This window comes from Lithobates pipiens, unplaced genomic scaffold, assembly GCF_037356315.1.
Source record: "Lithobates pipiens isolate NorthernLeopardFrog02 unplaced genomic scaffold, aLitPip1_a1.2 Scaffold_28, whole genome shotgun sequence".
In the NCBI taxonomy this organism is placed as follows: Eukaryota; Metazoa; Chordata; class Amphibia; order Anura; family Ranidae; genus Lithobates; species Lithobates pipiens.
In genome coordinates, this window is record NW_027507789.1 from 116,383,437 (window position 1) to 116,455,525 (window position 72,089).

The following is a 72,089-nucleotide window of genomic DNA, read 5'->3' on the forward strand; positions in this document are numbered from 1 at the left end:
CCCGGATTCCGATAAGCCCCCCGCCCGCAGACCCCGACAACCAACGGCCAGGGTTGTCGGGAAGAGGCCCTTGTCCTCATCAACATGGGGACAAGGTGCTTTGGGGTGGGGGGGCCGCACGCCCCCCCTCCCCCAAGGCACCCCCCCATGTTGAGGGCACGCGGCCTGGTACGGCTCAGGAGGGGGGGGGGCGCCCGCTCGTCCCCACCCCCTTTCCTGGCCGGCCGGGTAGCGTGCTCGGGTAAGAGTCTGGTGTGGATCTGGGGGGGACGTTTTTTCGGCGTAGGGGGTAGGGGCGTAGGGGGTTCCCCTTGGAATCCATACCAGACCTAAGGGCCTGGTATGCTCTCGGAGGGGGAACCCACGTCAAATTTTTTTTCAGAAATTTGGCGTGGAGTTCCCCCTTCAGAGCTCATTCTCTGATTGGCCACGGCAAAAGTCGCCTGGCCTGGGGAAACCTTTCTGGCTGTGAAAGCTTTTTGCATTCATTCAGCTAAATGCACGAACATTCTCCACAAAGTAGAGGCTAGAAAGCCTTTATGCGGTGACTCACCTCTCACTGTCTGGCAGCTCCGCTCGGGCTAAGGAACGGAGCTGCCTACGTCACTTCCGGGTTTCGTGAAGCAGCAGAAAGCCGGAAGTGACTGCCTGTCTAAGAATGACAATGCTCCCGCCCGTAGAATCACAGTGATTTTACGGGCGGAAGCTAGTCGGCGTTCTGCAGTGCGCCGCAAGGCGGGTTTTTAACCCGCAAATGAAGTGCCATGGATGCAATCTTGTGATTGCATGGACGTGGCGCTTCTCATAGTGCACTGTGACCGGCGCCACAGTACACTATGTTAAATTGTTAAATAACATTTTTTTTTTTTTGTTTTTTTTTTTTATGTCTTAAAGGGCCCGTTTTTTTTTTGTTTTTTTTTTTAACTTTTTTTTTTTTTTTTAACTTTTTTTATTTTTTTACACCTAGGGAGAGGGGGGGCGGCGCCCGGGCGCCCCCTATGGGCGGGCCGCCACTGATACATAGGTTATTTTCACTGTATTGAACTTTGGGCACACACCTCATTCAAAGTCCCAACTCTTTTCCTTTTTGTAATTCTACAGGGATGGAGACACATGTCTATGTGGGCCTCATTTAAAGTCCCAAACTTTTTCCTTATTATAGTCCCATGTATAATTAGTTATGGTTACATTTCTAAAGGCTGTATCAATGAGGTCATAAAATAGCTTATTACATTTATAAAATAATCTTGGGGCAATCGGGCTGATACCAGTTGGAATTGCTAATTTTTTTTTACACATGGACACACACTGTTTGTTATTTCTGATCACAACATCAGAAGGTTTGATGGTTAGAGAGTGATTGTTGGCTATATTGTCTTTCCTCATGGATTAAGTTGTCCTTTTGTGTAGATTGAATGGGCAATTTCTCTATATCTTTGATACAACACACATGGACGAATTGGCGCTTAGACACCAAGCCTGGTGTTGGCCCACAGGGTCAATTATATGGGGGCTTCCTTCTTGGGAACCACCCCCAGAGGAGAAACCACAAACTTTTCCCGCAGGCTCCCCCTTTCCACCCTTGCCTCGTTGTGTACATCTATTAAAGGAATGGGAGCCCCCGCAGCCGGAGCACTCATGTTTAAAGCGGAGCTCCACTTGATTTTAACTTAAAGTGGGGTGCCCCTAAAAAAAAAAAATTAAAAGTCAGCAGCTACAAATACTGCAGCTGCTGACTTTTAATAATCGGACACTTACCTGTCCCAGGGTCCAGCAATGCGGGGGAACGAAGCCCCCCTCGTTCCCCACTTTGCTCACGGCGCAGTCATTCGTACTGTGGGCACACAGCCGGGAACCCACTGCGCATGCATGAATGGCGCAGGGCTCCGTGATACGCCGCACAGTCATCTGGGACACGTGACAGGTCCCAGATGACCTGTGATGTCACCAGCCCGGGCAAGGAAGAAGGCAGACTACGAGGGACCCCCTAGCAACAGGTATTTAGAGGTGAGTAAAAATATATTTTTTTCCAATTATTATTTATTTATTTTTTTAAGAATTTTAATCACTTTTTTTATTTTTTGGTGGCAACACCACTTTAATATCTAAAAGTGATTAAATACATGTCAACAATATATATATAATCTGTTACTTTTTTATCAACATGTTTCAGTTAAATGTCTTTGTTTTTTTTATTTCATTAATTATTATTATTTTTTTTTTGTTGTTTCCATCGATTCAAAAGACAAGTGGATTTGATATTTCAAAACCATGCCCAAAACAATTTTTTTTTTAAACTTATTTTTAGAATGTGATATTTATATGCAATCGATCACTCCCCATTACTATATTGTTTGCGTGTTTATGCCTTCTCTTGCCTAACAACATTCGTTCCTTCCTTGCTTCCTTCCTTTCTTCCTCCCTCCCTTTCGTCACTTTTCACCCTCCCTTTAGACACTTTTCGCCCTTCCTCCCTTTTCACCCTTCCTCCCTTTCATCCCTTCCTCCCTCCCTTTCATCCCTTCCTTCCTCCTTTTCATCCCTTCCTTCCTCCCTTTCATCCCTTCCTCCTTTTCATCCCTTCCTCCTTTTCATCCCTCCCTCCCTTTCATCCCTTACTTCCTCCGTTTCATCTCTTCCTCCTTTCCATCCCTCCCTTCCTCCCTTTCATCCCTTCCTCCCTCCCTTTAATCCATTCCTCCCTCCCTCCCTTTCCTCCCTTCCTCCCTCCCTTTCATCTCTTCCTCTCCCTTTCATCCCTTCCTCTCCCTTTCATCCCTTCCTCCCTTTCATACCTTCCTTTTATCCCTTCCTCCCTCCCTCCCATACCTTCCTCCCTCCCTTTTCACCCTTTCATCTTTTCCTCCTTTTCACCATTTCAAACTTCCATCCCTTTCACCCTTCCATCCCTTTCACCCTTCCATCCCTTTCACCCTTCCATCCCTTTCATCCCTTCCATCCCTTCCTCCCTCTTCATGCCTTCCTCCCTTCTTTACCTTGTTTCTCGCTCACTGTTTCTCTTCTCTTCTCTTCTCTAGTCTTCACCTCTCTCTCTCTTCTTTACATTCTCTCTTTCTCTCTCCTACTTCTCTCTCTTTCTGCCTCTTTTCTTTTACTTCTTTCTCTCTTCTCTTTACCCTCTCTCTCTCTTCTTTACCATCTTTCTCTCTCTCTCTTTACCCTCTCCTCCCCCCTCTCTCTCTTTACCCTATCACCCCCCTCTCTCTCACCCCCTCTCTCTCTTTACCCTCCCCCCTCTCTCTCTCTATTTACCCCTCTCTCTCTCTCACCATTTCTCTCTCTCTCTCTCTCTCTCTCTCTCTCTTCTTTACCATCTTTCTCTCTCTATTCTCTTACCTCCCTCCCTCCCTTTCATCCCTTACACCCTCCTTTTCACCCTTCCTCCCTTTTCACCCTTTCACCTTTTCCTACTTTTCACCATTTCAAACTTCCATCCCTTTCACCCTTCCATCCCTTTCACCCTTCCATCCCTTTCATCCCTTCCATCCCTTTCACCCTTCCATCCCTTTCACCCCTTCCATCCCTTCCTCCCTCTTCATGCCTTCCTCCCTTCTTTACCTTGTTTCTTGCTCTCTCTCTCTCTCTCTTCTCTAGTCTTCATCTCTCTCTCTCCCTCTCTCCTCTTTACCTTCTCTCTCTCTCCTACTTCTCTCTCTTTCTGCCTCTTTTCTTTTACTTCTTCCTCTCTTCTCTTTACCCCCTCTCTCTCTTCTTTACCATCTTTCTCTCTCTCTCTTTACCCTCTCTCCCCCCTCTCTCTCTCTTTACCCTATCACCCCCCCCTCTCTCTCTCCCCTCTCTTTACCCTATCTCTCTTTACCCCCTCTCTCTCTTTACCCCCCCTCTCTATTTACCCCCCTCTCTCTCTCTTACCATTTCTCTCTCTCTATTCTCTTTACCATCTTTCTCTCTTTATTCTCTTTACCATCTTTCTCTCTCTCTCTCTTTACCCTCTCTCCCCCTCTCTCTCTCTCTCGCTTTACCCTCTCACCCCTCTCTCTCTCCCTCTCTCTCTTTACCCTCTCTCTCCCCCCTCTCTTTCTCTCTCTCTCCCCCTCGCTCTCTCTCTCTTTACTCCCCCCCCCCCCCTCTCTCTCTCTCTAACAAAGGGATTTCAGTATTGTAATTCCCTACAATTTAAAAATGGTAAAATTGTCCATGTAATAAAATTGTATTGTGCAATGTATGTTATCTCTCTCTCTCACTTCTTTACCATCTTTCTCTCTCTATTCTCTTTACCATCTTTCTCTCCCTCTCTCTCTTTTACCTTCTCTCTCTCTCTCTCTCTCTCTCTGTCTCTCTCTCTCTCTTCTTTACCACCTTTCTCTCTCTATTCTCTTTACCATCTTTTTCTCTCTCTCTCTTTACCCTCTCTCCCCCTCTCTCTCTCTCTTTACCCTCTCTTCACCCTCTCTTCACCCTCTCTCTCTTTACCCTCCCTCTCTCTCTCTTTACCCTCCCTCTCTCTCTCTTTACCCCCTCTCTCTCTCTCTTTTACCATTTATCTCTATCTTCTTTAACATCTTTCTCTCTCTCTTTACCCTCTCCCCCCCCTCTCTCTCTCTTTACTCTCTCTCCCCCCTCTCTCTCTTTACCCCCCTCTCTTTTTACCTCTCCCTCTCTCTTCTTTACCATCTTTCTTCCTCTCTCTCTCTTTACCCTCTCTCTCCCCCCCTCTCTCTCTCTCTTTACCCTCTCTCTCTCTTTACCCCTCTCTCTCTCTCTTCTACTTCTCTCTCTTTCTGCCTATCTCTTTTCTCTTGTACTTCTTTCTTTCTTCTCTTTACCTTCTCTCTCTCTCTCCCTTCTCTTTCATCTCTCTCTGTCTTTAACACCCCTGATCTCTCGTATTATAATGTGTGTCTATCATTCTATTATTTCAGCTCTAAATGTCTTTACACTCTATTTTGTTGTTGACAATTGGATTTGTCATTTAGACAACCATTTAGGAATAGTATGTGAAAATATAATATGAACTTTTCATTTATGTAAATTTTTTTTAGTTAAAACATTGCTATTTATGTTTATATTACATTTAATTATGTTTACGATCAATAAAATTACAAAAGTTGTGTAATTATTATGATTCCTTGTTTTTTTTATTATCACATTATAATAATATATTTATTAAAAACTCTTTAATGTTATAATACAGTTTTTTTTAAATACAATGCAGAAATCAAAGTAAAAATTAAACAAATTAATCGTATTAAAATTGTATTTTTTTTAATTAAAAAATATTTCTAATATGATTTATTATTTTTAATTAATTAAATTTGGCCAATATGTATTTTTAAAATATAATTAAAAAAAAAAACTTTAAAAATCATGGAATTTGTTTCATTGTTATTCTTATTTATTCCATAGAAATGCCTAGCTGTTTTGCAAAAGTTTGCAGCCACAACACTGGTTTGCAAAAACCACCGACCATTATAAAGATGTACACTTTTCCTGATACCCCGAGATGTAAATGCCAGTTACCGAGAGTATTAACGTAAGATGCAGGCACTCAAACAGGCCCATTTCACTTTGCAGTCTCTGAATCAGAAGACAGTTATATCAAATTAGCAAGTAAAAGAGTGACAAGTTTGGACCATTCGTACGTACTGTAAGTTGGAAGAAAATTTAATGATACCCTTTGATGGGTCAACACCATTACATCATGATCGACGATCAGAACCACAAACCAGTATGGCATTTTCACGCTCACCTAGCGTGACACCAAAATTTGAAACCACAAAGAAGAGATCTCGTTTTATGTCCGACCCAAAATAAAATTGAAATATTATGAAAACTCTAGTTTCCACCTGTCAGAGTGCGACACCACAGAAAGGCGATATTAGTTTCTGTGAGAGTGTTGAGGACACACATCCAGAAAACACTTTGACTTATCCTCTTAATTTGGTGAAAGACATTTTTTTTCTTATTTTTGAAAGCAACCTAGATCAATTATTATATCGAATGAGATGTCCTGATCATGAATGTTTTTCAAAATAAAAAAAAATTGAAAAGAATATAATTGGAACAATGGTATCTGTCTTTTTAACACGTTGTGCAGACCATTGAATGAAGCTGTGGGAAAATCAGCCCAAAATGTCACATGGGTTGGTCACATGGGTTGATGTCACATGGTGACCCCGCCCCCTTACCATGTGACATCAACCCATGTGACCAACCCATGTGACCAACCCATGTGACATCAACCCATGTGACACCGCCCCATTGTCCCTATATAAGTGGCAGCGCAGGGCGGCTCTGGCATTCCGGCCGGAGAGAGCATCGTGTCAACATCTCCTGGAGAAGAAGAAGAAGAAGAACGGAAGGCGGCGGCGGCGGCGGCGACGACAGAAGACCGGGCCACCGCCTGTAAAAGAGCTATAAGAAGGCGCGGTGGCCCGGCAGAAGAACCGAAGAGGGGGACAAGACCCCCGAAGTCGGGAGAAGAGGCCGGCGGCGGGGAGGAAGAAAGCCGGACTCCTCCGCTAGTAAAAGAGCTACAAGAAGATAGCAGAGGAGTCCGGCGAGAAGACCCCCGAAGACGGAAGACCCCCGGAGCTGTGCAATAAAATATTTTTTCCCTGTGTTGTGTTTTTTTTTTGTACTTTTTTTCCACAGGTGAATGGGTAGGGGTACATTGTACCCCATACTCATTCACATAGGGTGGGGGGCCGGTATCCGGGGGCCCCCTTATTAAAGGGGGCTCCCGGATTCCGATAAGCCCCCCGCCCGCAGACCCCGACAACCAACGGCCAGGGTTGTCGGGAAGAGGCCCTTGTCCTCATCGACATGGGGACAAGGTGCTTTGGGGTGGGGGGGCCGCACGCCCCCACTCCCCCAAGGCACCCCCCCATGTTGAGGGCACGCGGCCTGGTACGGCTCAGGAGGGGGGGGGCCGCCCGCTCGTCCCCACCCCCTTTCCTGGCCGGCCGGGTAGCGTGCTCGGATAAGGGTCTGGTGTGGATCTGGGGGGGACCCCCACGCCGTTTTTTCGGCGTAGGGGGTTCCCCTTGGAATCCATACCAGACCTAAGGGCCTGGTATGCTCTCGGAGGGGGAACCCACGCCAAATTTTTTTCAGAAATTTGCCGTGGAGTTCCCCCTTGAGCTCATTCTCTGCTTGGCCTCGGCAAAAGTCGCCTGGCCTGGGGCGACTTGTAAGTCGTCCCAAGTCGGGCTTAAAGTCATCACAAGTCGTTTTGAAGTCGTCCCAAGTCGCGCTGTGATCTTAACTCAAGTCGTGTCCAAGTTGCCTGACTCAAGTCGCCTACAAGTCGTGTTGCCCCTGTGTGAATGGGCTCTAAAAGTCATATTTGTTTTATTATGTAAATAAACCTTTAATCCTATTATAAATTATATTTAAAAAAATATTTAGATATTAGTTGTATAGATTTAGATTTTGTTGTTTATATAATGTTGTATACTGTTTTGTTGTGAAATTCCTTCCAAATAAATTTATCTTAAAAAAATTTTTTTTTATATCTTTAGTTTAGATCTAATGGTATATGGTTATGATCTTTATTCGTATCACAAAAATTAAGTAAGAATAACATTTAGCATCTCTAAAAAAATTCAAACATTATTCATGGTAAAGTAAATTTTATTTATTGATAAGATGAAAAGTTATTTTTTAATACAAAAAAAAGCAAACAAATATCTGTAAACATATTAATAAAAACAAAAACGGTTTTCTAAAAATAATAAAAATTAATTTAAAGAAAAGCCATTTATATATATATATATATATATATATATATATATATATATATATATATATATATATATATAAAACGATCAAGATAAAAAAAATATATATGTATATATATATATATATATATATATATATGTATATATATATATATATATATATATATATTGTGGCAGCACGCAGGTAAAGTCACCTGGTTGTATCCAGGATGGGAAATATGTGTGCCCTAGATTCAGGCTTTATGCAGACTTTTACAATTAGAGGGGAAGAGTTAATGAGCCCAGCTGAAGTAAGTGGGCTCATTAAGACCTCTACAAAAAACCCCAGCATGCTTAGGGAGATGCTCCATCCTGGAACCAGTTTTGTGTTGTATAGACTGGGGAGTGTGACACCTGTTCTGTGCGGTGAGTTAACGCCTGTGTGGCAAACCTCTACAACAGAGACAGGGACTGGTGCAGCACAAGGCTGCACTCAGTTGTTAGACAGGGAATCAAAGTGTGTAATTGGAGGTCAAGCTGACCAGGATTTATTTTTATGTTTTATTTTTGTTTGGCTGTTATATGTTTCACTGCATGTAGCATAAATAAACCGCATCTTTTGTTTTTTGCACCTACAACGCTGTCTGCTGTGCCTGATTTTGTGTTGTGAACCCATCCAGGGGGTCACACACACCCGCTGCCGAGCTAACCCCTCACAGTTGGTGGAGAATTTTGGCAGTTTATTTTTTATTTTTTGTTAAGGCCAGCATGGAGGAGATACTGAGACAGCTGGCTCTAGCAAATGCAAATCAGCAGCAAACAAATGCGGGTTTACAAAAGAGCCTTGCAGCTCAACAGCAGAGTCTGGAAGCTCAGCAGAAGGCTCACCAGCAGAGTCTGGAAGCTCAGCAACAAGCCCAGCAGCAATCTGAAGCCCGCTTTATAGACCTGTTGCAGAAGCAAGAGCAGAGTTTTCAACAGCAAATAGAGACATTAATACAGCAACGTCCGCAGACCAATGAAGCAAGTGGTTACAATAATACCGCATCCTTTGGTGTGAGCCGTTTACTGACAAAAATGACTGGAGAGGATGATCCGGAGGTGTTTTTGACCACATTTGAAAGGACTGCTGAAAGGGAAAAGTGGCCTAAGGAGCAATGGGCTGGACTGGTGGCCCCTCTGTTAACTGGGGAATCGCAGAAAGCTTATTATGACCTAGAGCCTGACCAAGCAAAAGACTATGTGGTGCTAAAAACAGAAATATTGGCACGGCTGGGTGTCACCCTGGCTGTCCGGGCTCAGCGTGTGCATAATTGGACTTTTCAGGTTGGAAAACCCCCCAGGTCTCAAATGTATGATCTCATTCACCTGAGCAGAAAGTGGCTGCAGCCAGAGACTTTGACCGCACCAAACATTGTGGAACGTGTGGTTATGGATCGTTTCCTGAGAGCTCTTCCTACTGCCATCCAAAAATGGGTAAGCCATGGAGACCCAGAAAATGCAGATAAACTTGTGGATCTGGTTGAGAGGTACTTGGCTACAGAGAACCTGACCACCTCTTCCAGGGACTCACGGACTTTCTACCCTAAGACCAGATCATCCCCAGTGGCGGGTAAGATGACTCCAAGGGGTGAGGGTGGAGAGAATGAGAGGGTGGGAGTTCTACCTAAGGTCTGGCGGGAGCAGCCCAGGAAGCCCATGCTGCAAGAGGCAGCGAAAAAGATTATTTGCTACCGCTGCCGGCAAGAGGGACATATTGCAGCCAATTGCCCCGTTGTGGATGAGCCTATGCAATGTGACTTTATAAGGGAGAGACGTCAGTCGCTGTTTGCGACAGTTGCATGCACTGCCATTCGGGGACCTGAGAAACATTTATGTAAAATGTGTATTAATGGTAGAAATGTTGATGTGTTGCTGGATTCAGGTAGCCTGGTAACATTGATAAAAGCTGAATTAGTTACTACAGAGGTCTCTGGGAAGAACAGGGTGGCTGTTATTTGTGTGCATGGGGACACCCGAGAGTATCCTGTAACTTCAGTGTTTTTTGAGACCCCCAAAGGTAACCTCTCTCATGAGGTGGGGTTAGTGTCTCACTTACCACATGATGCTATTGTGGGAAGGGATTTTCCAAAATTCTGGGAACTCTGGGATTGTCCTGAGCCCCCCACTGGTGCCCCTATAAACCAGGAAGATGACCAGAATTCCTCTGGGAGTGGTGAGGACTCTCCTGAATTTCCCTTGTCGGTATTGGCGGGGGAAACTCGAGAAACTGGGGAGGAGCCAACATCCTCAGATGAAAACATGCCGTCTGTGGAGTTTTCGGATCTTGAGGTTCACAGGGAAAATTTTGCCACAGAACAGTTAAAAGACCCCACCCTAATAAAGGCACGGGAAAATATGGTGAAAATAGATGGCGAGTTAGTGAACCCAGATAAGACTTGCACTTATCCTTACTTCACTATGGAAAGGGACCTGCTGTATCGAGTGGCTCAAAGGGCAGAAGAAACCATTGAGCAACTTGTAGTGCCCAAACCTTACAGGAAGTTGGTGTTAGAATTGGCTCATGGGCACATTCTGGGAGGTCATCTGGGGACAGAGAAAACCAGAGAGAGGATATTGCAGAGATTCTATTGGCCTGGGGTCATGAAGGAAATAGAAAATTATTGTTCCTCCTGCCCTGTGTGTCAGAAGTCGGCACCTGTGCCACATTTCCGTAACCCACTGGTACCTCTTCCTATCATTGAGGTCCCCTTTGAAAGGATCGCAATAGATTTGGTAGGTCCGATAATGAAGTCCGCCAGGGGGCATCAGTACATTTTGGTTATATTGGACTATGCCACCCGTTATCCGGAAGCAATTCCTCTCCGAAATACCTCGGCCAAAACCATAGCCAAAGAGCTATCTCTTGTTTTTAGCCGCGTGGGCATTTGTAAGAAACTGCTTACGGACCAAGGTACACCCTTTATGTCCCGGGTTATGAAAGAATTATGCAAGTTGTACAAAGTGACGCAATTGCGTACATCTGTGTATCACCCCCAAACAGATGGGTTGGTTGAAAGATTCAACAAAACCCTAAAACAAATGTTAAAGAAGGTGGTGGATAGAGATGGAAAGAATTGGCACTGTCTAATACCCTATCTGATGTTTGCCATTAGGGAGGTACCCCAATCCTCTACGGTTTCTCACCCTTCGAGTTGCTCTATGGGAGACACCCAAGAGGGCTGCTGGATATCGCCAAGAAAACTTGGGAAAATGAGAGTTCTCCTCACAGGAGTGTGATTGAGCATGTCGCCCTGATGCAAGATAGAATTGCACAGGTAATGCCAATTGTAAAGGAACATTTAACCCAAGCGCAGTTAGCACAGCAGAGAGTGTACAACCGTGGGGCCAAGACCCGTACTTTTTCCCCGGGGGATAGGGTCTTGGTGCTAGTCCCTACGGTTGAAAGCAAATTTATGGCCAAATGGCAAGGTCCATATGAAGTAATTGAAAAAATTAGTGAGGTGAACTACAGGATTAGACAGCCAGGAAGGCGAAAGCCGGAGCAGATCTATCACGTCAATCTGCTGAAATCCTGGAGGGATAGGGAATCAAAGAGACTTTGTCACAAGTACAGCCTGATTGCTTAGTTCCTGAGGTTGGAATAGCAGACACCTTATCGAAACCCCAACAACAGGAGGTTAAAGAGTTTGTACTTCGTAACAAAGAGATTTTCTCTGAGCTTCCGGGACAAACATCTGGCGTAGAGCATGACATTATCACCCCGCCAGGAGAAAGGGTAAAACTAAAACCTTATAGAATACCAGAGGCCCGACGGGAGGCAATACGTGGGGAGGTTCAAAGGATGCTGGAATTGGGTGTGATAGAGGAGTCCCAGAGTGACTGGTCCAGTCCTATCGTACTAGTGCCCAAACCTGATGGGAGCTGGCGGTTTTGTAACGATTTTCGACAATTAAATAAAGTTACAAAATTTGACACCTACCCCATGCCGCGTATAGATGAGTTGATTGACCGGCTGGGAACAGCCCGATATATGACAACTCTTGATCTCACCAAAGGGTATTGGCAAATTCCCCTGGCCGAGTCGGCCAAGGAGAAAACTGCGTTTGTAACCCCAGATGGGGCATTCCAATTTAAGAGAATGCCGTTTGGGTTACAGAATGCACCGGCAACATTCCAGCGGAAAATGGATAAGATTCTGAGGCCCCATCAGAAATATGCTGCAGCTTACCTGGATGATGTGATTATCCATAGCACAGACTGGGTCTCACATTTGCCAAATGTACAAGCAGTCCTAGACTCTATCCGGGAAGCTGGGTTTACGGCCAATCCAAAGAAGTGTACCATTGGACAGGAGGAGGCCAAATATCTTGGGTACACTATTGGGAGGGGGGTGATAAAACCCCAAGTCAATAAAGTCGAGGCCATACAGAGTTGGCCACGTCCCAACAGCAAGAAACAGGTACGAGCCTTTCTGGGAATCGCTGGCTATTATCGACGATTCATTCCCCATTTTGCTTCTCAGGCTGTGCCCCTCACCAACCTGACAAAAGGGAAAGAGTCTGTTATGGTTAAATGGTCCCCAGAGGCTGAAGAAGCATTTCAGTCCTTAAAAACAGCCTTATGTAGCCAGCCAGTGTTGTACTCACCAGACTTCTCTAAGGACTTTGTTGTACAAACTGATGCATCAGACGTTGGGTTAGGAGCAGTGTTATCCCAGGTCTGGAACGGGGAAGAGCACCCAGTCATTTACCTCAGCAGGAAGTTGAAGTCCCATGAGGTAAATTACGCCACGATTGAGAAGGAATGTTTAGCAGTGAAGTGGGCTCTAGATTCCCTTTGGTACTATCTGCTAGGTAGGCACTTTGACCTGGTGACTGATCACGCTCCTTTAAAGTGGATGGCTCAGAACAAGGAGACCAATAGGAGGGTAAATAGGTGGTTCCTGGCCCTACAAGAATTTAACTTTACAGTTAAGCATTGCCCTGGTGTTAAAATGGGGAATGTGGATGCTTTGTCTCGGATACATGCGTGTCTGACTGCTTGTGTTACAACCCCAAGGTTGAAACAAGAGGGGGGGTATGTGGCAGCACGCAGGTAAAGTCACCTGGTTGTATCCAGGATGGGAAATATGTGTGCCCTAGATTCAGGCTTTATTCAGACTTTTACAATTAGAGGGGAAGAGTTAATGAGCCCAGCTGAAGTAAGTGGGCTCATTAAGACCTCTACAAAAAACCCCAGCATGCTTAGGGAGATGCTCCATCCTGGAACCAGTTTTGTGTTGTATAGACTGGGGAGTGTGACACCTGTTCTGTGCGGTGAGTTAATGCCTGTGTGGCAAACCTCTACAACAGAGACAGGGACTGGTGCAGCACAAGGCTGCACTCAGTTGTTAGACAGGGAATCAAAGTGTGTAATTAGAGGTCAAGCTGACCAGGATTTATTTTCATGTTTTATTTTTGTTTGGCTGTTATATGTTTCACTGCATGTAGCATAAATAAACCGCATCTTTTGTTTTTTGCACCTACAACGCTGTCTGCTGTGCCTGATTTTGTGTTGTGAACCCATCCAGGGGGTCACACACACCCGCTGCCGAGCTAACCCCTCACAATATATATATCTGTGTGTATATATATATATATATGGTGCTCTCTCTCTCTCGATTTACATATATATATATATATATATATATATTGTTTTAGTTTTTATTATTTTATTTTTAAACGCCATTTTATTATTTAATAATTTGCCAAGATATTTACTGCGCATGAGCGAGATCGGGATACAACACGCAGTGCATCCTGGTATATCTGCGACGCTGTATCCCGTAAGAGGATGACAACCGCCAAGAAGATGAAATATAATTTAGTTTTTACAGAGAAAACTCCCATCTCAATGACTTAAAAACTACAGCAAGTGAGTAATATATTTAAAGAACTTAATGCTCTTCATTGTACCAAAAGAAAAAGATGTAGGCAGTGGAACCCCGCTTTAAACTTACATGTTGCGCCGAACTTGCAAGTCCCCTCTATGAAAGCCCAACAACACCCCTTACGTTTCATGGCCGACTGTTCCGAGGAAGAAGATCCACCAGCCCCCGCCTGAAAAAACAAATTTCCAGCCCGCACTGAAGTCATGAGTCGCATCCAAAGGTTAATGTCTTTGTGGTCCCATCGCAATAAAGGACGTACCGCCTTTCGCTGCCGGAACTGCTCGTCGTACCGGAGCCAGGCCAGACCCCCATAAACTCAGTGAGCCTCCCCTATCGCATCGCGAGCGGAGCAGTTTTCCAGCGCTCTTTCCCCCACAACAGTAGCTAGAATGGCAAACGCTTGAAGCCAATTTGCAAACGACCGGGGGATGAGCCTGTATCTCCTCTTCTCTTCCTCTTATTTCTTGCTGTCATCCAACTTACCTCTGTCCAGATTACATTTTTCCAGCGGCAGAAGAGAAAAAATCTCACTCACCACCCCAGCTCCCGCCACCTGTGCCCCCCGTATCCAGGTCAGGAGGCGCCCCTACAGCCGCCGACAGCAGAACGGGCACCGTACCTACCGTCCCCGAGCCCCCGGGCCCAGCGTGGGGCCCCATTCCACTAATGCCTGAATCCGAATGGGGGACCCAATCTGCTGTGGGCAACCCTGCATCGGAGTCAGCCGCCCCAATATATAAGTCAAACCCGCCAGTAACTGCGCCAGATCCTGTGCACCGGACCCTGGCCCTCCCGAATCCAGCATTCCCCTGTCTCTGACACAGACACACCATGCTTCCCCCCGACACTCGTTCCCCCAACCACAGGCGTGCACATAAAAGACAAAAAGGGTTGGCCATGCAGCTTCTTACCAGGCTACCGCGGAATGGGACCTCCACGAGCCGTCACCATGTTCTCCATCGCTGCTGGTACCACAACGGACTCGTCCTCACTCCCGTCTTCCAGCTCCCCCTCGGACAAGGGGGTGTCCCCCCGATCTCCAACACTGCCCCAGCCTGTAACTCCCGAAGGCTGCTGGATGCTTCCTGACAGTCTCCAGGAGGGCCCAGGCTGTTCCGCATTACTGACCCGATGGGCACACACCCTGGCGCTCTCATCCTCCATCTGTTCCCTCACCCCCTCCTGGATGAGAGGGACACCAGCCGTTCCAGGCATCTGGCTGGTTCCCGAAGCCAAAGCTCTCCCCAGCTGAGCCGCCCGGGTGGCCCCAGAGGCTGACCCAGGCGTCGCACTGTGCCTCTGATCCCCCACAGAGGAATGGGCTGTGGGCGACCCCCCGTCCCATCCTGCAAGTCCCGCCGGGGTAGTGGATTCCTCCCGGGCCTAGCCGCCCCCCCTGAGATAGGCCTAGACCTCCTAGCCTGTGATACAGCAGGGGTGCAGGGACAACCCCCCTTTTTCGGTACCCATCAATTTTTTTTGTGATATGAACCGTCGGGAAGGCAGTCAGGGGTTCCCCCACCCGCACGACTACACGTGGCAGAACAGGAAGGGGGGTGGCAGCGCAGCACCGCGATCTAGCGGTGAATTCTTTTTTTTTTGTTTTGTTCGGCCGCCGGCAAGGCAGTAAGGGGCTCTCCCAACCACTCGACTCTTTGCGGCAGAAGGAGAAGCTCCTTACCCTCACGGCTCCTCGTTTATACTGGCCCCTCCCCTACACGTCCTGCCTAACTATGCAGCGCCGCCCCCATCCCCCGCAAGCCAGCCATACCTACGCTGCTGGACATTAAAAAGGCTCCGCCCTGTTAACCCCTGTCATGCCGACCCTATGAAAAATACTTACGGCATCACTCCGGGCCTTTCTTTAAATAAAAGCACATCGAGCAGTATGCAAGCAATAATAATAATATGAACACACGACAACTACTTACTTTTTTGAAGAACTCGCTTGATCCTTCTGTACTGATCGTGCTCCCTCAGTTTCAGGTCTGACCAGCGTTTTCTTAGTTGATCCTTGGATCGTCATACCCCAAAGTTCTTCTGAAGACTCTTCACAACTTTAGTCATGATCTTGGCCTTTCTGATATTTGGGTTTGGGTAAGGTCCATACTTCCCATCATAGTTGTTCCTCTTCAATATGTTCACCATCTCCAACATCTCGACAAAAGACATATTTGAGGCCTTAAATCTTCTCCTCTAGGATCGGGATGTTTCTGGCTCCGGGCTTTCCTCTATACACTAGAAAGAACGTCAGGGGCGGGCAGAGTTTCATGCATGCGCGCTGTATATAAAACGTAACACGCGTGGTTCGTACGTACGATCTGTGAGCGGAGGAAAGAGGAACTGAAGCGCAGATCATTCGAACAAAGGTACAATTTTAACTTGGTACATCACTAGCCTATACTGCTTCTAGATTAAGGCTTATATTGGGACAAGATTAGGAGAGTTTAGCCTGACATTAGGGTTTGTCTTGTGTTGTGTCTTGCAGAGAATATGGATGGGTTCAATGACCATAGTTTCCTCCCCCTATTCATAGACAAGTACAGGGAGCTGCCCTGTCTAATGCAAACGAAACACCTGCATTACAGAAACAAATTAAAGAGGCAGGCAGTGATGGAGAAACTGCTGGAGTTGGTGAAGCCGGTGGTCCCCGGGCAGACATTATAAATATTTAAAAGTGAAAATTGGTGGCCTAAGGAGTACATATCTGAGGGAGCGCAAGAAGGTCCAGAAGTCCATGAGATCTGGAGCTGCAGCAGATGACGTTTATGTCTCCAGGCTGTGGTACTATGAGAGGCTGCATTTTCTGTCAGACAGACTAAGGTTAGGGAATCACTCTCCACTCTTCCTTCCACGCTTCCTTCTACGCTTCGTTCCACACCTGCTGAGGCTTCTGACGCCCAACCTGGGCCTTGAAGCCAGGAAGAAGTGGAGGAGCCCAGCTTGAGCCAGGTATAGTATTGTTCTACATATTTTTAGAGTAAAAATGAATGATGTTAACTTGATTTTTGCTTACTAATTGCTGATTTTATAAAGTGTTTTACATATCAATAGATAGGCCAACATATTTGGGACAAGAATGAAAAATGCTGGGCTCAGAATGATAGTCTTTTCTATTTGTTAATAATTTGCAACAGTCAAGAGCTGAAAATTGTGTGCGATTGATGAACCAAAAACTAAAAGTATGTCCCTTCTTCATACACAGGAAGACCTCAGCCAGGAGGAGGGTGTGGAATGTGGCAGCCAGGAGGTGGCTGTGGAATGGGGCAGCCAGGAGGGGGCAGGGGTTAGTGGCAGCCAGGATGTGGGCAGGCTTAGGAGCCTGACAGAATCCCAGGTCCCTCCCCTCCGCCTTCCAAAAAAAAGGGGAGGAACGTGGAGGAGTCAGCGCTCAGGCTGATTCGGGAGGCTTCTGTGGCCCTCAAAGCCACCCCCACCCATCAAGAGGCCTTTGCTGCCTTGGCTGCCTGCAAACTGCATGAAATGGAGGAGGGGCAATGCCTCATGTGTGAGGAAATCATTTTACAAACACTAAACAAGGGGGTGAAGGGCCAAATCACACCAAAAACACACCTGTGTGATTTGGACCATACTCCTCCTCCTCCTCCTTCTGCCACACCTCCAACACCACAGCCACAGCCTGGAAGGAAACGTGGAAGGAAGTCCAGAGTGTGATGACCTGAGTTTAGTCTGGTCTGACAGAAGATGCAGGCTCTTGTATGACCACAGCCTGGGGACATAGATGTCATCTGCTGCTGTTCCTGATCTCTTGGACTTCTGGACCAGACTGTACTCCCTTAGATATGGACTCCTCAGGCCACCCATTTTTGCCTTTAAATAATTGATGTGTGCCCTGGGGGCCAAAGGCTTCATCAATTTCACCAGTTTCTCCAGCGTTGTTTCCCTCTTTATTTGATTATGACACCTAATAAAGGGTTTTTTTTGGTTAAAGAAATACTTGCCTATGTGTTTTACTTCAAAAAGGACAGTTTATTTGTAAGTAGGCAGGTACATTTCAAAAATACAAAGTCAAATTAACAAGGGGCACCAACACCAAACAACCTCCTCGAGATTAAAAAATAAAACAATAAAATAAAAAGATATTAATGGTGTTCTGGTAAGTTGACACACAAAACACACCAAAAAAAATACGAAGATTATCAAAATGTAAAAAAAAAAAGGAGATCTTGATTAAAAAAGCAACCACAAAATAAAAAAAAATAAAAAAAGATAAAAATCCAAAATGATTCAGGAGATCTGACGAATAAAAATATTCTATTCATGAAATCAGGAAAAAGAAATAACTTCATTCTTCTAGCATTATAAAGAAAAAGAGAATGCGCTGCAATAAACAGTGTTTAACATTGCAGCGTGACAAATGTGCTATATTCATTATGAATGCTAGTTTTACCTGCCCGAGCGCTTCCGACTCTTAATTTATTCTGAGCATGCGTTGTACTTTGTCTGTCGGACTAGGCTACACACGATCGGAATTGACGCGATCGGATCATGCTGTAGGAAAATTTGAGATCCAGCTCTCAAACTTTGTGCGTCGGAAATTCCGAAAAAGTCAGATGGAGCCCACACACAGTCGGATTTTCCGACAACACAAGGCATGAGTGTAGTATGTCAGAACATTTAATACAAGTATGATAACTGGTACTCACAAAAGTAAAACATCAACAGGCATTGAGCACAATGCCAAGTGTCTGTGGGACTGGTCATCGAAAAGGATATAATGGTTGTTTCCACATCGTGTCATGGAAGTGAAGTCATCATCGGCTCCCCGTGTGTTCCAAGACTCCAAGGAAATGCCGGAATCCACCGACGCGGTCCTCCAGAGTGCCACACCGCTATAGCCTTCTCTATGACATGTCCCACAGATGTTTTTGCATATGTGGTGCTCAATGCCTGTTGATGTTTTACTTTTGTGAGTACCAGTTATCATACCTGTATTACATTTCCTGACATACTACACTTAAAGTGGCGCTTGTGCTTCTTCCTCTCTATATCTTTGGATACTAGTTTCAAAAAGGCAGCTAGATTGGAATGTTGGTGGTGGGAAACGGTCAGACTTTTTTTTGAGTGAGGATCTATAAGGCGTAGATTCCTTCGTTTGTTCCTCGCATCGTTGTAGAAGGTAACCAACATCAATGAGGCCTATTAAATCTATCTTATCGTTTACCTCCAGTAAAGATATAAGTTTATCAATATCGTTGCTGAAATATTGTGTTGAATCTTTTTCTTCTCTATTATAATGCTCTTCAATAGAACTTTGTGAGTGAAGAGCTGTAAATCCTTAATGAGATTAAATGTATCAAGGTTCTTAGGCCGCGTACACACGCGGGGACTGTTCCCCCAACTTTGTCCGTCAAACAGTTTCGGCAAACAGTCCGCTCAAAATTAGCATGGACGGACATGGCCACACACGACGGACGAACAGTTTGCTGAAACCGTGCGCGATGACGTGAACGGCACGTACGACGGGACGAAAAATATGACGTCCTATACACTGCATTATAACTTTCGGCGTGAAAATCCTTTCTGAGCATGCGCGCAACTTTGTTTGACGAACAAGCCTACACACGCGGGGACTGTCCGCTGAAACAAGGTTTCAGCGGACAGTTTTTCGGAATTTCCGAAAAACCTTGTTCAGCGGACTGTTCGCTGAAACTGTCCGCTGAAAGCCCACACACGAGCGGACTGTCCGCTGAAACTTGGTTTCAGCGGACAGTTTCAGCGAACAGTCACCGTGTGTGTACGCGGCCTCATTGGGGCAAGACTCTAGGCCTTTCATAAGTCGCTGAGTCTCATGAGTGGTGAGGGAATTTGAAAATAGGTTAACTATATACATTTTTATGTCATTCTGTGTGTATTTATCGATCTGTTGCCCTTGGCAGTGTTTGGGATTGATCGATTCTGAAAAGAACAGCTTTGAAGTATTTGTGTATGGAAAGTGGAAGAAATGTCATTCTGGTCTGGTATAGTGGATTCACCTGTGTTAATGTCACCTTGTGTGTCCTCAATGGAAGAAATAGAAGAAAGCTCATTCACCACACCCTGCGAGTTACCTGACACCATAGAAGAGGAACACCCATGTTTGCAGACAATGCGCACAGACTGCTGGTTTTGTTCCAGCAGAGGTTTTTTTTGTCTTTTTGATCTTATGGTTCTTCACCATTTCTCTTAAAATGTCTGTTACCTTTTTTTATTTCATAGAGGCCTGCAATGGGATAGAAGCAGAGGATAGACTAGATAGTGAATGAAAGACATCCGAATAGTTGTCTGGAAGCTGTCATGATGACTGAATCCAATCACGGCTCATTGCTGTTAGTCTTGCCCCACACTATTAAAGTATTCTTTCAATAGCTGCCATTTTTTGTGTGATATTGGTGTGGAGAGAGATAGAACAGGGCTCTGTTCAGTGCTATTAGACAGTTAGTGTGCTATTCTGATTCTATTGTCACTGTAGAATATCAGTTTAGTGTGAATTTAGGCATAGTTCAGTGTGAGTGTAGTGCAACCATTCATCTTTACATTAGTGTGTATGTAGGGATAGTTCAGTTAGTGTGAGTGTACTGCGATCATTCATCTTTCTATTAGTGTGACTGTAGGAATAGTTCAGTCAGTGTGAGTGTAGTGTGACCACCATTTATCTTTACATTAGTGTAAACTCCAAAGACATGCTGGTAGGTTAATTTGCTTCTGTCTAAATTGGCCCTAGTGAGTTGGGGACCTTAGATTGTAAGCTCCTTGAGGGTAGGGATCAATGTGAATGTACAATGTACAGTGGTGTGAAAAAGTGTTTGCCCCCTTCCTCATTTCCTGTTCCATTGCATGTTTGTCACACTTAAGTGTTTCGGAACATCAAACCAATTTAAACAATAGTCAAGGACAACACAAGTAAACACAAAATGCAATTTGTAAATGAAGGTGTTTATTATTAAAGGTGAAAAAAAATCCAAACCATCATGGCCCTGTGTGAAAAAGTGATTGCCCCCCTTGTTAAAACATACAATAACTGTGGTTGTCCACACCTGAGTTCAATTTCTCTAGCCACACCCAGGCCTGATTATTGCCACACCTGTTCACAATCAAGGCATCACTTAAATAGGAGCTGCTTGACACAGTAAGGTCCACCAGAAGATCCTTAAAAGCTACACATCATGCCGAGACCCAAAGAAATTCAGGAACAATTGAGAAAGAAAGTAATTGAGATCTATCAGTCTGGAAAGGGTTACAAAGCCATTTCCAAAGCTTTGGGAATCCAGCGAACCACAGTGAGAGCCATTATCCACAAATGGCGAAGACATGGAACAGTGGTGAACCTTCCCAGGAGTGGCCGGCCGCCCAAAATTACCCCAAGAGCGCAGCGACGACTCATCCAAGAGGTCACAAAAGACCCCACAACAATGTCCAAGGAACTGCAGGCCTCACTTGCCTCAGTTAAGGTCAGCGTTCATGCCTCCACCATCAGGAAAAGACTGGGCAAAAATGGCCTGCATGGCAGAGTTCCAAGGAGAAAACCACTGCTGAGCAAAAAGAACATCAAAGCTCGTCTCAATTTCTCCACAACACATCTTGATGATCCCCAAGACTTTTGGGACAACATTCTGTGGACCGATGAGACAAAAGTGGAACTCTTTGGAAGGTGTGTGTCCAAGTATATCTGGCGTAGAAGGAACACTGCATTTCATAAAAAGAACATTATACCAACAGTAAAATATGGTGGTGGTAGTGTGATGGTCTGGGGCTGTTTTGCTGCTTCAGGACCTGGAAGACTTGCCGTGATAAAAGGAACTATGAATTCTGCTGTCTACCAAGAGATCCTGAAGGAGAATGTCCGACTATCTGTTCGTGTACTCAAGCTGAAACGAACTTGGGTTCTGCAGCAGGACAATGATCCTAAACACACCAGCAAGTCCACCACCGAATGGCTGAAGAAAAACAAAATGAAGACTTTGGAGTGGCCTAGCCAAAGTCCTGACCTGAATCCTATTGAGATGTTGTGGTATGACCTTAAAAAGGCCGTTCATGCTCGAAAACCCTCTAATGTAATTGAATTAGGACGATTCTGCAAAGATGAGTGGGCCAAAATTCCTCCAGGACGCTGTAAAAGCCTCATTGCACGTTATCGCAAATGCTTGGTTGCAGTTGTTGCTGCTAAGGGTGGCCCAACCAGTTATTAGGTTTAGGGGGCAATCACTTTTTCACACAGGGCCATGATGCTTTGGATTTTTTTTCACCTTTAATAATAAACACCTTCATTTACAAATTGCATTTTGTGTTTACTTGTGTTGTCCTTGACTATTGTTTAAATTGGTTTGATGTTCCGAAACACTTAAGTGTGACAAACATGCAAAGGAACAGGAAATGAGGAAGGGGGCAAACACTTTTTCACATCACTGTATATGTAAAGCACTGCGTAAATTCACAGCGCTATTAAGTACCTTAAATAATAATAATAATGATAAAATGTAGGGATAGTTTAGTCCATGTGAGTGTAGTGACCGTTTAACACAGTATATTTCATTGCATTACTGCAAGCTTAACGCTGTATATTTCAGTGCGTTATCTTCCGTTTAACGCAGTACAGCTGAGTGCGTTACTGCAAGCTTACTGTCGTTTATTTGTTATCTTCCATCTAACGTAGTATAGTTCAGTGGTTACTGCAAGTTTAATGCTTTACATTGAAGTGCGTTACCTTATGTTTAACGCAGTACATTTCTGTGCGTTCGTGCACATTTGATGCAGTATATTGCAGTGCATCAGTGCAGTTTTACTGTAATATAGTGTATCAGTGGAGTGTGTCTGTGTAGTAGCGAGTTTAACCAGTTTGTCCATTGATTAAAGTCCATCCACGTACACATTCCCACATCTATATTACATTGTGTTAATAAGCCCCCCACCCATCATATCTGGGAGGACAACAAGGAGAGGCAGACATTCCCATGCCACTGTGAGGAGGCGTGAGGAGCGTATGTGTCCATAAGCAAAGGTGGACATGATCAGTCCTTAGGCAGGGCATCATTTCCTCTGTTTAGTGATGTGGTGGACTGGCTTACTAAACCATCCGCATCCTCTCTCACCCAAGCAGAGACTGGTGCATAGTCCACTACAGCTGCCAGAGTGCCTAAACCTGCCTCCTTGTCCACAGCTATTCTTGCCATAGCCCCAGCATCAGGCATGGAGGAGTCAGCAGAGTAATTTGAACACAGCGTCAGCCACTTGCTCCTTGATGATGCACAGCCATTACTTGATTCAGATGTTGGTTCTGAGGTTGAGGAAGACAGAAACATGAGCCTACAGAGAGGGGAGAACACTGGTACACAAATTGGCATCATGTTCCTCCAGCTGCAGCGTATTGCCTAGTTGTCTCCAGTGGTAATGAGGATGGAGGAGATGATGATGAGGTCACTGACGCGACTTGGGTGCCAGATACAGCAGAGGACGAAAAGAGAGGGTGAGGCACAACCCCAACGGGGCAGCCATCATGAAAGAGTAAAGAGCAGCCACCCTATTCCATCACATTGTGGAGCTGCTATGTCCCTGCCCACTTCCCACAGCTCAGCTGTCTGGGCCTTTTTTTAGCACATGTGCAGTTGATTGCACTGTTGCAATTTGCAAACATTGTCTGAAGCACATCAAGTGTGGCAAAAACACAGCCATTTGGATACCACATACTTGGCAATGCATTTAACCTCCCACCAATCAGCCTGTTGGCAAGAGCACCGGAAAGCCACACAAAAGGGGTGCAAATCTGTTCCTCCTCCTTACTTACCTCAGTCTGCCCTCGCTATATCTCATGATTTCTCAGCAGCCCCCACTGACAGGGATGATGGTATAATGCAGGGTATCCCAGGTCCCTGCAGCACATCTGCCAGCAGCACACCACCAACTGTAGGCTCTAGCTGGCAAATTTGTCTGCCCCATCTGCTGCAGTGGGAAAAAAATACAGTCACTGCTACCCACATGCCCAGCGTCTAAATACAAGCTTGTCAAAATTGCTGGCTCTACAACTTCTGCTTCGCTGTACCTCAATGGCAGGTTCCCAGTCGATATTTAGTTTCACGTAAAGGCCATTACAGCTCTGTACCATCATGTAGAAGGCAATGTTGTGGCATCATTGATTAAGGCAGTCAGATGCAAAGTCCACGTTCCTGCAAGCATGGTCAGAGACAATATATTTTGTTCACAGCATACTGTGTAACTCTGCTTGCAACTTGGAAGGATGTAGAACAGAGCTCAGTGCTGCAGCTTGTTGTGCCACCACGTCTCCATACACCTAGTGGTGATGATGTGTGATCCGTCAGCTCTAACCCCTCCTCCTCCACCTCCATGCCCTCCTCTGCTGAATTGTCTTATGAACTGCTATATCCCCTAACTGTTCAAGAGGCTATTCAATGAGTCAAGCTAAAAGGTGTCATGCGGTGCTTCAGCTGGGGTGTCTAGGGGACAGGAACAACACTGGAGCAGAGATTCTTGCAGCTCTGCAGGGACAAGCCTAGAGGTGGTTCACGCCATGCCAGCTGGAGCCAGGAATAGTGGTGTGTGATAATGGCATAAACCTCCTGTCTGCCTTTAGACAGGGAAAGTTGGCACATGTGCCATGTCCACAACTTGGTGGTGCAGAATCTCCTAAATAGGTACCCAGGGTTGGAAGATCTGCTAAAGCAGGCCAAAAGAGTCTGTAGCCATTTCAGGCTATCATACATAGCCAGTGCTCAGTTGGCTGAAATTCAGCGGCATTCCACCTACCCATAAACTGCCTGATTTGTGATATGCCCACCAGGTGGAACTCGACTTTTCCAATGCTGCAGCGGCTGCACAGGCAGCAGAGGGCCGTCAATGAGTACTTGTGTGATTATGGCACAAGTACAGGCTCAGGCTGGCTTGGCTATTTTTGCCCACACCAATGGCTGCTCATAAAGGATGCATGCACTGTACTGTCATCATTTGAGGAGGCCACAAGGACGGTGAGCCGTGACAATGCATGCATCAGTGACACAATCCCTGTTGTGTTCCTGCTAAAGCATACTCTGAGTGGCATTATGGACATGGCACTTGAAGGCAGAGCAGCAGGATGAAGAGGAGGACTTCCTTTCCTCTCAAGGCCCATTTTATGCAGACACCATTGTTCCTATGCCACAGAACACACAAGAAGAGAGGGAGGAGGAGGAGGATTTTGACTGGATGGCAGTTTTGGAGGCACTGAAGCAGAGGAAGACATACTTCAAACAGTAAGAGTGGTTTTCCATCTGCAGAACCCTTGGGAGTAGTACGTGGCTGGGAAGAGGCAGTTCTAGAAACTGTAATCTTCAGTGACCCGAGGATTCTGCTTTTTATGCCTCCGCAAATTTGCAGTGCATGGGCTCCCTCATGCTTCAAAGACTGTGAAAGGACTCAAAAATACGTGGTGTAAAGGAGAAGTATGCCTAATAGTTGGCAACCCTCCTTGACCACTGTTACAACGGGAAAGTCTCAGAACTCACAGAGCATGAAGATGAAATCTCTTGAGGACACCTTAAAGAGGAAGTAAACCCTGACGGGTTTACTTCCTCTTTTTTTCCCTGCAAAGGTAAAGCATAATGGACTACTATGCATCGCATAGTAGCTCATTATGTGTCACTTACCTGACACAGGAGCCAGCGAAGTCGCCGCTGATCCCTGTAGTCCGCCGCATCCATGTTGCTGGTGGCGTCTCGCAGCTCCGACGAATCACACCGGCGAAGCCGCGATGACGTCACTCCCGCGCATGCGCACGGGAGTCGCGTCTCGCAGCTCCGCCGCTGCCACTCGGCGAAGCCGCGATGACGTCACTCCCGCGCATGCGCACGGGAGTCGCGTCTCGCAGCTCCGCCGCTGCCACTCGGCGAAGCCGCGATGACGTCACTCCCGCGCATGCGCACGGGAGTCGACAAATTAGGCAAATCCATTCATGGATTTGCCGCATTTAGTGCGCCTGCGCGCCGCTGTCTACGGCGCATGCGCCGTAGACAGCGGTGCCCATTTTCGGGCAAATATCTCCTAAACCATATAGGTTTAGGAGATATTGCTTGGACCTACAGGTAAGCCTTAATCTAGGCTTACCTGTAGGTCCAAGTTGTTTGGAAGGGTTTACTTCCTCTTTAAAGAGGAGTTTATTGAATGCTTTTCCCGACCCTGTTAGATTACAATGTTATAGAAAACTAGAAAGCATCGTTTTGAGGCTTCTGTTGGTCAAGAGAGGAGAAGGCTAAGTGATGCATTTCACAATATTCTTAGTCCTTGCCGCCCAGGGCTGTCAGCCTCCACATCCTATTGGCAGCGTCTGCATCACACGGTAGATGATTATCTAGGGGCAAAAACTGAGATGGAGAGCTTTCCAGTCAACAATCCACTGGCTTACTGGGTCATGAGAATAGACCACTGGCCAGAACTTGCCCAGTATGCAACTGAGCTGCTAGGCTGCCCTGCATTCATAGTGTTTTCCGGACGGGCATTCAGTGCTGCTGGAGAATTTGTTACTGATAATAGAACGTGTCTGTCCGCAGACTTCTTCTGTTCTAAAAGGGAACTCCACTCTAGTCTGGGTGAGTCGGTACACCTATTATCTGGTTATACCAATGCGACTTCTGGTCACCAGGATCCTGCCTGTTTTTTTAATTCTTTTTGACCCTTAAGCAGTGTGTATAAAACCTGGGGGCAACCAAGTATTGGTAGGCCTTCTTGCCTTATGAAAAAGGGAGCTGTTATAGGCAAAGAACACAGTAGCCAGCTATAGTGTCTGTAGTGGATGACATTTCGGACAAAATGTCATACGCATGTAAATTTAGTTTTTGCCTCAGATCAGTATGGGTTCTGAGGGTTAATTACATAGGTTGGCCTTGACATCAGTCTGGCCAGGCTGTGTTGGAAGTTCTGCCTGGTCATGTGAGCAGTGAGGTGCACATGACAGGCCAGAATCAGGCCTGGTTGGACAGTTTGAGTATCAACCTTCTCGGAACAAATCAGTGGGAGTGCCGGGCCTGCTGGGGAGTCTGGGAAGGGGTACTTAAGATGTGTGGGTCACATGTTTTGGGAGAGGAGTTTGTGAGACCCATGTGGTTTGTTCTGGTTCCAGGACTGGGGTAGCCCCGTGAGGGGTCCCGGTCACGGGGTGTTCGACATCCCGCAACATGTTCCGGTTAGAGGCCCCAGATAGACCTGCCTGGTCTGGGGTAGGGATCCATCTGTTCCCGAGTCTCGGACCCTGCTGGTCCGAGGCGCAGTAACTGAGGGAGAATTCAAGGTGTCCAGGTGTGCTCTCGGCTTGGAGAGGCACCACAGCTCGTGGAAGTGACAGGGGGAGGATTCTTCGGAGGAGGGCCGGCAAGTGGCATCCTGGGAAATGCCTGGTTACTGAGTTGGGAAGGACATTGACGAATTCATGTTTTTCCAGTACCATTGAGGAGACAGGAAACGTTCCAGGTACTGAGGAAAAAGGTTCCTGCTTACCCTTAGTTACAACTTGCATACGTTCATAGGATTGCTTCAAATTTGAGTCAACGTGCTGACTGCCATGGTCTCTGGCTAGAGATCTGTTCAGCTAGAGAAGTGCCCAGCTGCGAGTGGCTACTCTCTGGGTGGAATTAGAGACTTTCTAAACCTGCAGTTCAAGGTGCCTGAGTTCTTTACCCGTGCCCTCTGTTCCCATGAGAGACTGTGTTATTGGAAGTTACTACTGCAAAATAAAACCTTTGTTAAAGGACTTTATCCATGTCAGTGTTCAAGTCGTTGGGTATCAACCCTGGGAACCCCTAGACGTGGAAGAGCAGGCCAAGAGAAGGTAACTGGTAAGCCCAATAAGTCAAGGCCACCCAGCAAGGGTTGTGGCTGCTACATGTCTTACCACCTGCATTTGGGTAGTGTCATGAGCACTTAGGGCTCCTTCACACGGACTTGTCCGTGTACAGAGCCCGCTCTGCTCAGCGGGGGATCGCTCCGTTGATCCCCGCTGAGCAGGAAGATGACAGGTCCGTCTCTGACTTTCCATAGAGGTCTATGGAGCGTCCGTTCAGGTCCGCCTAAAATACTGACAGGCGGACCTGAATGGACAGTCCGTGTGAAAGAGGCCTTAGTGCCCCTGTTCCTCATTCCAGCAACCGGGTGTTGGCTGTTGCTTTTCCTCCCTGTCTGTGTTCACCTGTTAACTGATTGATCTGGTCAGTCACCTGATATAAGCAAACCGAACACTCTATCCCTCGTTTGTGATAGAGGCAGACTTACCTGAATTGTTCTAGATCAGTGGTTCTCACCTTTTCTAGTGTCGTGACCCCTTGATAAAATTTCCCAAGTTGTGGGGACCGCTAATGCCACGTACACACGAGCGGAATGTTTGACAGAAAAAGTCGGATGGAAGCTTTTGATCATATATTCCAATCATGTGTATGCCTCATCTGACTTTTCTTTTGAAAATTCTGACGGACGTAGAATTAGAATATGTTCCAAATATTTCTGACAGAACCAATTCCTATCGGGGAAAACCGCTCGTCTCTATGCTTGTTAGGGTCCTGGTGTTGAAGCCCGACTTGTAGGAGGAGACCTCTCTTACAACGCTGGTTCAGGAGCCGCTGGAGTGGGAACAGCGGTCTCGAGAGCACAGTGGGTAGGAGTGCCTGCTGGATAGGGCCGCTGGAACTGATAGCAGAGCGGAGATTCCTCTGGAAAGCTGAGCGACTGGAGATTGCTGGAAGGCTGAGAAATGCAAGTAGTAGCTTCAGAAGCCGAGGGCTGAACAGGCAGCAGGCTGGAGCAGGGTCAGACGGTCCGGGTCAGCAGGCAAGCAGACAGGTGAAATCAGTAGGCAAAAGAGGTGTCGGTAAAACTGGCAGAAGTCGGCAACGGAATCACAGGCAGGGGAAGTAGCGAGGTCAGGCAGGCCGGGTCGGGTTTGGAGAAGGCAGAGAAGTCAAGCGAAGCCGGGTCGGTAACGGTAGCAGGTAATCAGGTTCAGGATCAGGTATTCAGGTACACAGGAGCTGAGACGAAACAGCGCCGCACCAGCGCACTTGGGGAACTTTTAAGTGTTCAGTGGCGGCAAGTAGCGCACGCACACCACTCACGACCGCGCAAACGAGCGCGCGCACGAACGCTTGCACGAACGTGCACACTAACGCGTAAACGAACGCGCACGCGTACGCGAACGCGCAGGAAACACGCGCCAACGCCTGTGTGCACGCAGCTGTGCCTGTCCATTGCTGGTAAGTTCCTGACATTGCCCCCTCCCAAGGGGCAGCCTCCGGATGCCCAACAAGTCCCTCTTTTCTGGATGGGCAGATAAGTATGCACGAATTAACCGCCTGGCATGGATATTGCTGTCAGGTTCCCAGGAATTGTTTTCCGGCCCAAACCCCTTCCATTTAATCAAAAACTGAATACGTCCCTGCCTTCTTCTGCAATCGAGGATGGCCTCCACCTCATACTCTTCGTTTCCATCCACTAAGATGGGCTCTGGAGGTCTAGTTCCTCTATCAGGAAAAGGGTCAGGGACGGCAGGTTTCAGCAGTGACACATGAAACACCGGGTGAATCCTAAGCGACTCGGGCAGGGTTAACTCATAGGAAACTTCATTGATCTTCCTCTTTACCGGGAATGGTCCCATAAATTTAGGTGCAAGTTTCCTGGAAGGACAAGCCAATTTAATGTTATTAGTAGAAAGCCATACCTGGTCGCCAGGTTGTAGGGTCAGTTCCCCTCTTCTTCTCCGGTCAAAGGCTCTCTTGCTGTCTGCCTGGGTTTTAGCCACTGCCTCCTGCAACACCCGGTTATTGTGGCTGAGGAAGTCCACTGTCTCCTGGACCGCTGGAACTGAGGTTTCTGAAAGAAAGTCAGGCAGAAAAGTTAAATGAAAGCCATAATTGGCGAAAAAAGGGGACTGACCGGTGGCCGAATGACAAGCATTGTTGTAGGCAAATTCTGCCAAAGGCAGCAGGGACACCCAATCATTCTGTACGAATGATGTGAAGCACCTAATGTACTGTTCAAGAGTCTGGTTGGTCCTTTCAGTCTGCCCGTTAGTTTGGGGATGATAGGCCGAGGACAGGGCCAGCTCAATTTTCAGGATCTCACACAGGGCCCTCCAGAAACGTGAGGTGAACTGCACTCCTCTGTCGGACACTATATTTGCTGGAATTCCATGTAACCTCACAATCTCCTTAATGAATACGCGGGCAGTCTCCACAGCAGATGGGGTCCCTTTTAGGGGTAAAAAATGGGCCATTTTGGACAGCCGGTCTACAACCACAAAGATAGTCGAGCACCCCTCAGAACATGGGAGCTCGACGATAAAGTCCATGCTAATCATCCTCCAGGGTCTATCGGGCACAGGTAAGGGTTTCAGCAGTCCCCAAGCCCGATTTCTTGGCGTCTTGTTCTGAATACAAACAGGACAGGAGCTGACGTACTTCTCGCAAAAGTCCTTCAAATTGGGCCACCAGAACGTGCGTTGTACGAGCTCAAGGGTCTTGCGGACCCCAAAGTGGCCTGCCAGCGGTGACAAAGACAAAGAGACAAAGAGGGACAAAGATTTGACTTCCCCTCCAGAACAAGCCATCTCTGGACATTAAAGTGATCCCGGGGGGTTTTGAGGAGTCAGAGGATGCTTCTTTGATCACAGAGAGAAGGTCTGACTGTAAAAGTAAAAAATTTCCGGCAGGCAGGATGGTGTCAGGAACAGATGAGTCCTTTGGATTGTCATACATACGTGACAGCGCATCCGGTTTCACGTTCTTCGATCCGGGCCGGTACGTGATATGAAAGGAGAAACGTGAGAAGAACAGAGCCCAGCGGGCTTGTCGGGGTCTCAGTCGTTTGGCAGACCTTAGGTACTCTAAGTTCTTATGATCGGTATATATTAGTACCGGGTGAGCAGCGCCCTCCAATAGATATCTCCACTCCTCCAAGGCAGCTTTGATAGCGAGCAATTCTCGGTCGCCCACGTCATAATTTCTCTCTGCGGGAGAGAGTTTCCTGGAGAAGAACCCCACAGGGTGCATTAGGTCCTTGTTGCCTCGACGTTGGGAGATGACTGCTCCTACAGCCACTTCAGAAGCGTCTACTTCGAGGATGAAGGGTAGAGACGGGTCCGGATGACTGAGAATTGGGGCAGACGTGAAAAGTCGCTTCAGTTCTTCAAAGGCACTCTGGGCCCCCTGAGTCCAGCAGAAGCGAGAGTTTTGTTTGGTCAGTTGCGTGATGGGCGCAATTATAGCTGAAAAGCCTCTAATGAATTTCCTATAGAAGTTTGCGAAGCCGATGAAGCGTTGTACGCCCTTCTTATCCAGAGGCGCTGGCCAGTCTAGCACAGCAGACACTTTCTGGGGATCCATTTGATGCCCGTTGGGGAGATCACTAGTCCCAAGAATCGGATGCTCTGTAACTCGAATTCGCATTTCTCAGCCTTTGCGTAGAGTCGATGTTGACGAAGACGGTTTAGGACCTTGCGGACATGTTCCCGATGCTGATCGAGAGAACTGGAAAATATTAAGATGTCGTCCAGGTAGACAATTACGAATACATCAAGAAAATCCCTGAATACGTCGTTAATTAGGTGTTGGAACGTGGCCGGGGCGTTGCAGAGCCCGAAGGGCATTACCAAGTATTCATAATGCCCGAATCGGGTTCGGAAGGCTGTCTTCCATTCATGCCCGGCCTGAATGCGAACTAGGTTATACGCTCCCCTTAGATCAAGCTTAGTGAATATAATAGCGGACCTCAGTCTCTGGAAGAGTTCGGGTATCAAAGGTAAGGGGTAGCGGTTCTTAACCGTAATCTTGTTTAACTCCCTATAGTCCACACACGGTCGGAGGGTCTGATCTTTTTTAGTAACGAAGAAGATTCCGGCTCCTGCTGGGGAAGTTGAAGGGCGAATGAACCCCTTCTCTAGGTTCTCATCCAAGTAGGTCTTAAGTGCCCCCTGCTCCTTTTCTGATAGAGGAAAAATACGTCCGAAAGGAATCTCGGCCCCAGGGAGTAGTTCAATCGGACAATCATAGGGGCGGTGAGGAGGTAGAGTGTCTGCTCCCTTCTTACTGAACACATCAATAAATTCGTGGTAGTGCTTGGGTACAGTCTGAAGTAGATCTTGATCAGAGTCTACACATAAAAGGGTGGCAGAAGGCTTGGTGGAGTCTGTTAGGCAGTGCTTCAAACAATAGGAAGAAGGAAACGTGACTTCTCTAGTAACCCAATTGATGTAGGGGTTATGGGCTTGGAGCCAGGGTATGCCCAGAATGATCGGAAACATTGGAGAGGAAATTACATCAAGGGTCAGGAATTCCTTATGCTGAGAGGAGATGATGGCAGGCAGAGGAAGAGTCTCTTGAATTACCTTCCCAGAACTGATGCTGGATCCATCAGCCAGAAAAACTGAAAGTCCGTGAGCCTTGTCTCGTAACGGGATGCCCTGTTGGCCCGCAAAGGTGGAATCAATAAAGCAGCTGCACGCCCCGGAGTCAATGATAGCGTTGACTGTCACCGTCCTTCCTTGGAGCTGTAGTAAAAGAGGAACAGCAAGGTGGGTTGAATTGGCAGACAATGCAGAGAGACTAGTAGAGGCAGAAGATAGACACTTACTTGTCTTGACAGGGCAGTTAAAGACATAGTGACCCGAACCACCACAGTAGAGGCAGAGATTCTGCTGCCGGCGACGTGCACGTTCTTCTGGAGATAAAGCAGGCCGCATTAGACCCAATTGCATGGGCTCAGAGGTGTCAGGAGCCGAGCAGGGCGGAATAGAGCTGGGCGGAGGTAAGAAACGGGAAGCAGGCATTGGGGCTTTCGCTGTCATCCAAACTGGGCGGGCTTGCTGGGCGGAGCGCTCTGATCTTCGCTCCCGGAGACGACGGTCAATCTGGATTGCCAAGGAGATCAGGGCCTCCAGGGTTTCTGGTATGCCGACTCGAGCAAGTTCGTCCTTAAGCCCCTCGGATAATCCCATGCGGAATTGATGCCTCAAAGCCGCATCATTCCATTCTGTGTCTGCGCTCCAGCGTCGAAAGTCCGTGACGTAGTCCTCGGCCGGTCTACGGCCCTGCTGGAGCGCAAACAGGGCAGATTCAGCTGTGGCAGTCCTTTGGGGGTCCTCGTAAAGCTGGGCCATGGCCTCAAAAAAGGATTGCAGAGAGAAAGTCGAGACTGAATCTCCTTCAAGTAGACGGTGGGCCCAGGTCTGGGGTTCTCCTTGTAAGAGGGAGATTACAAATCCTACTTTAGTGACTTCCAGGGAGAAAGTCCGTGGTTGTAGGGCAAAGTAGAGCTGACAGGCGTTCCGAAAAGCCCGAAATTTGGTTCGATCCCCAGAGAACCTCTCTGGGATGGGCACCCTTGGTTCAGGTGGAAGCATGACAACGGATGGTGAGGCGGCAGGCTGTACTGGTGGGGGGGAAGGAGCAGAAGCCGCGTGACCCGTATCAGTAAGGTTCTGGACCTGTCCTTCAAGTCTGGCGTAGCCATCCTGCAGCGATTTTACGGCTTGGGTAAGGGCCGTCAGATGCGTGCAAATCTCCTTCATGGGAGAGGTCTCTCCTGCGGGCTCAGTCATGGCTGTTTCGTACTGTTAGGGTCCTGGTGTTGAAGCCCGACTTGTAGGAGGAGACCTCTCTTACAACGCTGGTTCAGGAGCCGCTGGAGTGGGAACAGCGGTCTCGAGAGCACAGTGGGTAGGAGTGCCTGCTGGATAGGGCCGCTGGAACTGATAGCAGAGCGGAGATTCCTCTGGAAAGCTGAGCGACTGGAGATTGCTGGAAGGCTGAGAAATGCAAGTAGTAGCTTCAGAAGCCGAGGGCTGAACAGGCAGCAGGCTGGAGCAGGGTCAGACGGTCCGGGTCAGCAGGCAAGCAGACAGGTGAAATCAGTAGGTCAGGCATGCCGGGTCGGGTTTGGAGAAGGCAGAGAAGTCAAGCGAAGCCAGGTCGGTAACGGTAGCAGGTAATCAGGTTCAGGATCAGGTATTCAGGTACACAGCAGGTACACAGGAGCTGAGACGAAACAGCGCCGCACCAGCGCACTTGGGGAACTTTTAAGTGTTCAGTGGCGGCAAGTAGCGCACGCACACCACTCACGACCGCGCAAACGAGCGCGCGCACGAACGCTTGCACGAACGTGCACACTAACGCGTAAACGAACGCGCACGCGAACGTGTACGCGAACGCGCAGGAAACACGCGCCGACGCCTGTGTGCACGCAGCTGTGCCTGTCCATTGCTGGTAAGTTCCTGACAATGCTGTTCCGACGGACCAAAAACGATGCATGCTCTGAAGCAAGTACGTAACAGAAGCTATTGGCTACTGGCTATTGAACTTCCTTTTTCTAGTCCCGTTATACGTGTTGTACGTCACTGTGTTCTTGGCGATCGGACTTTGGTGTGATCGTGTATACACAAGAGAGTTTCAGTGGAATTCCGACGGGAAAACCGGTCGTGTATACAGGGCATAACAGTAAAATTATTTTCGTAGCGTGGGTTGTCAGCATCCAAGGCAAGACAAGTGATTTGCGCCCCTAACCCATAAACATTTAGCGCTCCTGAGTCTCTTCAATTCGTACAGTATTAAAACCCCTTATGGTACATTTTAGAATGTACCACTCTTTCTCTTTATTCTCCTTTCTTTCCCTTTTATCTCTTTCTACCCCAATTTCTGTTTTTTTTCCCTTTCCCTCTCTCTAGCCATTGTTCATGTTCTTTCTCTTATTCTTTCTCTCCCTTTTCTTTGTTCCTCCCCCTCTTTTCCTCTCCCTTTCATGTATTCTCTATCTTTTCCTTCTCTTACTCCTTGGTGGGGGGAATAGGTGAATGGGATGAGTGGCAGTGCTGGCGGGGAGTTGAACAAGTGGCAGTGCTGGGGGGAGTTCTGATCAGCCAACTTAGATGCTCTTTATCAAGTTCATCTGCTGATCTGAGAACTGTAATGGGGACTTTTAATGGCATCTATAATCACAGGTAGTGTTAATCAGGAGATAGGGGCTCCTCCAGCCCCTCCCACTTCATATTCATCACCAGTCAGCTGACCTCTAGTCTCTGCCCCCCAGCCATGCTGTGAACTGAATGGGCGGCTGCGAAAATGCTGAGTGGGTGGCCCTGGGCTCCAGGACCATTTCACACAGGTGGGGAGGCCGGGATCTGGGAGTCACCTTGTTAAAGGGGGCTTCCAGATTCTGACAAGCCCCCGCCCGCAGGCCCCCACAACCACTGGGAAAGGGTTGTGGGGATGAGGCACTTGTTCCCATCAACATGGGGACAAGGTGTTTTGGGGGGGCCGCTACCCCAAAGAACCCTCCCCATTTTTTTTTAATTCTGGTTTCTGGATTCCCCTTAATATTCATACCAGACCCTATGGTCTGGTAATGGACTGTGTATCCCATGCTGTTTTTTTCAATGACTTTTATGTGCTCCAGGGCCTTCAAAAGTGTAATAGGTGATTGAGAAATGAGATGTGCAATTTATGCTCCTAGAATGCCTGAAGGTAATACTTCAATTTTGGGCCTCTGTATGTGGGCAGACTGTGTAAAAGTCTCACACATGTGGTATTGCCATACTCAGGAGGAGTAGCAGAATGTATTTTGGGGTGTAGTTGCAACTATGCATATGTTGTGTGAGAGATATAACCTGTTAATATGACAAGTTTGTGTAAAAAACAAAAACAAAGAATTGTGGGAAAAATTACTTCAAAAATCTCACCATGTATTTCTACTTTCCTGGCTTGTTAGGGTCTCAATAAATGAGATGAGGCTGTCAGTACATCAGGTTTGATCAGATGTGATCAGTTTTTAGTGATTGGCACCATAGCTTGTAAACTCTACAACTTTCACACAAGCTAAATAATATCCACTAATTGGGTTATTTTTACCAAACGTGTAGCAGTATAAATTTTGGCCCAAATTTATCAAGAAACTAAAAAAAGTGTTTTTGTTTCCAAAATGTTTGCTTTTTTTTGCTTATATCGCAAAAAATAAAAAAAAACTGTGGTGATTAAATACCAGCAAAATAAAGCTCTATTTATGAGAAAAAAAATTATAACATTTTTGTTTGGATATAGTGTAGTATGTCTGAGTTATTTGCATTCAAAGTGTGAGAGCGCTGAAAGCTGAAACAGGTTCAACTGGATGGACTAATGTCTTTATTCAACCTTGCTTACTATGAAACCATGATAAAAAGGTGGAACACCAGCACCCTGTACTTAGCTCACCCCAGAACCCTGCACTCTGCATGCAGCTCATCCCAGAACCCTGCACTCTGTACACATCTCATCCCAGAACCCTGCACTCTGTATGTAGCTCACCCCAGAACTCTGCACTCTTTATGCAGCTCATCCCAGAACCCTGCACTCTGTACGTAGCTCATCCCAGAACCCTGCACTCTGTACACATCTCATCCCAGAACCCTGCACTCTGTACATAGCTCACCCCAGAACCCTGCACTCTTTATGTAGCTCATCCCAGAACCCTGCACTCTGTACGTAGCTCATCCCAGAACCAAGTGCTCTATGTGTAGTTCATCCCAGAACCCTGCACTCTGTACGCAGCTCATCCCAGAACCCTGCACTCTGTACGTAGCTCATCCCAGAACCCCGCACTCTGTATGCAGCTCATCCCAGAAATCTGCACTCTGTATGCAGCTCATCCCAGAACCCTTGAGTGATATATAGAGGGTGCTATAAAGTGATTATTAATATCATAAATACATGGTGTAAGAAAATACTACATAATCATAAATATAGATCAGTGCAATAAGAAACAAAAAATCTAAATAAACTCAATCGTGACAAAAGTGAATATAAATAGTCCCCCCAAAAAATAACAGTTCTTAATAGTCTATAAAGACAAAAACATTTATGTAAAAAATCTTCTGTGTAAACAATCTTCCAAAGGAGTAGTGAAGAATCCTCCACCAGCAACACCATGGACCCAATGTGTGCTGAATAATAAATCTGCTTACCAGATAAATTTTACTTCTTTTGTTAAAAAGAAAGTCAAATAGCGCTTTGGCCGGATTGTGCCTGCTCACATGTGTAGACTGAGAATGTAAAAGAGAAACTTCCTCCCCGGGTTTTATGCATGGGATATATGGAAAACAGAAAGGAGATCCATAGCGTAATTCTATTAAAAAATTAAAAACATAACACAAGAGCCAAGTGGCTGCTTACATTAGTAGGTGCCTACCCGGCATTGAGGCTGCTAGCTCATCTGTACTGAAGCTGTGCATGGGTGCCAGACTTCCACCTCCATGGGCGTTGTGCGTTCCACCAGCCAGAGGAGACAACCAGAGAAATGGGGATTTTAAAGAAGGATGAATGGGGACTTTAGGACTTTAAAGGCACCAAGTATAATCAAGAGTATAAAAAATGATTTTTATATAAATGTATTCAAAAATTGAAAATTGAAAAAACATACATGGTTAAAAAGTTAAAAACTTAACACAGACAAGTTATCCACACATATATGGGTCTACATCAGCATTTACATCACAGTTCAATATAGAAATAGAATATTATATAGAATATTTAACTGTGATGTAAATGCTGATGTAGACCCATATATGTGTGGATAACTTGTCTGTGTTAAGTTTTTAACTCTTTAACCATGTATTTTTTTTCAATTTTCAATTTTTGAATACATTTATATAAAAAATAAATATCTATGTATGGCAAGGGAAGGTAAAGGAATACTCAATCCCCTGCGTAACAAGGGATGACTGATGTGCCAATGCAGGAGGTGCAAAAATGACGTACAACTCAATGAATTAGCTAGAATTATATATATATATGTGCCACAAATAAATGATGACTAATGCCGTGTACACACGGCCGGACTTTTCGTCGGACTTGGCCCGGGGGACTGGAATCCGACCGTGTGTGGGCTTCAGCGGATTTTTTCTTTCCAAAAGTCTGGCGGACCTAAAAATAAAACTTGCTTCAAATCTTTCCGACAGACTCGAGTCCGGTCCACAAATCCGGTCGTCTGTGTGCTAGTCCGATGGACTAAAACCGACGCTAGGGCAGCTATTGGCTACTGGCTATTAACTTCCTTATTCTATGTCATCACGTTCGAATCCGTCGGACTTTTGGAGTGATCGTGTGTGGCCAAGTCCATTCGTTTGAAAGTCCGGGGGACCTCAGCTGCAAAGTCCGTCGGATTGTCCGCCGGACCAAGTCCGTCAAAAAGTCAGATCGTGTGTACGCGGCATAAGAGTTAGTAAATTTGCCAATAGCATACAGGAAGATCTACATCTATACCTACAGTACATGGGTACTTGCAAAGGTACTACAACATGGCACCTAATTAAGGACATTGCTGAAGGAGGTAAACACGCAATATAAATAAAACCAATAAAACCAATCCCTCATAGATATAGTATGCTTAACATCACACAAAGGTGTATATAACTGGTTAGTACGTGCAGAATGAAACAACGAATATGACAATAATGTCACATATCAAAAAGGTAAAACATCAATCATAAAATTGAATAGGTATCATCAATGACATCTACAATATCAACAATAGTAGCAATAAAATACAACCACAATTAAAAATCATTAAAAATACATGTGTGTGTGTGTATGTATATATATATATATATATATATATATATATATATATATATATATATATATATATATATATATATATATATATATATATATATATATATATATACTCATGAAAATACACAAATTTGTAGGAGAAATTATATATACTCGGAAGAAGGAGAAGGGGGCAGGGGAAAGGGAAACCTATATCATACTTATAGTGTTCTATGATTTTAAGCAATTTTGTGGATCTCGGGATCTTCATTGAGCCCTCCGGGCAACAGACTCCCAACAGTGAAGATCTAGAAGGCTTCGCATTTACAAAGCCTCTGGTGTCTCCTACCCCTGTCGAGGTCACCTCCAATAGACTCTATCCCAAAGACCCTCATGCCTGATGGGTCTCCATGGTGAACTTCCTGAAAATGCCAAGGGACTGGGTATTTAACTCTTGTGTTGGTGATATCACATTTATGTTCACTAATCCGTACTCTCATAGGACGGGATGTCCGGCCCACATAAAGATGACTGCATGGACAAATAATGCCATATACCACGTAATCCGTCCCACAGTTTATAAACTGCTTCAACTGGTGGATCCTGCCATCTGTACCAACCACTGTCTTCTTTCAGTGCCACATGAACATGCATGTGCCACAATTCTTGACACTGCATTTGTAGCTTCCCTTTTGGTTTAAAATAGTAGACAAAGCATTAGTAGCATAGTAGAGCATAAGCATTAGTAGATTTACTAGAGGATTTCTTTATCATGATGGGCGCAACCAAGCTTCTTCACTCCCAGATACGCCAACATATTTATGAGTTACTGGGAAGAATTGTTCATCTGGAACAATAACCCGTATGGGGCAAATCTGGTCCTCTTTGCCAGATACATTAATGATATTCTTATCATTTGGGATGGGACGGACTAGGAACTGCATCGTTTTCTTGATGTCAGGAGAAGGGTACTAACCGAGGCCAAGGTGCAGAGAGCAGTTCACTCTTGTGACTATGCGCACTCCACTCCTGGAGATGGTACAGAGGGTGAATTGCACAAAGAGGTACAAGCTACCAGCAGGATGCACAGGACTTGTGTGAAGGTCAGTGAGGGACTGGATAGCTGTGCAAGGTAGGTTTTGGACCCAGCAGGTAGGTAAGGCAACAAGTCCAGAACAGGCTGGGAAACCAGCAGCAGAGACAAGTCCATAGGTAGGCTGGGAGTCAAGATTCAAGTAAGAGGAAATCCAAGAGCAGGCAGAAGGTCAAACGCAGGAGAAGGCAGAAAATCCAGGAACAGGCAGTAGGTCAAGGCACTGGAGACTGGAGACAAATCCGGGTACAGGCCGATTACAGGAGGTAAGCAGGAAAACAAGCCAGAAGTCAGGTCCAGGAGAGAGTCAACGTAGGTCAAGGCAATCCGGGTCACAACAGGTAAACGATCAACAGGAAACAGGAACAAGATCACAGCCAAGCTGAGAGACGAACCAGCAATTTGCTTGAACAGTCAGGCATCTTTTATAGGCCAGCAGGGGATTCACGTTATGCGTGCGCTAGTGTGCACGCACATGCACCATTCAGCTGAGCCAGCGTACGCGTGTGCGTTGTTCCGCCACGTATGTACGCAGGGAAACGGCGAAACTGACAGGGCTGATTTTGGTTTCTTTCCTGATACTTAAGTACTGTAGAGACAACCCTTTTAGGATTGAATTCACTCATGTTATTAACAAGGATGGCTTGGTCTTCCTGGACCCGGAACTTAGGAGTGACTCTGATGGAAACATTCTCTCCAAGACCCATTTTAAACCTAGTGGCGGTAATTCCTTCTTGCATGCCAATAGCAACTACCATCCTAGATGGATTAAGAATGTCCCTTATGGACAGTTCTGTTGTCTAAAGCGCACATGTACCAAGAAGGGTGATTACCTAGAACAGAGTGAGCTTCTTCTGAAAAAGTTCCAGGTAAGACTGGCCACAAATGGTGGCGCTATGAGACCTGATGCTATGGCCTGTGAGATCCCTTTTTAAGAAGCCATTGCGGAGAGTACACTTGCTTTTCCTCTCGCCTCATAATTTGTTCTGTGAGATTTTTTTTTTTTTTTTTTTTTTCTTTATCTTTATTATTATTTTTTTTATTCCTGCTGCTTTCCTTATTCATTCTTGTTGCTGTATATACGCAATGACCCCCTGCCCATTTGAACCCCATTGTTAAGTTTCAATTGATTGGTATATTATAATAATTGCAATAATCGCATATTGTGTATGTAGTAAGGGATATGTCATGCTCCTTCAGTGGGCAGTCTATACTGGTCTTAAGAAAACCCACTGGAAAGGGGAGGGGCCTCAAGGTCTTGATTGATTGATTGATTGATTGATAGAGAGTGCATATGTGTATGGGGACTGCTGAAGGAGTGTACACTGTTGAGCTCTGAAGAAGAAGGTTTTCCCTTCAGTGGCAGTGGCCTCTGTGATTTCCCGTGACCCCCGGAGTGTATTGTTCATCTTAGACCAATTGCTGCTATTCTGCGATTATTCATATTGCAAGAATTCTACAGTTGTTTGTGAGTGGTTTTCTTTTTATTCACTTTTAATAAAAACATATCCAAAGGATAATGCACAAGGCTGGTGCGCCCTTTTTTTCCTTTTTTATCCTTGACTGTAAGGATACCCCTATCCTTGAGGGCAGCAAGGCCTGTGACATCTATATAGACTGTCTGGTAATCCACTTGTGCGCAGGAGCGTTTGTTTTTCTGCTATCTGTTCATACCTCTGTCTGATATGGAACTGTCCCATGCTTGTTATTCGACCACGCTTCTGCCTACCGATTCTGTACATACCTCTGCCTGATCTGGAACTGCCTCATGCTTGTTATTCGACCACGCTTCTGCCTACCGATTCTGTACATACCTCTGCCTGATCTGGAAATGACCCTGGACTGTTTGACCTGCCTCTTGGACTGATCTTGTACCCTGCTACTCGACTAGTGAGATTCATAACATAGGGGCCTCACATATGTGAAGGGCTCCAGAATTGTTTTTCTGGATGAAGAAAACATTTTTTTGGTTTTCTCATTCCTAGATTAGGGTCTGGAGACTCGGAGGCTTCAAAGAGATTTGTGTGGGAGAAGCCTCTACTCCTGTCTCCATTCTGTCCTGACATAGGCCCTACTTCTGCCTGCTGCCTGTAGAACTTCTGCCATCATGCTTCTGCCTGTCACATGAACTGACCACACCACATGGACCATTTTTCTGCCTACTATCAGGACCAATATTTTGGCACTGCTGAAAATCTCTGCCTGTACTGACTATGGACAGTATTCCTGCCTGCTGCTTGTACTCACTATGGACAGTGCTCCTGCCTGTTGCCTGGACAATTGTGTTTGCTTTTGCTTACCAAGTCCCTGCCTGCTGCCTGGACCAGTGCTATCCCCCTGTGGACAACTGCGCTACTAAAAACACAAGTAGTCTTTTTACCCTTCACTCAGCAGAATGTATTTTGGGTTGTAATTCTTGTTATGTGCATGCTATGTGTCCCTAGAACACCTGACGGTGCTCCTTGCATGTTGGGCCTCTGTATGGGGCCAGGCTATGTACAAGTCTCACACATGTGGTATCACCATACTCATATTTTGGGGTGTCATTGTTGTTATGTACATGCTGTGTGTGGGAAATATCTTATAAATTGACAACTTTGTGTAAAAAAAAGCGTTTTAATGTTTTCCCCACATTTTCCAAAAACTTCTGGAAAAAAATTAGCTCTTCAAAAGACTCATTATGCCTCATAGATTATACGTTGGGGTGTTAGCTTTCCAAAATGGGGTCATTTTGTGGGCATTTCCATTGTCCTGGTGCTCCAGGGCCTTCAAAGTTAATAGATGGTTGATAAATGAGATGTGTAATTGGTGCTCCTAGAATGCCTGAAGGTGCTACTTCAATGTTGTGCCTCTCTATGTGGCTAAGCTGTGTAAAAGTCCCACACATGTGGTATCGCCATGCTCAGGAGGAGTAGCAGAATGTATTTTGGGGTGTCATTTGTGGTATACACATGCCATGTGGGAAAAATAACCTTTTACAATGACAATTTTGTGGAAAAAAATCTTCATTTTTCAAAGAATTGTGGGAAAAAATGACAACATCAAAAATCTCACCATGCATCTTACTAAATACCTTGGGATGTCTACTTTCAAATATGGGGTTATTTGGGAGGGATTTGTACTTTCCTGGCTTATTTGGGTCGCAAGAAATGAGACCCAGTACATCAGGTGTGATCAATTTTTTTGATTTGCACCGCAGCTTGTAGACTCTCTAACTTTCACACAGACCAAATAGTATCCACCAATTTGGATTATTTTTACCAAAGGTATGTAGAAGTATAAATTGTGGCCAAAATTTATGAAAACATTTATTAAAATGTTATCACAGAAACAAAGACAAATTCATTTTTTTCTAAATTCTTTTTCCATTTATAGCGCAAAAAATAAAAAACCCAGAGGTGATCAAATTCCACCAAAAGAAAGTTCTATTTGTATTAAAAAAGGACAAAAAAATCATTTGGGTGCAGTATTACATGACTGAGTAATTGTCATTCAAATTGTGAGAGCACTGAAAGCTGAGAATTATTATTAATTCTTTACGTTACATTCGTTTAGATACGGCATTCGTGATTTCGGATAATTTGTAACTTCGTATCCGTTATGTTCACTAACAGCCAAATTTGAAAGTAAATTCCAATACCTATAATTTAATAGTTAGTAATAGTTAAGCTATTATAGGTTAGTTATTATTTCAGATTTTCAAATTTTTGGGTTTTTTCATTTCCAAATTTCCGAATTTTCTCATTTACAAATTTTCTAATTTACAAATTTTCTAATTTTCGTTCATTTGACTTTACGAATATTCGGAAAAATTTGTTAAACGGGTTTTAATTAATTCAGATATTTACGAATTCACAAATTTGTTGAAATTTCTTAAAAAACGAATTCAGAACTAAACTAATTGCATATGTGTAATTGGAGTTAGGTTTGGGCTGCAATTTGCTGGAGGGCATGGCGTTCTTAACATTTCTGGCCTTTCGATAAGAGACTTTGGGTTTGGAGGGGAGGGCTGATTTTAAATGCGGATACTACAAAAGACTGGGCCAATGTTTTTTTTTTAGGATATGTTCCATTTTCCTGAATTTAGTGGGAAACTGTGTGGTAAATCTTATGGGGTGGGAAGTGGAAGCCTGAGAGTTATGTAATTCTGTAGGAGTTTTGGTGAACTAATAAGAATACGCTTCGTCTATGAGGGGCCTGGGACATCCCCTGTCAGTATTTGTTTTAGAAGCTCACTCTGAGCTATATAGTCAGTGTCTCTGGTACAGTTTTTCCACAAACGACAAATCTGACTCTTGGAAATGTTACATATCCACCTGGGGTGGTGGCAACTATCAAAGTGCAAAAATTTGTTGGCAGCTGTGGGTTTGACATAATGTCTGGCTAAAATCTGGCCTTGGTGGTGCTAAAGTTTGACAACCATAAAATATAGATGGTTATAGTCATAAACAGACGTGAAGGACAAATTATATGAGTTGTCAATATAGTGTTTGACAAAATCCTCAAATAGGGGCTCTGGGCCATCCCAGATGACAATAATGTCATCTATGTATAGAAGACAATATTGTAAGTAAAGGGATTATTAAACCAGATGCAATTGGATTCCCAGAGCCTCAAAACAATATTAGCATAGCTGTGGGCAAAATTTGCCCCCATATCTGCTGTGCCAGTAACCTGTAAAAAATTTCCCACTGAACTCGAAAATAGTTATGTGCTAAACAGAACTCTGTAAAATTGGTGACCTATCAAAGTCCCACTTTGTGCAGGATCGAGATGTAAAGTGAATTTACATTCAGGGAAGCCCACAAATATGTGGGCTCCCAGGTGTTTCATAGTTTCATAGTTAGTAAGGTTGAATAAAGACACCAGTCCATCCAGTTCAACCTGAGTGAGTGTCTACAATAGACCCCATCCCTGTACATTGCGCACTCACATTGGTCCCTACCCTCAAGGCGCCCACAATCCAAGGTCCGCATTCATATACTAGGGCCAATTTTGGACAGAAGCCAATTAACCTACCTGCATGTCTTTGGATTGTGGGAGGAAACCGGAGTACCCGGAGGAAACCCACGCAGGCACAGGGAGAACATGCAAACTCCAGGCAGGTAGTGTCGTGGTTGGGATTTGAACCAGCGACCCTTCTTACTGCTAGGTGAGAGTGCTAACCACTACACCACTGTGCCGCCCAGGTGTAATTGGCTAACTTTTCCAACAGGTCCATCCCAAATATATGAAGGAAGACACAGTGCCAGAGGCTGTAGAAATTGGTATATGTACATGTAGAATGGACTGGTGATACTGTCCATGGTTGCTACAATGGACCTTCCTGGAGAGATTTGGGATTTGTTATTAATTTTGGGTATGTGTTAAAAATAGGGAGTGGAAAAAAAACTCCCTATTAAAAAAATAATTTTCTTGTTTATTAAGGGCCTCTACTGCATTGTCATTTGAACAAGAGAATTAGCTTATTTGATAAGAAAAAACACATTTTTTTTTGTTTGAGAGCAGTGTGTTGTACCAGGGGGGAGGGAACAGATGGATGTTGAGTGAACAAGACTAAATCTTCATCATCCTGATCAATATATAATACTTCTAATCATTTTAAATTGGCTTAAAGTCTTCAGGCTGTCAGTATCAGTAGTTGGAATGTTCTGAAGGGTCAGGACATGATTTATTTTTGGAGGCGTTGATGCTGTAGGTGTGATTCTGAATGAATCGATTTAGATCTTTATACAAAGTGAAGGGAGGCCTATCAGGCTTGTGTGGGACAAATTGAAAATCTTTATTGCGTTTGGAGCTTCACTCTCCCTTTCCTTGACATTTAGAGGATGATAACAGTATTTTTCTGAGGCCTAACAGGTTTCATTTAACCACATGACCTCCAGAATGTTTTACCCCCCCCCCTTTAACAGGCCATATTTTGCTAGTATTCAGAACTGTGCTACTTTAACTGGCAATTGTTTGGTCATGTAACACTATGTACAGATTACATTTATATAATTTTTTTCACACAAATAGAGCTTTCTTTTGGTGGTATTTAATTGCCATTTTCTGTGTCAATCTTTTTTATTAAGATTTTGAACAACAAGATGAAGTATTGTTGAGTAGCACAAATTAGTACAAAACGGATCTGTCAACATAGGCAATATACAATAAAGAAAATGGAGACAATAACAACATGGAAGATGATAAGGGTTTTGCCATGGGACAAGACAGTCCATAAGTAGGTGTGGGGAACTACCTCAAAGTGGTCGACCAAGTAAAACCACTACGGTATCAAACAGTGGAGTTGCATCTTTATCCAGATATCATAGGTAAAATATTTAAAAAAAACACAAGAAAAGAAAAAACAAACAGAAACAAGGAAATCAACATCCTATCTCTTAAGATGGCGTGTCATATGCAAAAAGGAGGGTAAGATGGAGCGCTTGTGAGATAAATAAATAGATAGCTAATACACTAGTAACAATAATGATAATAGTGGTGAAAGTCCAGTATTTGTTAGGAGGGTTTAGTCCGTTTTTCTTTCTGGATCCAGACCTGTGTTAAAGGTTCTGGTAGAGGTTAAGAGCGGCAGCCAGCTCAGGAGAAGTGACTCTATGGTAATGAGAAATAGGAGAGAGAGAGAAACACCACTGTAAGTAGTCCATTAGCTCCACCCCCCTCCCCCTCTCTCTCTCTATATATAAACCCTGCTGAGGACGGCTGAACTCCATGCCTGACGAAGGAGCATGCATGCTCCGAACGTGAGCGTTCAAGCCACACCCACCGTTCTCCAGCGTCTGACATTTCCTGTAGATGTGCCCTGCTGATGTGCCTGCTGCAACATCTTCCAGCCTCGCAGCTATGGACGCCACCGGTGTGGACTGATTTATCACTGTTGCCAACTTGGAACCGAGGGAACACCCAGTACAGCTGAAGAGAACAAACTGCAACCAAATATCTGATTACCACTGCCAGAATGTGAGTGAATTTTAAAGCAAATGAAAGCTCATTTTAACTAATTTATTACGCTTAGAGCGGTGCTGCTCTCTCTCTCTCTCCTCTTTGTCATATGCAAAACCTTGCCAGTAACCTTAAAACGTGGATAAAGGTCCAACTATGGGGGCGACAATGCATCAGAAGATAAAGGATAAAAAGGGAGCATCCTGAAACCCATTCGACCACCAATCCCATAACGACCTTAGATGTCCAGAACCTGTAGATAAGAGAGCCAGGGGGTCCATAACTTTTCAAATAGGGATTTTTTTATCATAGTTTCATAGTTAGTAAGGTTGAATAAAGACACCAGTCCATCCAGTTCAACCTGAGTGAGTGTCTACAATAGACCCCATCCCTGTACATTGCACACTAACATTGGTCCCTACCCTCAAGGTGCCCACAATCCAAGGTCCCCATTCATATTCTAGGGCCAATTTTGGACAGAAGCCAATTAACCTACCTGCATGTCTTTGGATTGTGGGAGGAAACCGGAGTACCCAGAGGAAACCCACACAGGCACAGGGAGAACATGCAAACTCCAGGCAGGTAGTGTCGTGGTTGGGATTTGAACCAGCGACCCTTCTTACTGCTAGGTGAGAGTGCTAACCACTACACCACTGTGCCGCAGGACACTGACTAATTTTTCGTGTAACATGATCCAGGTGAGCTTTCGCTAAATCAATCACAGGGCTTTTCCAAGCAGTAGCTATAGCTATAGTGTTTTAGCTGTGTGGATCTGTGGATCTTGAGTCTGTGTGGATCTTGGTATGTTTTCCACGGGTTTGTTGATTAGTGCGATCCGAGGGTTTTTTGTAATGTTAACCATAGTGACCGAGTAAGAGGTATGGCAAGTTTTTTGAAGTTGTAATTTTTTTGACACATTTTTTGGAAAGTAAGGAAAATACAGTAAATACATTATTTATTTATTTATTTTTACATACTGTCATCATTGCAGTACAGTGTCATATGACTGGTGTGGTGGTGATCAGGGATACTTACTGGTGACAGTAACTTAAAAATAAATAAATAAAATAATTTTTTATTTCATTTTTTAGTTTTCTTTTTTTTTAAATTTTTTTGTATCATATGTATTTTTTTTTTTTATATTGTCATCATAGTACATCTGTGTCCAGAGTGATACTATTCTACTCTGTGGTGTAAACAGAGATTACCGGTATATCTTTTTCATTTATGATAGCTTACTATTGTGATGCTGTAATTGGCTACAGTACAGGGTGGCAGGTACCATGTGATAGCTGTGGACCAATCATAGAATCTAAATAGTAATCAATCTGTCATGCATGGATATCATAATAGCTTTGCTAGTATGCTATCATGTGATCGCTATGATTGGTCATAGTGATCACATGTTACCCTGGCCACTCACAGTGGCCAGGTATTGAGAACTGTGATCCACTCTGTCCACCTGACACAGGATTGCACCACTGGTCTTCCCAGGAGGTGTGCCAGTGCACATGTGCTGAGCAACGTAGTGGTATATCGTTTTGCCTGGCTGTGCTGCCCACTAGCAGTGAATGTACTGTTAGTGGGTGGCAGGTGGTTCAATAACAGTGACCTTCAAGTCTTCAACCAAGCTTTTCTGGTGTCAAACAGCTGCTGTAGGTAGTGATTCACCAGTGATTCACTGACTTGTGCATGGCAGTTTCACCTTGACAGTGATTAAAGTTGTATTGATGGTAAAGGAAAGGTTGTGCAAAGATATGTTTTTTAATGATGAAGGAGGAAGAAGGCGGTGTGTCCCTGTTGGCCAATCTGTACTTCTGTGCTGCCTGAAGACCTGAAGCTGTTAACCATCACAGTGCTGGAAATTCAGAGATAGGAGGACAGACATCCATGCACAGAAGACTTCTTCAGGGTTCAGCTGCCTGCACAATGTGGGACATCCTTCATAAAAGTTTTATGACTAAAGCTGTAGAGAACCTTTTTAGCTTTTTGGCTAAACTGCAGCTTTCAAGGAGAAGTATGGGCAAAGTTTTTTTTTTTTTTTTTTGCCCATACTTCTTAGGTGGATTCCAGACTAAAGCTAAAGTCTGATTTCCCCCCTGATTCCTAGACCGTCAGCTGGCTCAGCCTCTCAGTGAGCTGCTGAGAGCCTCAGCCCGCCCTCACAGCCCAGTGCTGCAGTAAGCACTTGGGGAGGGGGGCATAGCAGAGAGCCAGTGACTGACAGACACCGGCTCTCTGCTCAGTGTAGACTGAGAACCGAGCGATCAGTGGTATTTGATCGCTCAGTTCTCAGTCTTTTAACCTTAGGCTTTGTAGAGGGTTTTTCTCTGTCAGGGTGGTAAAGATGTGCAATGCACTTCCACAATCGGTGAAGTCAATAGGAAGTATTGATGGTTTCTAAAAACTTTTAAACGGGCATCTTAGCGAGCACAATATAAAGGGACATGGGATATGATTTTTTTTTCTTTTTTTTTTTACATGAACACACACACACACACACAAAGGTTGAACTGGATGGATTGTGTCTTTATTCAACCTTAAAACTATGTAATTATGTAACTATATGTCTTAGCAGCAGCAGCAGGGGACAGGTCCGATGCTGCATCCACCTAGGTATTTTTTTGTTTTTAGAAACCCAAACTTCTCTTTTAATGTGGGCTACATACACTCTCTGTGCAACCTGAAAGTTCATTTTCTCTCTCTCTCAGTCAAAACAAAGCCAACTCCCCCAGTCTGTCCAATGGAAGTGAGGCTACGTCTGAAACCATGAAGAAAACGTTTGTTTTTCCTTTCGTCACTTTGTTTTTCCATTTCCTTCTTTCTCATTTACTGAAAAAATGTATTTAAATGAGGCAAAGGAGCCCGAGGGAAAAAAATAAACAAATCTAGAATGTAATGATGAAACTGTTTGCGTTTCCTTGTAATTCTTTCATCATCAGCCTTGGCGGTACATCAGTACAGAATGAGTGCCGTGTAATAGCTGGCACGAGAGAAGGTGAACTTTGGAGTGTCTCTGTGTAAACTGCCATGTGACATGGTTTGTGGCAGCCTCTTTAGACACTGGCACATGCCAGGGTTGTTCTTGAAACCCCTAGTAAATGCCATTTAATAATGACATATAAATTGTGCCTCTTGTTCTCACTGGTAAAAATATGAGGTGTATTTTGTTGCTTTTGACATGCTGCTAAGTGCCCCAAAATTACCATAAAGATTGTTGGCATTCGGATTGTTTAAATTTTTTAAACTGCGCAATGCACTTCAGAGGAGTTTTAAAAAAAGAAGATAATGTTGGGAATTTGAATGAGGCAACGGCTAATAATAGACCATTGTCTCCCTCCCTGTTGGTTGTAAAAAGGATTGAATTAAAGGGAGAGAAGAGGAGGGATGGGACTGAAAATAACATTTGGAAGAGAAGGTAATGTTGGGACTATAAATGAGATGATAGCTAGTAATATATACCATAGTCTCCATCCCTGTTACTTTTAAGAAGGGGGGAGTTGGGGAGGGGGGGGGGATTGTGGGACTTTTCATGAAACACACCACCGGAATATGATGAATCAATTATGAACTAAAATGGCATTTATGGGATACAATTGAGCATACAGTGAAAATTCAGCTGAGGTAGTGGCACTGCGGCAATAGCGCGACAAGAACCAGCAGTCAATGGGCATGTAGTGGAAAGAAATCCCCAAACAACAAGTATAGTAGTGGTAGTATAAGATGAATTCCCATAGGATTTCTCTAATGATAGTAAATGATAATAGTGTGTCAATGGGGTGACTAGCATAACTGGTGGGAAGAGGTGGAAGTAAACCGAGGTAATCCAAAAGGAAACAAGAGTGTAGAGTGAAAGAGTAAAATGTGAGACCAGAGTAAAAGCCCCATACACGCTATCATATTTTCTGCTGAGTTTTTCCTTCAGATTTACCAAAACCATATAATATGAGGTCAAACTTTAAGAGTTTCAATGTGTATGCAATAAGGCAGGTACTACTACATGGTTCCAAAACTGATATAGTCCATCAAAGTGCAATAGTGAAAGCCGATATATGTCCACCACAGAACCCCGCCAACGTCAAGCTGCGTGCTTGGAGAGAAGGTGCCCACATCTAGACCAACCATGTCCTCCTCAGGAGGATCCCGAACTGTTTTAGCACAGTATTGGGTACATGCTCCAGGAGAATGCCCAGCGTTTTGAAGGTTCTGATGATGATACCCAGCTAGAGGAAGGCAGTAGCGTGAGCGCAGAGAGAGGGGATGCTCAAGAAGGACAGCAATCTGACAGTCATGTTCCACCAGCTGCCGCATACTGCCAGGTTTGCTCCAGTGATGAAGAGAGATGGGATGATGAGGTCACTGACTCCACGTGGGTGCCTGATAAGAGAGAGGAGGAGGAGGCACATCTCCAATGAGGCAGGTTAGGGGCAGCACACCGATTGAATCACACCGCAGAGCTCCGCCTGTGCAGGGCGCTGGCTTTGCGTGTTATTCCAAAAGTTCCTTGTTGTGGGTATTTTTTGAGACAAGTGCATCAGATTGCACCACTGCTATTTGCAACATATGTCTCAAGCGTATCTCGCGTGGCCAAAACATCAGCCGCTTGGGCACCACATGCTTGACCAGACATATGTTGACCTGCCATGCAGCTCGTTGGCAAAGACCCACACCAAAGAACAAAGCAGACCTCTCCTTGCTCCTCATCAGCTGGGATCTCAAACCCCACTAGACCTTCAGTCCTCTCTGAAACCTGCACTGAGAGGAATGAAGGTGTGGAATTAGGTGTGTCAAAGCCAAGTACTTGTGGGCACTCTGCTAGCAGTACACCCACGTCCTATTGTAGCAGGCAAATTTGCCTGCCCCAGCTGCTGGACCGTCGAAAGAAGTTCACTCCCAGCCATCCACATGCCCAGCGGTTGAATGCTAGCTTGCCTAAATTGCTAGCACTTCAACTGCTGCTTTTTCAGTTGGTGGACTCGGTCCCCTTCCGAGAGTTTGTGCAATGTGCGGTTCCCCAGTGGCAGGTCCCCAAACACCACTCACGGAAGTCGATTCTGGCTCTCTACCGGCATGTGGAAGGCAATGTCCATGCCTCGCTGGACAGGGCAGTCAGCGGTAAGGTGCATATTACCGCTGACTCATGGTCCAGCAGTCATGGACAGGGACCTTACCTATCCTTCACGGCCCATTGGGTCACTCTTCTGGCAGCTGGGAAGGATGAAGGACAAGGTGCAGTAGTGTTGGAGGTTATTCCGCCACCACGCCTCCAAAATGCTACTACTGGTTGTAACACACCTCTCTCCTCCACCCCCTCCTCTTCTTCTTCCTCCATGGCCTCTTCCAGTGGTTTTTCCTCTGAACCAGCGGTGCTCCGTAGGCGTTTAAGGGGCTACACAAGTATGCAGGCAAAAAGATGCCATGCCGTGCTTGCGCTGGTTTGTTTGGGGGACAGGAGTCACACTGGGGCAGATATTTTGTCAGCTTTGCAGGGGCAGGCCAAGAAGTGGTTGATGCCACGCCAGCTTAAGCCAGGAATGGTGGTTTGCGACAATGGCACCAACCTCCTCTCCACCCACCGACAGGCACAACTGACCCATGTGCCCTGTGTGGCTCACGTCCTTTACCTGGTGGTGCAGCGGTTCTTGGGCAGGTACCCTGACTTACAGGATGTCCTGAGGCAGGCCAGGAAAGTCTGTGTGCAGATCATTTAATGCCAGTGCTCGCTGAGCTCCAAAAGGAGTTGAACCTGCCCAAGAACCACCTTATATGTGACATGCCCACCAGGTAGAACTCAACGTTGGCCATGCTTCAGGGGCTGCACACGCAGCAGAGGGCCATCAATGAGTACCTGTGTGACTACGGCACCAGGACAGGGTCAGGGGAGCTTGTTTTTTTTTCCCACCATGCCAGTGGGGCATGATCAGGGATGCATGCACTGTCCTGTCACCATTTGAGGAGGCCATGAGGATGGTGAGCAGTGACAGTGCATGCATCAGTGACACTGTACCTCTTGTCTACCTGTTGGAGCACACGCTACCATGGAATAATGGACAGGGCACTTGAGGCAGAACAGAGGCAGGAAGAGGAGGGCTTCTTTGCCTCTCAAGGCCCCCTTTATCCAGACAGTGTTCCTGCTGTCCCACCCATCACACAGGAAGAGGATGAGGAGGAGGAGGCTTGTGACAGCATGGAGGTGGAGCCTGGCACTCAGCAGCAGCAGTATTTTATGGATGATTTACAGTCCCAAGAATCACGTGGACTTGTACGTGGCTGGGAGGAGGTGGCTGCGGATCATGTTGTCCTTAGTGACCCAGAGGACTCTGGAACGAATGCCTCAGCTAACCTATGCTGCATGGCCTCCCTGATCCTGCAAAGCCTGCGGAAGGATCCTCGTATTCTTCGGATCAAGGAGAGGGACCATTACTGGCTGGCCACTCTCCTTGATCCACGGTACAAGGGTAAGGTTGCGGACCTTATCTTGCCGTCGCAGAGGAAGCAGTGGATGAGACATCTCCGGGAGGCCTTGCAGAAAGGTCTGTGCAACGCATTCCCAGAGACTGGGAGGTTACAAACTCCTGGTCCTGGAAAACGTGTTGCTGAAGCTTTGGTCAGTCACAGAAGGAGCGACGGAGAAGGTGGCTGTCTGATTAATGCGTTCAGACAATTTTTTAGTCCACAGCCCCAAGGTATGATCGGTTCCAGCAACCATCACCAGCGTCTGATTTACAAGGTGCAGGAATACCTAGGGGCAAGGTCAGACTTGGACACCTTTCCCACTGAAAATCCTCTGGCTTACTGGGTCTTGAGGATGGATCACTGGCCAGAGCTTGCACAGTATGCAATTGAGCTTCTGGCCTGTCCTGCATCCAGTGTTCTTTCGGAATGCACCTTCAGTGCTGCTGGAGGCTTTGTAACCGATCACAGGGTGCGCCTGTCCACCGACTCGGTTGATCGACTGACCTTCATAAAGTTGGCCATGCTTCAGGGGCTGCACACGCAGCAGAGGGCCATCAATGAGTACCTGTGTGACTACGGCACCAGGACAGGGTCAGGGGAGCTTGTTTTTTTTTCCCACCATGCCAGTGGGGCATGATCAGGGATGCATGCACTGTCCTGTCACCATTTGAGGAGGCCATGAGGATGGTGAGCAGTGACAGTGCATGCATCAGTGACACTGTACCTCTTGTCTACCTGTTGGAGCACACGCTACCATGGAATAATGGACAGGGCACTTGAGGCAGAACAGAGGCAGGAAGAGGAGGGCTTCTTTGCCTCTCAAGGCCCCCTTTATCCAGACAGTGTTCCTGCTGTCCCACCCATCACACAGGAAGAGGATGAGGAGGAGGAGGCTTGTGACAGCATGGAGGTGGAGCCTGGCACTCAGCAGCAGCAGTATTTTATGGATGATTTACAGTCCCAAGAATCACGTGGACTTGTACGTGGCTGGGAGGAGGTGGCTGCGGATCATGTTGTCCTTAGTGACCCAGAGGACTCTGGAACGAATGCCTCAGCTAACCTATGCTGCATGGCCTCCCTGATCCTGCAAAGCCTGCGGAAGGATCCTCGTATTCTTCGGATCAAGGAGAGGGACCATTACTGGCTGGCCACTCTCCTTGATCCACGGTACAAGGGTAAGGTTGCGGACCTTATCTTGCCGTCGCAGAGGAAGCAGTGGATGAGACATCTCCGGGAGGCCTTGCAGAAAGGTCTGTGCAACGCATTCCCAGAGACTGGGAGGTTACAAACTCCTGGTCCTGGAAAACGTGTTGCTGAAGCTTTGGTCAGTCACAGAAGGAGCGACGGAGAAGGTGGCTGTCTGATTAATGCGTTCAGACAATTTTTTAGTCCACAGCCCCAAGGTATGATCGGTTCCAGCAACCATCACCAGCGTCTGATTTACAAGGTGCAGGAATACCTAGGGGCAAGGTCAGACTTGGACACCTTTCCCACTGAAAATCCTCTGGCTTACTGGGTCTTGAGGATGGATCACTGGCCAGAGCTTGCACAGTATGCAATTGAGCTTCTGGCCTGTCCTGCATCCAGTGTTCTTTCGGAATGCACCTTCAGTGCTGCTGGAGGCTTTGTAACCGATCACAGGGTGCGCCTGTCCACCGACTCGGTTGATCGACTGACCTTCATAAAGATAAATCAGTCTAGGATCACCACCAGCTACCAAGCACCTGAAGCTGATGTAACCGAATAATTTTTAAATGTCACATCCCTTCAAGACTGCCTATGCTGATGCTGAGTGACTGTCCTGTTATGTTGCCTGACTATCCTTCCTCCTCAATGATCCTGCTGATAGCTTTTAAGAACATTTTTGGTTCTGGGTGACGGCACCAGCCCAATTTTTCAGCCCCTGTTTAACAGTGGTGTGTAATTAAAATTTTTGATGTAATGCTTTGCAGCAGGGCTCATTCCTGCACTCCAACTAAAGTATATGGGAGAGGTTGCAGTGTTGTGGCACCAGCACCAGTGCTTAATGCCCAATTTTTCAGCCCCTGTTTAACAGGGGCATGTAATACAATTTTTGATGCAATGCTTTGCAGCAGAGCTCATTCCTGCACTCCAACTAGAGTATCTGGGAGAGGTTGCAGTGTCGTGGCACCAGGACCAGTGCCTAAAGCCCAATTTTTCAGCCCCTGTTTAACAGGGGCATGTAATTACAATTTTTGATGCAATGCTTTGCAGCAGGGCTCATTCCTGTGCTCCAACTAGAGTATCTGGGAGAGGTTGGAGTGTCGTGGCACCAGCAAGCAGTGCCAAAGGCCCAATTTTTCAGCCCCTCTTTAACAGGGGCACGTAATTACAATTCTTGATAAAAAAATTTTACAGCAGGGCCCGTTCCTGCGCCCACCGAGAGTAACTGTGAGGATTTATAGTATTGTGGCACCAGCACCAGCACCACCACCGCAACCACCAAAGGCCCAATTTTCTACCACTGTTCAACAATGGCATGTAATTACAATTCTTGATATAATTGTTCACAGCAGGGTGCTTCAGCGCCCACCAAGAGTCACTTTGAGGGCTTACAGTGTTGTGGCAACACCAACACCATAGGCCCACATTTCTGCAGAGCATATAGGGCAGGCTCCTACTTTCAAACATCCAACTTACAATTGTCTCCTACTTGCAAAGGGAAGGAGACAACAGGAAGTGAGATGAAAAAACATGGATTTTATACAGGGGTGATAACCCTTCCCTATGTTTTCCAAAAAGCTGAAAAATAGATTTTAAACACTACACTTTAAAAATCTACCACTTCAAAATTACAAACAGATTCTACTTAACACAACGCCTTTCCTTTTTTTAATTTGGGTACGGGGTTCCCCTTAATATCCGTACAAGACCCAAAGGGGCTGGTAATGGGCAGGGGGGGCTACCCATGCCATTTATTCTCAATGATTTTCATCCGTATTGCCGGAACCAGACATGACATTAAAACCGCAAGCAGTTTTAAATGACTTTTTTCAGTCAAATTTCATTTTGTGAAGGGACTGTTCTAAACACGGGAAACACGTGCCACTTCACAGGCATACTATAGACACCCCCAGGCATTATAATTAAAGGAATATTTCACTTTTTTTCACTTTAATCATCATTAAAATCAGTGCTCCTTAAAAAACGTCCGTTTTAAAATTTGGCATTGAGCCATGTCCCCTGGGGCAGGCGCCAGGTCCCCAAACCCTTTTTAGGACAATATCTTGCATATTAGCCATTAAAATTAGCACTTTTTATTTTGAAAGTTCGAGTCCCATATACTTCAATGGGGTTCTAAAGTTCGCACAAATTCTTGGTCCGTTCAAACGTTCTGGTGCAAACCGAACCGGGGGGTGTTCGGCACATCCCTAATACTAGGCAATGAACATTCATGAACATTCATCACAGTAAATAACATACAAAATATAATAGACATGATTGGTAAATCACATAATGAATCACATAATAATGGAATAATAGCACTTGAGAGGAGGCTACTCGGGGAGAGGAGGGATGGGCACCTGAACAAAAACTCTGTGGGCTTCCTTTATTGCCTATCACTACCTTAAAATCTACTACTGTAGCACCCTCGAGTCTAGGCAGAGTTTCTCCTCTCAAATTTATCTTGGTTGATTGGTAGAGATCTATTGATTTCTTCCTTAGTTTGGCCTTGTTGCACTTTTCTCTTCTACCACTATGTGGCTGGGTACTTGGTGGTACTAGATACGAGAAGGGCAATGCAAGGTCAGGTTATGGGTAAATGGGGTATCTCAGCCAATGGGCAGAGGTTTTCTTGAATCCCTTGGCCTGCTGGGAGAGCCTATATATTTGGGTGGAGTCAGGTGATATATGTTCTGTGTTACCTGGACGGCTGTCTGGGTGGATGTGTGTCATATTGCCTGGGCTGCTAGGTCGGAGGTGGGGCCTATCCCGGGCACATCTGGCTGCTAGGCTGTCTGAGGGCCTATCCAGGAGCAAGGGAAAGGGGCGCAGGGTTGGGACTGCGGCCTGCAGTCCAACCAAAAGTGTCGGTTCTGCCAGTCGGAGAATCTGTTATGGTCAGGTAGTGGGGAAGCTACCCCCTAATTACCAGGGACCAGATGTGAGTAACTGAAGCAAGTAATGGAGCAGCATTCTCACCAACCGGGGACGGTGAAGTGGGAAACTTCAGTGGGTATCAAGTCAGGGACCCAGCCAGCGGAGGTGGCGCTTACAGGGCAGCCTTGTGTGTCAAGCCAGGGACCAAGCAGGCCAGCAGGGGTGAAGCTTGAGAGGTATCTAGAGTGCCAAGCTAGGAACCCATCAGAGAAGTGGAAGTGAAGCTTGAGGAAGATACCACCGTGAAGATTGGAGGAGCTCAAGGGATTCAGTGGCAGTAAATCAGAGGGTCTATTGAGAGACCGGGAGCTCAGTGTGTTGAAGAACTGAAGAACTACAAGGGGCGATTGTAGTGAAAGTGAAGAAACTGTTAAGCTTTGTGTTTGGAACTCTTAAAGACTGTTGCCATCGGAGAAAGTATACCTGCACATGCTGGATGCCTTTCCCCTCATGGCTATCCTCCTATTGAAATCTCAAATTCTGCCAATTATTCTTGCAACTACCTAAGGGTGTCCTGGCCCTAACCCTCTCTCTCCCAAAAAAGTTTAAGAGAAATAAACTTTCTTTTGCATTCAAGAAGTGTCTGGTACCCAATAACTTTAACTACTCTACACCCACCATGCCTTACAACCCACTACATACAGAAGGATGTCAGCTATCCCTGGCCCTGGAGGTTCTCATTAGATCATAGGAGGACTGGGACCTTGCTACACTTCCATAGCCTGTTCTATCTAAAAGCCACCTGCAAGCTCTCCCTGATTATTATTCTTAGCTGGGCAGATACACTAGACATCATTGCACTCCTCCCCCTCTCTGCAGTGTATAATGTAAAGCTATGTCCTCCGCCTGGTCCCACTGACCACATACAGTGGCCAGAAAAGGGAAGACCTGACCTCTAAACCAAGAAGAGGTAGCTTCATTGCTGATAACATCAGCAATGAAGATGGTGGCACAGGATCCGCGACGGAGGAGTATGTGAACTGTGTGTTGAACCAGGGAAAAAGGTCAGAGGGAGAAAACATGGGAGGGTAGTAAAGTTTTTATCTAACTTAGATAGAAGGGTAATGCCCTGTACACACGGTTGGACTTTCTGACGGAAAATGTGCGATCGGGTCGTGTTGTCGGGAAATCCGATCGTGTGTGGGCTCCATCTGACTTTTTCCGTCGGAACTTCCAATACACAAAGTTTGAGAGCAGGATCAAAAATTTTCCAACAACAAAATCCGATCGTTTAAATTCCGATCGTGTGTAGACAATTTCCGACGGACAAAGTGCCACGCATGCTCAAAATAAATTACCAGATGAAAGTTATTGGCTACTGGCCCGTTTATAGTCCTGTTGTACGTGTTCTACGTCACCGCGTTCAGAACGATTGGATATTCCGACAACTTTGTGCGACCGTGTGTATGCAAGAGAAGTTTGAGCCAACATCTGTCGAAAAAAATCTGATGGATTTTGTTGTACTCACTACTTTACATTGTTTTGGATTCGATCAGAACCAGAACCAAGGTCTGGTATTTTTATATCTACTCCTGACCAAATTATTGAATATAAAGCGTGCACGCTCTGAAGTAACCACTCTGACACCATTTTTCCAGTGTGAAAATTACTTTCTGCCTTTATTTCCTCTTTTTCCTTGCCGTTTCTATAACACCGGCTGGACATAAATAAAACAAGTAAGGCAAGATGTATGCAAAACATATTATTGTGACATATTACTGTAACAAATGTATGTATATATGCTTTTAGCTGATTTAGCACGTTTAATAATTAATCATAGCTATATTGGATATTTTGGTAACTTCTTCTTCAAGACGAGACGTTGGATGTGGGTGCAGTTCTCGGAAAAAGAGGCAGTCTTCTTGTTATCGCTTTCACTCTCATATTGGTCACTGGGAGTTCAACATGGCACCTCATGGCAAAGAACTCTCTGAGGATCTGAAAAAAAGAATTGTTGCTCTACATAAAGATGACCTAGTAAATAGTAGAAAAATCAATATATGGTGTTGCGCTGCAAAGAAACACAAAAGTGCTAATGTGCTAAGGTACTAGTCCCAATGAATAATAAAATTAAATTAATGTTGCTAAAACCTGTTTGAATATGTTGACATAAACAAATATAGTGCATATATACCATAAATAGATAAATTAATAATCCATTTACTAGCAGAAATTTGAATTTAGTACTGAATTTTAGTACTGTACTATCTATGATGGAGCTTTAATGCATACAAATGTCTGAAGCGATGTCCGGAGTACGAGCACGGTCCTCGTTTTTGCTTTCCATGTTGTTTATGTCAAATTGTGAGTACCCCTTCATACATTTTACTGTAATTTAAATAAAGTTGGCATACTTCACTATTGAGGCTCCGTCCTCTTCCCTATATGATCTACATCAGTGATATGCAATTAGCGGACCCCCAGCTGTTGCAGAACTACAAGTCCCATGAGGCATAGCAATACTGACAGCCACAAGCATGACACTCAGAGGCAGAGGCATGATGGGACTTGTAGTTTTGCAACAGCTGGGGGTCCACTAATTGCATATCCCTGATCTACATGATACTCTGCGTGAGAACTTAGTAGGAACCATAACTGCAGTTGTGTAAGGTGACAGTTCCAGCCATACCAAGCATTAAAGATACAGCGCTCTGCATATGTTTACTTTTTTGCTGTTTACCTTACAGCAGTTAGACCCCATTCACACCTGAGCGTTTTGTAGCTTGAAGCCTGAAGCTACAAAATGCTAGAGGGGAAAAAATCTATTATTCTCAATGGAGATGGTTCACATCTCCACTACATGTTGCCTGAAGCCGAACGCCTGAAGCTCAAGCAAGTTCCGGACCCTTTTTTGTCGCTCGAATTGAGCAGATTTGGGCGTTTTTCTTCTTTTAACATTGGTGACATTTTGCCCTGCACAAAATCGCGGCAAATCGGGGTAAAAAAACACAGCAAAAATCACGGTAAATTCGCGTGATTTTCTGCCTGATAACGCTACGCTCAGGTGTGAATGCAGCCTAAGGTAAGGAGCCATTGCACCTGGTGTTTGTGGGCACTGTGAAGACACTGGATCACTTAGCCAACTACTTAAGCCACTCAGTTTTATGCATTTGGTTCACGGACTTTGAAATAAACGTACTTGTGTTTTCTGTTTGCATTACATTTACGGACTCTTATATTTATTTGTATATTGTTTACACATGGCACTTATGTTTGCACAGATATCCGGTTAGAAGTGTGCTCACATATGGTTGGTCACTCTGCACTTTATGTTTCATGATCAGCACAGTATATTTTTATTCATTTCACTATTAGCTGGATTAGTGGTTTTCATTTATTTATTTCTGTTAGCAAACGGATTATTAATTTATCTATTATGGTATATATGCACTTTATTTGTTTATGTCAACATATTTAAACAGGATTTAGCACCATCAATTTAATTTTATTATTAATTGGGACTAGTTCCCTTTACCTTAGCACATTAGCACTTTTGCATTTCTTTGGAGCGCAACACCATATATTGATTTTTCTACTAGTCTTTGGGAAATAGATGTATGAGTGCTGCCAGCATTGCTGCAGAAGTTTGAGGGGTGAGGGGTCAGCCTGTCAGTGCTCAGACCATACCCTGCACACTGTATCAAATTGGTATGCATGGCTGTTGTCCCAGAAGAAAGTCTCTTCTAAAGATTGCACAAGAAAGCCTGCAAACAGTTTGCTGAAGACAAGAAGACTATGATCATGGATTACTGGAGCATGTCCTGTGGTCTGATGAGACCAAGATAAACTTATTTGGGTCAGATGGTGTCAAGCGTGTGGGACGGCAACCAGGTGAGGAGTACAAAAACAAGTGTGTCTTACCTACAGTCAAGCATGGTGGTGGGAGTGTCATAGTCTGAGAGGCAAAAATATGAATGCAATCTACTCACTAGGGGGAGAACCTCTGGGGGAATATAGGATGGAAAATTACCTAGGGGTCCTAGTAGATGATAGGCTCAGCAATGGCATGCAATGGCAAGCTGTTACAAGCAAAGCAAAAAAAATATTGGCATGAATTAAAAAGGGGATCAACTTCAGAGATAAAACTGTAATTCTCCCACTCTAAAATACTCTGTTCCTGTTGCACCTGGTATGCTGTCCAGTTCTGGGCACCAGTCCTCAGGAGGGATGTGTTGGAACTGGAGAGAGTCCAGAGAAGGACAAAAAAACGAATGAAGGGTCTGGAGGATATTAGTTATGAGGAAAGGTTGTGAGCACTGAACTTATTCCCTCTGCAGAAGAGACGCTTGAGAAGGGATATGATTTCAATGTACAAATACCATACCGGTGACCCCACAATAGGGATAAAACTTTTCTGTGAAATGGAATTTAATAAGACATGCAGCCATTCACTAAAATTAGAAGAAAATTTATTTAACCTTAAACTGCGTAAAGGGTTCTTTGCTGTGAGAGTGGTAAGGATGTGGAATTCTCTTCCACAAGCAGTGGTTTCACCACTTCCATTGATAATTTCAAAAACTATTAGATAAGCACTTGAATGACCACAACATACAGGGATATACAATGTAATACTGACATATAATCACACACATAGGTTGGACTTGATGGACTTGTGTCTTTTTTCAACCTTGTCTACTATGTAACTATGTAAGAGGAAAGTATTATGCCGCGTACACGCGGTTGGAATTTCAAACAACAAATGGTCGATGTGTGCTCGTTGTCGGAAATTCTGACCGTGTGTAATCCATTGTTGTAAATTCCGATTATTTGTACACAATTCCGACGCACAAAATTCCACGCATGCTCGGAATCAAGCAGACGAGCCGCACTGGCTATTGAACTTGAAAAAAAATTCTCAGCTCATACGTCGCCGTGTTTTTTGATGTTTGGAATTTCCGACAACATTTTTTTTGAGTTGGGCTTTAATGTCAACTTTGAGAGAACTTGAGATTCTTCACACAGTCAGTGTCTTTGTCAAGAACAGGGATGAGCTTTATGTTCTAGTCAAACAAATTTTTGGGTGCTCACCGCAAATTCGAAAGCCACAGAACACCCTTTAAAAGTCTATGGGAGAAATCTAAAGTGCTAATTTTAAAGGCTTATATGCATGGTATTGTCATAAAAAGTGTTTGGAGACCTGGGTCCTGCCCCAGGGGACATGTATCAATGCAAAAAAAAGTTTTAAAAACAGACGTTTTTTCGGGAGCAGTGATTTTAATAATGCTTAAAGTGAAACAATAAAACAATTCCTTTAAATTTCATACCTGGGGGGTGTCTATAGTATGCCTATAAATGGGCGCATGTTTCCAGTGTTTAGAACAGCAAAATTAAATTTCTAAAGGAAAAAAAGTCATTTAAAACTACTCGCGGCTACAATGAATTGTCGGTCTGCAATATACATAAAAGTTCATTGATAAAAACGGCATGGGGATTTCCCCACAGGGGAACCCCGAACAGAAATTTAAAGAAAAATGCATGGGGGTCCCCCTAAATTCCATACCAGGCCCTTCAGGTCTGGCGTGGGGTCCCCCCAAAAATCCATACCAGACCCTTATCCGAGCACGCAACCTGGCAGGCCACAGGAAAAGAGGGGGGACAAGAGAGCGCCCCCCCCTCCTGAACCGTACCAGGCCACACGCCCTCAACATTGAGAGGGTGCTTTGAGGTAGCCCCCACATCCCCACAGCCCTTGCCCGGTGGTTGCGGGGGTCTGCGGGCGGGGGACTTATCAGAATCTGGAAGCCCCCTTTAACAAGGGGACCCCCAGATCCCGCCCCGTGTGAATTTTTTTTTCACAAAAAAAGTGACAAAAAGGTTAAAGACAAGAGACGGTTTTTGACAAGTTCTTTATTAAATTCTTCTTTGTGCTCCTTCTTTCATCTTCTGGTCTTCCTTCCATGTTCTTCTTGTTCCTCCAACTTCTTCTTCTCCATCTTCTTCTTCCTCCGCTCTTCTCGTCCCGCATCTTGGTCTGGGTTCTACTCTGTGCCGTCTGCATGATCTGCCTCTGTGGGAGTCTTCAGCCGTGTGACGCTTCGATTCTTCTGACACTTCTTAAATAATGGAGGGCGGGGCCACCCATTTACGTAAAGGGTGACCCCACCCCCCTCTGCCTGTTTGCATGTTCTGGTGCGATCCGAACGGGCGGTGTTCGGCTCATCCCTAGCCAAGAACAATTAAACTGGTCTAAAGACTATAGTAGATACTTGCAAACAATGAAATTATGGCAGATAGCTGCCATAACCCTGGTATCTTCTTCCGTGAGTGATCCAGTTTAAGATAAAAGTGATCTCTGCGGCGGATTCACTGCGAGATCATTTTTATCGGCATCGGGAGAGGGCTCCCCCTCCCGCCGCGATTCGGTGCCCTCTGCCGCTTACCGGAACCGTCGGCAGAGGCAATCGGATCCTTCCTGTGGCCTGACATGGAGATGAGTGAGGGGAAGATGGCCCCCACCCGTTGCCATATCATTGCAGGGTGGAAGCAACGTGAAAACGTTACTTCCGCCCATAGTTCTTAAAGGACCATTTTTATTTATTTTTTTAAATTACAAAATTATTATTATTTATTGCATTTTAGTGTAAATATGAGATCAGAGGTCTTTTTGACCCCAGATCTCATATTTAAGAGGTCCTGTCATGCTTTTTTTCTATTATAAGGGATGTTTACGTTCCTTGTAATAGGAATAAAAGTGACACCATTTTTTTTTTAAACAGTGTAAAAATAAAGATTAAAAGGTAAAAAAAAATAACAGTTTTAAACGAGCCCCAGCCCAACGAGCTCCCATGCAGAAGCGAACGCATACGTGAGTAGTACCCGTATATGAAAACAGTATTCAAACCACACATGTGAGGTATCACCATGATCGGTAGAGCGAGAGCAATAATTCTAGCCCTAGACCTCCTCTGTAACTTAAAACATGCAACCTGTAGAATTTTTTAAATATAGCCTTTGGAGATTTTTAAGGGTAAAAGTGTGTTGCCATTCCACGAGCGGGTGCAATTTTGAAGCATAACATGTTGGATATCAATTTACTCTGCATAACATTATCTTTCACAATATAAAAAAATGGGATAACTTGTCTTATTTTTTAATTTAAAAAAGTGTATTTTTTTAAAAAAAAAGTGCGCTTGTAAGTATGCTGCGCAAATACGGTATGACAAAGTATTGCAATGACTGCCATTTTATTGTCTAGGGTGTAGATAAAAAGTATAATGTTTGGGGGTTCTAAGTAATTTTCTAGAAAAAAAACTGTTTTTAACTTTTTTTTGAAGTTGTAATTTTTTGTCACTTTTTTTGTAAAATTAAATAATAAATTTTTTTTTTTTTTCACAATTAATTTTTATATACTGTCACCTGTTCAGTACAGTGTTATATCATATAATTGGTGTGGTGGTTATCAGGGATACTGACTGGTGACAGTGTGTAAAAAAAAAAAAATGAATAGGAATTTTTTTTCCTTTATTTATTTTCTATTACTTTTTTTATGATTTTTTTTTTCTTAAAGCGGGAGTCCACCGGGACTCCGCGTTTTTTTTTTTTTTTTTTTTTAAAAGCCAGCAGCTACAAATACTGCAGCTGCTGACTTTTAAAATAGTGACACTTACCTGTCCAGCGCGCCCGCGATGTCGGCACCCGAAGCCGATCGCTAGGTCGTCTGTCGGGTCCTGCCGCAGCCATCTTGGGTATGGGAATCAGGGAATGGAGCCTTTCGGCTTCATTTCCCGGTTCCCTACTGCGCATGCGCAAAACCACGCGGCGCAATCCGGACGGTCCCCGCTGCCTCTGGGAACTGTGTGTTTCCCAGCAGGCAGCGGGGCACTTGCGCAAAGGGGCGGGCAGTTGCGGAAAGGGGCGTAATCTACGCCCCTTTCCGCAGACAGCTATCCCGGAAGTGGGTGCAGTTACCTGGATTATCCAGGTAACTGCACCCCCCTCCCCCCTGAAAGGTGCCAATTGTGGCGCCGGGGGGGGGGGATTCCGATGAGCGGAGGTCCATTTTAGGGTGGACCTCCGCTTTAAACACTGTGACCAGAGCAATACAGTGTTACAATAGTAATAGTGTACAATAGTAAGACTGTACTACTCTGAGAAGTGATCAAGATTTTTTTTTTCACACATTATAATTGTTTATACCAATGAATTTCACTGATATAAACAACTATTTTTACTGAATAAACTGTTTCATTCAGTGTATTTTGTTGTGATTCGCTGTGGTTGGTCACATCTAATCAAATGGTACAGATGGGCTGTGATTGGCCCTGTCTGTACCATGAGATCAGTGTGATCAATCACAGCTAGCAACACAATTGTACACAATAGCTGGCATGAAAGGAAGCCATTCATTGTTTACAATTGTCATGTGATCTGCTGGAATTGATCAGAGATCACATGGTACCAGCAGTAACACTGATTAGTCTCAGCGCAGCCCCATGGCCCCGTCCCCTCTGAGGCCCCGGGAAAGCTATGGGGAAGTCCCCTTGTTTCAGAGGAGGGCGGGTCATCCGGGAATGTGGCCCCTCCCTGTTATAAAATAACTTTCACCTGAGAGGACAGTCATTATGGCGGGAGCCTCCCATGAGGCGGATCGGTGGTGGCGTGCGTTTTTTTTTTCTGTCGGCAGAGCGAGAGAAGAAGATGAATGGAACATTTTTATTTTTATATTTTTTAATAAAGGCTTCCCCAAAGCACCCTCCCCATGTTGAGGGCATGTGGCCTGGTACGGTTCAAGAGGGGGGGCGCTGTCTCATCCCCCCTCTTTTGCTGCGGCCTGCCAGGTTGCGTGCTTGTATAAGGGTCTGGTATGGCATTTTGGGGGGACGCCCATGTTTTTTTTTTTCCAATTTTGGCACGGGATTCCCCTTAAAATCTTCAGGTCTGGTATGGATTTTGAGGGGGACCCCCACACCAGTTTTAAAATGAATTTTGGCACAGGGTTCCCCTTAATAACCATACCAGAGCTGAAGGGCCTGGTCTGAAATTTGGGGGGACCCCCACGTAATTTTTTTTTTTTTACATTTTGGTTCGGGGTTCCCCTTAATATTCATACCAGACCCAAAGGGCCTGGTAATGGACTGTAGACATGGGTGTCATCAAAAAAATTGTTTTATTTAGTTTCATTCCACATTTCGTATTTCGTACAGAATTCGTATGCATAAAAATTTGGATTTCGGATTCGTACGAATTTCTGGAAATTCGTATAAATTTTCGCTTCGTACGAAACTAATCGCACATGTCTAATGGACTGGGGGAGGGGGGATCCCATGCTATTTTTTTCAATGACTCCTTTTATCTGTATTGCCGGGACCAGCAATTCATTATAGCCGCGAGTACTTTTAAATTACTTTTTCCCCTTTAGTCATTTTGTGCAGGGACTGTTTCCGATTCCGGAACTGGTACAATCACCCCCTGATTCAGCAAGTCCCTCACCGCCCCTAATAGGGCCTCCCGGCAAACCGGGGACACGGGTATGCTGGAGGGAAAGAATCTGTTTGGCGGCCAAGAGAGAAACTCTATCTTGTAACCTGTGGAAATCAGATCGCAGACCCATTGGTCTGATAACCGGGAGGTCCAACGGGCTGCAAACTCCCGAACACGATCTCCCACCCAAGACATGGGTGGGAGCAAACCTTCATACGGTAGCACTTTTGTTTGCAGGCTTGTTAGGCTTGCGGTTCCAGGGACGCTTCTGACTGTCCGTGGGCGTCCTGTCGGGCTGGGGTCATTTTTCCGAAACACCAGGCGGACGAAAAGGCCGCTTGTGAGCAGAAAAAGAGGGCCCTTGCCTGCGGCGTGGCTCCTTAGCCTTCCTGGCCTGTGGGTGTAGTGCACTCTTACCACCCATGGCATTTTTAATAATGTCATCCAACGAGGCTCCAAAGAGCCGTTCGCCAAGGAAGGGAAGATCCGTCAGGGCTTTCTTGGATGCCTGGTCAGCAGACCAGCATTTCAGCCAAATGAGGCGCCTCAGCACCACGGCTGACACTGAGGCCGGATACTGGACTGGATAGCAGAGGGAGAGTATCCAGGGCCGCGTCACAAACGTACTTAAGGCCATGCACTAGTTGGTCTGCTAGTTCCACGCAGACAGGGGTGGCATTCTGCTCTCCCAATTCGCAGTGCAAACGTTTTGCCCACTCAGTCAGTGTCTGTGACACCAGTGCGGATGCCAGTACAGGTCGCATGGCTGACCCCACAACCGTAAAGAAGGAACGAGCCACTGCTTCGGCCTTCCTGTCCGTGGGATCCTTGAATGCAGGAGTCCCCTCAACCGGGCTTGTGGTTACTTTATTTAACCTAGATACTGGGGGGTCCACGACCGGAGGAGCTGACCACTTTTTGGGAAGGCTTTCATCAAAGGGGTAACGCACCACCAAATTTTTGGGGACCCGAAAAGGTCCGTTGCGGGCGACCCCATTCCCTGTAGATGAATTTGTCAAAATAAGTCAAATACGGGAACACCTTAGGTGAACGTGCTGGCTTTACATCAGCAGAGGAATCCGCTGGCTCCAGAATCTTCAGGGTATCACGCACAGCTGTGGTAAGTGTTCTAACAAGCACCTTGTCGCGCCCGGACACGGATGGGGAATCATCCTCACAATCCGAACGGTCCTGTCAGCCACGTCTGACAGGTCAGAGCAGGGGTCTCCAGCTGCAGCAGGGCCCAAGTCTTCATCAGAGCTCTCCCCAGAGGATGGGGGGGGGGCAGGGGCCTCTTACGTGCACCTTTCCTGCCACGTACAGCCTCTATCTTAGCAACATGGGAGTCAAGGACCGCCGTCAGGGTGTCCATGCGCACCGCGCTAACTGCAGGTGACCCGTTTGCTATAGCCTGGATTTCGGGGGGAAGAAACACCAGTTTCTGAAGCCATGCTGACCCTAGCCTGTCTGCCACCTGCAAGGGGACTTAGAACAGTGAAGGTCCCACCCTCCTGCTGCCGCTGCGTGGGGGTGGTACTTAGCGCTAGACTCACCACCCTGGGGCATTCTGTGATAGCCAGCAGTGCAGCTCCCACCAGCGGCGCAACGATCCCATAAACATGTTTTGGGACCCCCAGGCCTGGACCAGGACCAACGCCAGCTGCACAGACCCGCACAGGTGAGAAACAGCGACCCACACACACAAACACACACTGCCCACAGTGCATGCAGCCACCCCCCTCAGAGGGGGGAAGGAGGGGTGATAGGGACTTCGGAGAGAAGATAGGGAGGTGAGGTGGCCCCCGAATCACCCCCCAGAGAATGCCCAGCTGCTCACCCCACCGAAGCAGGGAGAGCCGTACTTACCAGTCCTGAAGAGCTGGGAGACATTCCATCACAGACCCACTCCTACACAGTTACAGGGTGGCTGCTGGCCTCGGTATACTGTGATCCAGACATCAGTAGCCCGGTCATATGTATACCCCGGAGCATTGAAGCTCACCGACCACCTTTGGAGCTGAGGCATGTCGTGGCCTGCCGAGCCTTAGCTGCAGCCTGCTCACGCTCGATGGCCGGACTGGGGAGACTACAAGGATATCATTAACCAGCCTGTCACCCAGCCGCCAGTTCGCAGGATCTTTCATCTTGCGCAAAAAGCAGCAAACCTGCAGCAAAAATATGGACCAAGAGGCCCGCAGGGTTTCCTAGGTCATTCTTCTTGCAAGACAAAATAAAAACTGAAGCTGCTAGGAGCAGTGGGAAGGGTTGATAGCACGGGGCCTGCCCTCCTGGGGTGGGATTCAAGTTCTGTGTATTGTGTAACAATTTTGCCTAGTTTCTCCTAATGGCAGGCTATACAACCCATTTAGTTACAGAGAGGAGCTGTGTCGGTTGGTGAATATAAGAGAAAATGTGCCACTTTACAGACATACTATAGACACCCATAGGTACGAAATTTAAAAGAATATATCACTTTTATTGTTTCACTTTAAGCATTATTAAAATCACTGCTCCCCTCTACCTGTCAGGCTCTGCTACAAGGTACGTGACAGGAAGAGGCCCTTGTCCTCATTATGGGTGCTTTGCCCGGGGGCCCCCATTGGAAAGATACCCTCCCCATGCTGAGGGCATATGGCCTGTTATGGTTCAGAATACAGAGTTGCAGGCTTGTTCCTCCCCTTTCTGGCATGCTTAGATAAGGGTCTGGTATGGATTTTTTGGGAAACCCCATACTTTTTTCTTCTTTTTGTTCATGGAGTTCCTCTTGAAATCCATACCAGATTTGAATGACATAAAATTTGGGGTGATCCCATACTTTTTTTTTACATCACACCCTTTGTTTATATTTACCTGTTAGTTGGGAACCCCTGGCTGACAGCTGGATGGGTCAGGTGTGGGTGACTCATTGGTTGCTAGGTCCCTAACAACCAGACTGAGCAGGCAGCTGTCACATGTAATAGCAGTATTACTATTTTTCACTTCCTGCTGCAATCAAGTTTGGATTGACAGAACACTAATTCACTGGACTCCCACACATCTAAAATTCAGAGTGAATATGGGTTTAGTCCAAACTCAAAGCTCATTCCTGTTGAGTTACCAAGCCTCGTTCTGCACTGTGTCCCTGTTTTTATATGGGCATCTAGTAGAGGCAGGGCTTTACTTCCTCATGTCAGATCTGCCCCCTCTGATGACTACTGAACTGTTGATTGGTGGAGTAATATTCAAGAAGCAGCAGGAGAGACAGTAAAAATGTAAGAGCAGGTCCTCAGCTAAAGGGTTTTCTTCAGCAAGGAGAACAGTGAGAAGTACAGAATTTACATCACCCAATCCTACTTGAAATCTCATTGAACTAGCAAGCTGTGCCAGTAGTGCATAGAGCACAGAAGTGCCTAGGCACAGGAGGTGCACTCCTATTTTGCGAGAGGAATTCAAGAGAAAAGGTAAATATTTTAGTATACTGCTTAGAAACAAGTGTAGCAGGCATGTTGTAATGTAATTTCTCCTTTTGGACACAAGATGGAGACAGAGAGATGCTGACTGGTCCTTCCAGAGAAACTCAGAGACATAGAGCATACTGGGAGAAAGGGGAGTTTCAGGAAGTGCTGAGGGGATGGAAGAGAGGAAAGTAATGAGGTAAAAGAGAGAGTGCTGACAGGTGACAGAGGAGAGGAGATTGCTTTGAAGAGACGGAGATACTGAGGCTCAAAAAGACCTTTGCTGGGACACAGTGACACTTAACAGTGAGGAGAGGAGGCGTGTGTGAGGGGAAGGAACCGAGGTGCCAGAGTGAGGAAAGACACACGCTGACACCAGGGACTATGTGCCCCAACAGAGGAGGAAGGATATCCTGATGCCCGGGAAAAGGAGAGATGTGAGGAGAGTGAGAGAAAAAAATGCTGTGAGAGGGATTTTTGGAGTTGAGGGGAGAGAGAGAAACACACTGACACCAGAGTGTGTGACCTATTATTAAGGAGGGATAGCTGTCTGAAGAGAGCGGGCTGAGGTACCAGCATCAGGCTAAAAGAGAGAGAGAGACATCTAAAGGAGAGAGAAGGCTCTAAATGATAGATCACTATCTGAGGAGAGCGGGCTGAGGTACCAGCATCAGGCTAAAAAAGAGAGAGAGACATCTAAAGGAGAGAGAAGGCTCTAAATGATAGATCACTATCTGAGGAGAGCGGGCTGAGGTACCAGCATCAGGCTAAAAGAGAGAGAGAGACATCTAAAGGAGAGAGAAGGCTCTAAATGATAGATCACTATCTGAGGAGAGCGGGCTGAGGTACCAGCATCAGGCTAAAAGAGAGAGAGAGACATCTAAAGGAGAGAGAAGGCTCTAAAGGATAGATCGCTATCTGAGGAGAGCGGGCTGAGGTACCAGCATCAGGCTAAAGGAGAGAGAGAGAGACATCTAAAGGAGAGAGAAGGCTCTAAATGATAGATCACTATCTGAGGAGAGCGGGCTGAGGTACCAGCATCAGGCTAAAAGAGAGAGAGAGACATCTAAAGGAGAGAGAAGGCTCTAAATGATAGATCACTATCTGAGGAGAGCGGGCTGAGGTACCAGCATCAGGCTAAAAGAGAGAGAGAGACATCTAAAGGAGAGAGAAGGCTCTAAATGATAGATCACTATCTGAGGAGAGCGGGCTGAGGTACCAGCATCAGGCTAAAAGAGAGAGAGAGACATCTAAAGGAGAGAGAAGGCTCTAAAGGATAGATCACTATCTGAGGAGAGCGGGCTGAGGTACCAGCATCAGGCTAAAGGAGAGGGAGACACACACTGACACCAGAGATTGAGTGACCAATTATAGAGAGAAAAAGCCAAGCCTTTCCAGAGACTGCCAAGAGAGAGAGAGAGAGAGTGTGGTGAGGTGACCAGACTGTGGTGGAATTCCAACAGAGAGAGAGAGAGAGAGACCCATGTTTTTCCTGAGACGACCGGGAGATCACTGCAAGGAGGTAGAGGGGAGCCAGGATCGGTGTCACCCACTCGTTCTGCCACTGTTAAGCTCAGGAACTCTGATCGGTGGCCCACGCAGCACCCAGCTCAGCGGAGACAACCCACACCATTTCAGGGATGGCAATAACTATCCAGGTATGGGGTCAGCCGCTGCCTCTACACCTTGCGAGTTTTGCTACCGGTCATCTCGGTCGGGTCCTCAGAAGGGGATCCAGTGCCTTACAACATCGCTAAGAGCATCAGGAGCCTGAACCAGCACCTGAGATTATCGTTGTGTCATCACAGAGAGGATTGGTGGGAGGGTGCAAACCCAACATCCTTCTTGACACCATACTGACACTGCATGCAGACACCAATTTCCCTTTTTAGTGTCACGGGATGCTTGTTTGGATCTGCCATCTCTAGTAGTTTGCCCTTTTAAATCTCTACCTAACGGAACATTCTAGAGAAATACTGCTCCATGCAAGCTTCTTTAACCACCTCAATACAGTGCACTTACACCCCCTTCCTGACCAGACCAATTTTCAGCTTTCAGCGCTCTCACAGTTTGAATGACAATTACTCAGTCATGCAACACTGTACCCATATGAAACTTGCGTCCTTTTTTCCACACAAATAGAGCTTTCTTTTAGTGGTATTTAATCACTAGTGGGTTTTTTATTTTTTGTGCTATAAATAAAAAAAAACTTACATTTTGTGAAAAAAATGCCTTTCCTGACAGACTTCATGGCAGCAACGTGTGGGTTAAGTCCCGCCTCCACTACCCTATAGGACACTACTCCCATAAATCTTTGCTCAATGCCCCTGGCCGTGTTCTTTTTTTGTCCTCCTCCGAAGGACCCAGAGGTGGTCTTTCTACCTGAAGATCTATCATCCCCACGATCGAGGTCGGCCGGTCTGCGACTCTGGGTCTGAAAAGTCG